At 47.5% G+C, this 71,056-nt stretch overlaps 3 protein-coding genes across 3 annotated transcripts in view; all 3 read left to right on the top strand.

The window, feature by feature from the left end:
* The first annotated feature begins 27,991 nt into the window (after positions 1–27,991).
* Positions 27,992–41,864, top strand: Atf3 (activating transcription factor 3). Its single transcript, XM_021166899.2, has 4 exons — positions 27,992–28,195; positions 34,087–34,330; positions 39,720–39,827; positions 40,501–41,864. The coding sequence occupies exons 2-4, from the start codon at positions 34,091–34,093 to the stop codon at positions 40,696–40,698; spliced, it is 546 nt and encodes a 181-aa protein (XP_021022558.1). The 5' UTR covers positions 27,992–28,195; positions 34,087–34,090; the 3' UTR covers positions 40,699–41,864.
* Positions 41,865–47,311: 5,447 nt separating this feature from the next.
* Positions 47,312–49,595, top strand: Garin4 (golgi associated RAB2 interactor family member 4). Its single transcript, XM_021166989.1, has one exon. It carries the CDS (start codon positions 47,668–47,670, stop codon positions 49,489–49,491), a length of 1,824 nt encoding a protein of 607 aa, XP_021022648.1. The 5' UTR covers positions 47,312–47,667; the 3' UTR covers positions 49,492–49,595.
* A 21,435-nt stretch (positions 49,596–71,030) lies between these two features.
* Positions 71,031–71,056, top strand: part of LOC110296624 (S-adenosylmethionine synthase-like) — a 2,344-nt gene continuing 2,318 nt past the window's right edge. Inside the window, exon 1 of the mRNA XM_085843858.1 lies at positions 71,031–71,056. This exon is cut by the window's right edge and continues 1,093 nt beyond it. The gene's annotated coding sequence lies outside the window, so the exon portion shown is untranslated.

The following is a 71,056-nucleotide window of genomic DNA, read 5'->3' as shown; positions in this document are numbered from 1 at the left end:
GAGGTCTGTGAGCTCAAAGCCAGTTTGGTCTGTATAGTGAGTTCCAGAATAACCAGGGCTCCATAGAGAGACTTCTGTCCAAAAAACAAAGCAGAGAGAGAGAGAGAGAGAGAGAGAGACAGAGAGAGAGAGAGAGAGAGAGAGAGAGAGAGAGAGAGAGAGAGAGAGAGGAAGAAGGAGGAGGAGAAGAAGAAGAAGAGGAGGAGGAGGAAGAAGAGGAGGAGGAGGAGAAGAGGAAAGACAGAGATTTTCTGTATAAGAGATCTACTAATTTTTAACATAAAAAGTAAAAAGTTTTTAAAACTCTGCAAAAACTATTTGATATTTTAATAATTTCTGTATTTTTTGGATCCACAGTTTTCTAGAACTCTCATATGTCAATTATAATGGCTTTTAGTTGGAGTATTCCTTTCAGTTTCCAGAAATAGAATAATATTTATTTATTTATTTATTTATTTTTAGAAATGCTCTATTTCATCGATCAGAAATTCAAGATCAAAATGCATATTCTTTCTGATTTTCCTGATGGTGCCCTGGTACCACATTTTAAAGGGGCGAGCTTGACTGCTTCTAGTATGTATTAATTTTCAAATAAATACTAGTGACAAAATTCTCTGTGTCTGTGGAGAATGTCATGGACTTCTGTTGGTGTTTTCGTGGTGCTGGGCACTGAACCCAGGACTCTGTGTGTGCCAGACCAGCCCAGCCTCAATGTCCTTCCCAGGACTTTCTTACCTCTGCGTAGGACACAGACTCAAAATATTCAGAGTTAAATACAGGGGATTTGTTTTGTTTTTATTCTTAGTTGAGCTTGGATGAGCCTTTTGACATTCTGTTACCTGTTTTGATTTCTTCCCTTATATTTATAATCTGGCGACCCCTTTTTCCTCCAGGGTTTGCTAGCAGAATTGCCTCTGTAACACACATTAGACAGGCTTTCATATTCTCCAGCATTTTGAAATAATTATATATGAGAAATGTGACTTAATTTTCTAAGAGATTTCCCTGTGAGGTTTAGACCTGCATGCTTCTCTAGAGAAATCTTCTCTTTCCTTTTCCAGTTGCCTCAGTTGTAACCGGGGTATTCAGTCTTATATTTCTAATATGACAAGGTGTATGCTTCTAGGCTATTCATTTCCTTTAGGTTTTCAAGTTTGTAACATAGTCTTGCAAAGTGTTGTCTTACATTTAAAATATAGCCTTTTCTGGTGATAAAGTTGTTCTTCTTTTGTAATTTTATTAGCTACAGTTTTTTTTTCTTATTTAGTTTTGTTTGTCTGTCTATTTTAAATTGGATTAATTCTATAATTAATTCTTGGGTTAATTCTATAAATTTTTCTGGTTCAGTTTTCTCTTTTCTGTGTTCCTGATTCCTTAGGGGTTTTGATGTTTCTGTGAATGTTGGGGTTGAATACTTTCATTTTTGTTTTTCTTGAAGATTATTAAAGCATGAGCTATATCTTCGCCTTTCAGTATAGAGCTGATAACATTTCATGGCTCTGACACGGTAGACCCTCAAATTACCTTCTAGCTGCTGTTCTTAGACTTTTAAAAATCAGCTAATATTTCATTTTAATGAAATATTTTACAACCATCTGTGCTGCTTGGGATTGAAGGAGCTGATGTAATTTCTGCTTCTTAAAATAACTCCCCCTCCTCTTGTTTTTGTTTGCATTTTGTTTTGTTTGGTGCTTACATCCCTGCCATACCTGGCTCCAATTGTGTTTATTGTATCCCTTTTGGGCATCCTTTTTTTTTTATTTTATTTTTTATCTTAGTGCAACCAAACCCATCCTCTTACTTTATTGTTTGTATATCTGTACATCATTTAAGAGATATTTCCCTACTTGATACTAATAAGTGTATTATCTTACATCTCCTGTACAAGTTCCCAAGTTTTGCTTTTCATGTTTATACTTTGATCTCCATAATTGATGTGAATAGAAAGCCCTTTCTTCTACGCACGTAGATGAAGTGTTCTCAGACCTGCCACTCCCCCAGTCACCTCCTGATGCCACCTGAATTCTGTTTCCTTTCCCTGGTAGATGTGGTATTTTCGAGCTTTTATTCTGATCCATTTCATCTACTTGTGCTCTCCGGTGTCAGTACCATTGGCCCTTTTAATAAGTCTAAGTGTTTAATAGGACAAATCCTGCTACTTTCTTCAACTCCATCAATGTGACCTTCTCTTCAGGGCCCTGACACATGGATTTGAAATTTAGCTTGTTAAGAATCACATATTCACGCATTTGGGGTTTTTCAAAACAAAGCTTGCATCAAGTGGTCTAGAGGAAGCTGATCGCTTCCTGTTGTCTCTGATTTTCTAATTGGCGAGTCAGGGTTGTGACGTGTTTCATTGTTGCTATTATTTGATTGATGGACTTACTGTTGCAATTTATTTCACTGTTATGACTTCTCTAATTGACAACCTCACTGTTGCCACTCATTTAATTCTTGTTACTTTTCAAACTGGCAAGTCCAGTCATGGTTGCTACTTCTTTGCATTTCCTACTGTCCCATCGGTCCCTCCAGCAGCTTCACATAGACTTTTAACAGATCTGCTCCTGACCAGCACACAGCATAGCTATGTAAAACAAATCATAAATAACTTTAAGCATGTAATCTATAAGAGAAACTGTTTTTCTTTTAAAATTTCTTGTTATAACTGTCGAGAATGCCATTGGCTTTGGTGTGGTTTCGGTTCCCTTCCTGGACACTTTGAGTTTTCTTGAGTCCTTTATTTTGAAACTAGTTTTCTCTCTTTCTCACCTCTACTTATGCTGCACCTGGAAAGACCTGAAGGGTGAACATCGGTTGGTCTTTTTAGGTCGTTCCTGACTTTAACAGAAATGTCTCTAAAGTATCCCCCAGATCTTATATTTACTTGTAGAACTTTAAGGGTCTTGTGTCAAGTAAAGAAAATCACCTTTAGACCTAGTCTGCTAAGAGTCTTGTTTTTCTAATCACAGCTGAATACTGCATGCTGTCGAGCATCTTCCTGTGGTTTCTGAGGTGTTGCTTAAAAGATGAAGGATAAGCAGTTTTTCTTTTCCATCTGTTAATGAAGCAGATTTTTAACTTTTGAATCACACTTTGATTCTTGAGGTTAAATTCTACACAATCGTATTTTCTTTAAGATTTTTATTTGCCTGAAAACTGAGATTAAACTGTTACGATCTTTACTAATCCTGCTTGACTGGCTGTTGTGTCTCAAAAATTAATTTGGGACAAGTCCTCTTGCTTTTACTCCAGCCTCTGAAACAGCCCTTGCTTTGAAGGAGGGTTATGTTGAAGGTCTGGAAAGCCACCTGGGCTCACTGCCCTTGCAGGTGGGAGAACATTTGATTTTCACTGGAAGCTTTATTCTAATTTCATCTGAATAAATTATTGGATTTTTATTTTCTGAAAAGTTATCCACTTCTTCTAAATTTCTCTATTTATTAGGCTAGAGGAAACATTAGGTTTCTCTTCTGTGTTTTAAGTCTCCCATGGTTTCTCCCTTTTCGTTTCTATTTGTATTTGTGAGTTTTTCTTGGTCAGCTATGCCTGGAGTTTGTTTCTATAAGGAGTGGTTTCTTAGAAACAAAGATGCTCTGGGCTTTGGTTGTCTTCTGCAATGCTGTTTTTCCACCCCCTTCTTCATTGTGTTTATTTTCTTCTCAGTCAGGTTTCTTTGCTCCTCGGTCCCCACATCTTGGCTTGAGCACCTCACTTGGGCGTTTTATACTTGCTTAGTTTTTCATTTGACTTCCCTTGAGCAAACAGACTTGGCTAAGTAGAATTTCACTTTCTTCTTTGCCAGAACAAGGGCGGCAGTACAGCTAAGGCCTGCTCTGCACCTTATTGTTGTTTCAGGGGACAGCCTCACCCTTTTTAAATTAAAGAGAAAAGGGGTTTTTAAAAGAGCCCATACTTAATGCTGTTTATAAAAACATAACACCCTTCTCTAGCTCAAAGCGGCAATCTATGACTGGTATGCTCTTGCTGTGTGGGGGGTCTGAAGAATTGTAAACAAAAAAATTACATTACCTCAGCACTTTGAACACTCTACCTTCATCAGATTCTGGAATCTTCTGCTATTTAAGTGAAGGCTGCCATATGACTGATTTTCATTCCTTTGTAGGTAGTCCTTCTTTATTAACCTTATTATCCATTATCTATTTGTTATCTATTAACTTTATCTATCCTTTCTTTATCCTTAGAATTCTGCACTCTTGCTACAATGTGTCTTAGTATGGACCTATTCCTAAGTTCTTTGTACTCCAGTGTAGATTTGATGTGTTTGTTTTGGAAATTCTGTCTGTCTGTTTCTCTGTCTCTTTATATCTTTTTCTCTGACTCTGTCTCTTTCCATCTCTCTGTGTTTCTATCTCTCTCTGTCACTCTGGGATCTCTGTTTCTCACTGTCTCTCTGCCTCTCTCCTTCTCTTTCTCTCTGTGTGTCTCTGTCTCTTTGTGTGTCCCTCTGTGTGTGTCTCTGTCTCTCCTCTCTCTGTCTCTATCTGTCTCTCCTTTGTCTCTGGCTCTCTGTGTCTGTCTTCTCTGTTTCTCTATCTTTGTCTCTGTCTCTCTCTATCTCTCTCTGTCCTTCTCTCTCTCTGTCTCTCTGTCTCCCTCCTCCTCTTCCTCCTCCTCCTCCTCCCCCCCCATCTCTCTGTGTCCCCCTCCATGCACAAAATCAGCACCATATACTGTTCCTTCAGGATCGCTGCAATCTCATGGCCCACGGCGTTTCCTCGGGATGGCTTGTGTGAGCAGGATGGGTGGAGTGAGGGCAGCCTGCTCTGTCCTTTAGTGTTCTCTCTTCCTGCCTGTACTGCGATGCTCTACTGACTGCCCCTTCCCACTCCACCTCAACTTCACCCAGGCTAGGAGTTTCCTCATTAGATCTATAATCAAGCTACTCCTCCAGCTAATACACTTTGAACTTCAACATTCTCAATGTTTCTATTATTCATTTAGGAGGCAGGCCATCGGCCCATTTTTGAACCTTTCTTTCTTTTCTTTCACTCCCCCACCCCCAGGGTCTCCTGTAGCTCAGGCTAGCCTCGGCTTCACTTTGCAACTGAGAATGATCCTCCTGCCTCTAGCTGACAATCTGAGGTATTGCAGGCAGGCAACCCTACTCCTGATTTACTCAGGGCCTAGAGCATTCGAGGAAGCGAGTTACCCACTATGCAACCTGGCCAGACCTAACCGCTATTATTTGCATCTCTTTTCCCATCTCTTATCTGTGTCTTGACGTCTTAAATGCACTTATAAATTCTTTGTTATGCTGTGGCCTTTCCTTCTGAGTGCTGGATTTCTTTGTGTATTTTGGAATTAGCGTTCCCAGGCTCATTTCCGAGGGAAGCCATGCTTGTTTTCCTTCTCGCCTTCCCCTGGGCTGCCCCTCCCTGTCTTGTCACCTTGCAATTCCAAGACCTCCATCTCCCAGCCCAGAACCACAATGCCTCATGGCATTTTACGGTCATCGCTTCACAGTGTGGTTCCCAACAGGGGTGACTTATTCTCAGCCACCATGGTGCATCTGTGCATCTGTGGCTTCCAATTCCTACCCCACCAGGTGCTCCCCACCACCCTCTGCCCCAGCCCTGCGTCTTGTGAGAACTACAACCTCGGGTAATCCAGGCAGCTTTTCCAGACTTTCTTCCCAAGTTGGGAATTTCAAACCAATCTTCCACCCCATCCCAGACCCATCCTCTCCTCAAGGAGAGGGACTGGGTGAGTTCTGATCTCCTGTGTTTAAGACAGTGTGAGCTCATGGTGGGCTGAGCAAGTGAAGGCTGCTGAGGTCAACAACTGGACGCTGTGCTTTAGGGATCCTCTTTGCCTTGGGGACTCATTCTTGTCCTAGCTTTATACCCACTCTCCCTGGAAGATGTCTGCCACCTTGCACACAGCTGGGCTTCTATCTACAGAGGGGAAACAAGACCGGGATCTCTGGGCTTCTTGTGGGCTCTACCTCTTGCCCAGTGAGCTCACCTAGCCTGACATTCATTCCTGTGCTCCAGAGTAAATGCCCTGAGAGAGGATAGCCAGCTCATCATTCCAGCCTGGCAGGTCAGGAAGAACAGAGCAGACCCACAGCAAATATGCAACAGTGTGGACGAGGAGGAAATACCACTGTTCCGAGGACTGAGGCTTTAGAGTTGATTATTATCACAGCATAAGCTAGGCAGCTTATGCTAGTCTGCTTTCTGCCACTATAACAAATGTCTAAGGTTGTCTGCTTGTAAAGAGAAAAGTCCTAATTTGGCTCAGAGTTAAATTTAGAGGTGCCAGCTTACGTGACACTGTCCTCGCTTTGGGTCTGGGACAAGGTGCAGTGTGGTACAAGGGACAAAACAGAGCCCTGCTGCTTGCCTTGTGCTTGCCTTAGCTTCTTTTCTCATTGCTGCCACAAGATGCAGGACAAAAGCAGCGTAGGAATGTGATGCTACTGCCTGTCATGGAGGGGCATGCATGCTGGGGCAGTGTGAGGTGGCCAGGCACAAGGTGCTAGTGTCGGGAAGCAGGAGGAGATGGATGTTGCCCTGCCTCATGTCTAGTCATTCCCTGTTTATTCCGTCTAAGACACCAGAGTCTAAGCTGCCCAGGCCAGCCTTGAACTCTCAGTATAGCTCAGATAATCCTCAAAATAGCAATGCTCCTGCCTCAGCCTCCTGAGCTCAGAATTATAAGTGTGCACCTCTTCGACTGACTCTGAGGCTTAATTTCTCATGACAAATATCCAACAAAGACCAACAAAACCACCAGGTAGTGCTTTGGTATTTGAGGTTGCTGGGTGTATGTTGCCTATAGAAGAGATGGTCACAAGTTCCCAAGGAGGTGCAGTTTGGCTGATCCCTACAACACTTATAAGAACTCAGCTAAGAAAAGGTTATTTGTTTACTTTTTTGAGGTAGTCTCTCACTCTGAAGCCCAGACTATCATGGAACTCATATAGCCCAGGCTGACCTGAATTTACAGCAATCCTCCTGCCTCAGCCTTTCAAGTGCTGGAATTAAAGGCATGAGCCACCACCCCTCAGCATAGATTTAGAGAGTTCTTTTTCAATAAATCCAATTGAGCAATCTATAAAGAACATGTTAGGTTCTATTTTTTTCTTTTCATATGTGTGTGTTTGCGTGTGTGTGTGTGTGTGTGTGTGTGTGTGTGTGTGTGTGTGGCATGCATGCAGAGAGTCAAGGCTGATATAAGGAATCACCCTCCATTCCTCTTTCATTTTATTCAGGGAGGCAGGATCTCAGAATCAAGCCCACATGACTTCCCTTCAGGGTAGGCAGACCAATCTCCAGACGGCTTGCTCTGGGGATCCCGTCTTCACCCTCTGAGGCTGGAGTTACAGGCAGGCTGCCAGCCACACACACACACACACACACACACACACACACACACACACCAGGCATTCCTAGGAGTCTGAACTCCATCATTATGCTAATGTGGTAACCACTTAGGCACTGCCATCTCCCCAGTTCCACAGTGGTTTGTAAGTACACTACAACTTCCAGAGTGAATGAGAGGCTCTTGTGAATAGTATCATCTTAAGCCAGTGAGATAACTCTCTTCCCCATCTCTGTCACTTCTGGACTAAGCAAAGAAAAGTATCCAACATCTAGGGAAAATGCATAAAACTGTTGGTTTTATGTGATTAAAACAAAGTATTCTCACTTTAAGTATATACCAAATCCTGCAAGAGACATACTTATCCTCAAAATCATTTGATGTTTTTCTGAAATTCACCCTTACCAGGACATTTCATACACTGCCAGGCAGTTCTGACAATCTTGCTATACAGAACAAACAATAAATAAAAATTTTTAAAAATCTTGGTTTGTAGCCCTGGCCGGCCTGGACTTCATGGCAATCCTCCTTAAGCTAAGATGTCGAGGGTGCAACCCTGCCTGTTCCGTGGCAGCTTACACGGTGCCTCATCTTTTAGAAGAAATTTGGCTAGTCTGTGTCCAAGACTCTGTAAGTTTCTCATGACTAATTTTTAAATTTTTAAAAATTTTTTTTTATCTAGTGCACATGTGTGTCTCCATGAGTGCAGGTGCCCAGGGAGGCCTGGAGAGGAGTCAGGCTCCTTAGAGCTGGAGTTGCAGGAGGCTGTAAACTTCTTCCATGTGCTGGGAACTGGGACCTCTGGAAGAGCAGAAAGTGGTTTGCCTTCTGAGCATCTCCCCAGGCCTCCCATGGCCTCAGGGCAGCTTAGTGGGAGGACATTTGCCTATAGTACACAAGGCCCTGGTCTCATTCCCAGCAGAGGGAGAAAGGAGGAGGAGGGGGGAGGAGAGACAGACGGGGAGGAGAGAGGAGATCCACAGTACACCTACACTCCAGGAGGAGGTTTCTGATTCTCCTACAGAACCTGATTTAGACATAGCCATTAACTCTGACTCTAGAGAAAAAAAAACTCAGGGTCTTGAGAGTCATCTTCTGTCACATGACAAGACATCCATGAGATGCACAAAACTGAAGTTCTAAAAGACTTAGGGTTGGGAGGACTCTGGAAACACGCCCGCACCATTAAAACAAAAGCTTAACGCAGTCAAACCTCCCATTAGCTCTCTCTGAACACCGGTTGAGCAGTAATTTTTAACACCAGACTATGACTGCAGGCAGGTACTAGGTATTGCTATGAAAACCGAGCCTAAGAAGCGAATGAATGAATGAATATGGGACGTGGCTCAGTGGGTGGAGTGCTTATGGGACAAACATGAGAACCTGAGTTTGGATCCCAAAGAACCACAGAACAACCTGGTTGTGGTGGCCTTTGCCTGTAATTCCAGTGCTGGGACAGTAGGGGGCAGACAGCAGGGACGGGCCATACATGCGCACAGCATACATACACACAAGCAAAGTTTTAAAAGTGCAATAAAGATATGAATGACTATATCAGAGTGAGTTTGTCATTCTGGATGACTCACCTGCCCAGAACCACCTTAGAGTACATGTTAAGCCAGACATAAACTGAGGCACAGGGAAATAAGCTAACAGGAGCGTCAAGCATGCACCAAGTTCCTCATGAGTTTACGGCAAGACAAAAACCAGGCGATTTGGGTGGTGAGTCTTCTAAAGTGGTTGTTTGTTCCTGACAGTGGTGAGAGGTTTGTTGAGGAAGACCCGATTCCCAATTTTGCTGCTGTCTTCTCGGCTCCCTTAGAAAAACACAATAATGTCATTTTGTGATGACCCTGGGCTGGACCACAGGGCAGGAGCCTTCTGGGTAGAGCAAAACATATTAGGGCTTTTTCTGTCTGTGACAAATGAGTGCTCTCACTGATACTGGCACACACTTTGCCTTTTTTTTTTCTCTCTCTTAAGGTAGAATAAGAGAATTAGGAGAAAGAATATTATGTCTCAGACAGAGGGGAGATCCTGGGTATGGGGGCACATGGTTGTGGTCCCCCACACCAGAAGAGGAGGCAGGTTGATGACTCAAGGCCATCCACAGCTACACAGTGACTTTATCCTAGGCTGTTTGAGACCTGTCTCTGCAAGAAAAAAAAAATACAAAAAGAACTGAGATTTTGAAGGTAGAAAGCAATGGAAGTTAAAACCTGAGGAGATACAGTATACGGAGATACTGTAAGTCAAAGCACACGTAGTTGGTGTTCAGTAATGTTTGTGGATAAACGCAAAATAAATAAGGGATATTTGTATCCATAAGCGTTGTCTGAGTTAAGCGCACTTTGGACAGCTTGACATGAACTCAAACATTAGAGTGTTTTGCTTCCAAACAACAGGCACACAGTTGCAGACAGACTTTTGCAGAAGTTGAGGTTGCTTCCATGATGCAATCCACGAGGCCTCTTGTGACCAAGCCACGTGCTTAGAAGCTCGCAGATGATGTTCAGACACACTGCTGACATACAAGTAGGTTACCACAGCAGAGGCCAGGCAACAGTAAATAAGATCCAGCCTTTCCCTTCTAAAGTCCCCCGCACCTTCAACTAAAGACTGAGTGTCATGGTTAGAGTTTTACTGCTGTTTTACAGACACCGTGACCAAGGCAACTCTGATAAGGACAACATTTAATTGGGGCTGGTTTACAGGCTCAGAGTTTCAGTCCATGATCATCAAGGCAGGAACATGGCAGCATCCAGGCAGGTATGATACAGGAACTGCTGAGAGTTCTACATCTTCATCTGAAGGCTGCTAGCAGAATACCAACTCCAGAAGGGCCACACCTTCTAATAGTGCCACTCCCTGGGCCGAGCATATACAAACCATTACACCGAGCCCTGGTTACTTCTCCATTGCCGTGAATAAACACCTGAGGGAAGCACCTAGGGTGTGTGTGTGGTGGTGGTGGGGTATTGTGGCTCACAGTTTGAAGGATCTAATCCCTTATGGAAGGCCCCTGCAACAGAAGCGTGAGGTGGCCGTTCTCACACTGCGTCCTCTGTTAGGAAGCAGAGGGAGGAGTGCTGGCGCTCAGCTCTCTTCCTTTTATGTTTAGTCTAGAACCTAGCATATGGGATGGCGCCGCCCACAGGTGCCGCCCACAGGTGCCACCCACAGGTGCCGCCCACAGGTGCCGCCCACATTTAAGGTGAACCTGCCCACTTCCGTTTACTTAACTTGAGACTTCTCTTAGATGAGCCAGGTTTGCTAGGATAGTGATTCTAAGTCCAGTCGAGATTAATCTTGTACCAGGCTTGGCAATGCACACATGTCATCCCAGACCTAAGGAGGCAGTGACAGGAGGGTCGTCTTGAGTTCAAAACCAGCCATTCCAGGCAAGTCAGGGCTGCATAGTGGGACCCTGTCTCAAAAACAACAACAAAAGTAACACTAAGCAGGTTTGGTTTTAAATTATAGTCTGAGCTGGGTATGGTGACACACACTTATAGTTCCGGTACCGAAGAGGCTGAGGCAGGGGGCTCACTGTGAGTTCGAGGACATGCTCAGCTACATAGTAAGCTTGAGACCGCAGAATGAGAGTCTGACTCAAAGCAAAGTAAACAAAATAGAAAATAGCTCATGAATGCAGAAAGTATGGATGGGCAGATGGCAGCAAACCAGAAATGCCAGCAAAGCTGTACAAAGTGGAAGATGCACATTCAAAGCTATGTTATTAATTCAGCAAAGTGCACAGGTTATTTCAGGGGGCAGGAGAGATGGCTCAGCAGTTAGGAACACTTGCTATTCTTTGAGAGAACTGAGTTCAGACCCCAGCACCCATGCCAAGAGCCTCTCAGCCACCTGTAACCTCAGCCCCAGTGAGCCCTCGGCTCTAGCACATCACCCCTGTGGACACTGGCAAGCACAGGCACAGACTTACATGGAGGGAAGAGCCTATGCATGATTTTAATAACAGCAACAACAACAACAATGATCTTTAATTTGGCAAAACAGAGTCAAGGAAGGTGCCTTTGCTGACCCAATGAGACTCAGATGTGGGATGAAAAAGGGGTGTTGACACCAGTGTTCAGTCTGACTCAATAAAGGTGCCTGCCTCAATGGCTTCCTTTGTAAGCTGTAGTCAGGTGAGCCCTTCCACGTGGAGAAGCTTGCTTCTAGGAAGACCACAAAGTCTTGACAATGGGAAAAGCCCAGAAGACAGTGGTCTGAACAGGATTGGAGATGTAGCTCCGTTGGTCGGGTGCTTGTCTGGCGTGACAAAACCCTGCCTCCCATATTCACAGTCACCTACAACTGGGTGTAGTGGAGGCAGGAAAAGGGTAAGCAATTCAAGATCGACTCCAGAAACTTCGGAGGTTCAAGGATAGCCTGGGCTACCTGAGACCCTGTCTTTAAAAAAAAAAAAAATAGAAGAGAAGGAAGGAAGAAAGGGAGGGAGGGAAGGATGAAGGAAGGAAGGATAGGAGGGAGGAAGGGAGGAAGGAAGAAGCAAGCCAGCCTCCTGGCAGCCTGACTGTAAACCTCAGAATAGGAGTCTCTGAAACTTCCTGTTCTGAGCACCATAGCCACGAAACCTTCATCCTTCACGGGTCAGAGCTCTTGGAGCTCTTCCTCACTCGTCCATCCTTGAGTCAGCATCTGAAAAACTTCAAGATAAGCTTTACGAAGAACAGCAATTACACCCAATCTGACCCTTTCTGCAGCTACTTTAGCCCAGGGTCCGTTACTAGAAAATTCCTGAAGAAGAGGTTGGCAGGAGAAGTGAGCAAGTAGGGGTGCCTGCCTCAAGCCTGAGAGCCTGAGTTAGATCCAAGGGACCCACATAGTAGAAGAGAACCAGCTCCCTCAGGTTGTTCTCTGACCTCCATAAACACACACACACACACACACACACACACACACACACACACGCATGCACTCACATACACATGCATACACACACGTACACACTTGTGTACATGCATACACACGTGTGCACACACATATACATGCATATACACACATACACACGTGCATGCATACACATACACACACATATACACATACATACACACACATATATACACATAGACACACATACAGACACACACACACACAGAATGAGAGAGAGAGAGAGAGATACACCATGGTATGCAGAACCTCAAAGGGAAAAATAACCCCACAAAAATCCTGTTTCCTGAAGCCCAAAACAAAACATCACTACAGTCTGAGAGGACGGCTTGGAAGCTCCAAACTGGCCCCGTTTCTCCTTCCTGGCTGACCTTGATGTCATCCTTAGGGAGTGGGACATGAGCTATCATAAGCTGGTTCTGTTCGTCCTGCACGTGAGTCCAGGGCAAGCCAGTGAATGTCGACACAATTCCCTTCATATTGGGCTACAACTGGAAACCATGGTGCATCCAAAATGGGCCACTCCTGGACCTGGACCACACCAGACCACTGAGAAGGAGAGCTTCCTTCCCACTTCATGCTTCTCCTTGCTCACACGTTTCCACTGAGCTGTCAACAGTGCCTTCCCGTGGTCGGGGCAGCAGGGGAACTGCACAGGGAGGGGCGGGAGAGTAAGGATGCTTTTTTAAATTTGCATTTTCCAAGTTATATATTTTTACATTTTCATCCATATAAGCAGTGTGGTTGAGCACGTCCCTGCACTGCGTCCCCTCCCTTTTTCTCCCTACGTCCTCTCTGTCAGTCCCCTTTCTTCCCCTGGGCAGTTTCACTTCCACTTTTCTACCCTACACACACGTGCAATTCTATAGAACTATCCTAAGTCCAGAAACCACAAATGAGAGAAAGCAGGCACCAGTTGTCTTTCTGAGACTATTTGCCTAATCATTCTCCTAATGATTGCCATTTCCTGCAAATGAGATAACTTTCATTTCTTAACAAAGAAAAAGTTTGCAGAGACAGGGCCTTATGTAGCCCAGGTTAACCTTGAATTTCTGAATTTCTGATCCTCCTGCCTCTACCTCCCAAGTTTTGGGATTACAGGCCTGGTCCAACATACCCAACTTACAAATATGTTTAAAACTTCAATTCAATTTAAATTTGGAGGGAGCACAGCTGCTCCATTTTTTCCCCCACAATGGCAACGTTTACGATACAAGCTTTGCTCAGAAAATGTGATTGCCAAGGCACTCCTTTGAGCGGCTTCATAAGCTTAATGGGCATCTCCCTGAACGCCTTATGAGGTTAGCGCTGGATATGGGCAACAGTCGATAATGTCTCTTCACTGCTCTTACTGTTGGCTTTAAGTCATGTGTCCTGGGCTAGAGAGATGGCTCAGCAGTTAAGAGCACTAACTGCTCTTCCAGAGGTCCTGGTTCAATTCCCAGCAACCACATGGTGGCTCACAACCATCTGTAATAGGGATTCGATGCTTTCTTCTGGTGTGTCTGAAGACAGCCACAGTGTACACATAGATGAAATAAATAAACCTAAAAAAAAAGTCATGTGTCCCAGGCACTTAGGCAATGCAGAGGACACTTCCGAGGATCAAGGAGCCCTCTTCTCGGTGGGTCCAGTTGCAGGTGCTGAGATCTTGTGTCACCTGAGTAAACAGATCTTTCTTAATCTACGTGTTCTTACCTGTAGCTTAACAATTGTGTTTCATGGTGAATTCAAAGTTTGGCGTATAACATATACTCTTGAGTTCCATAACCAGGCGCCTCAGTTGTGCAGAGAAGCATGCATTTCCTTCTGCCATCCCAACTCCTACTCAAACTTAAAATAAGAAGAAAGGGCAGCGTCTGTCCTGAGAGCTTGTTTGGAATTTCTGACAGAGGGTTGGGAGTAGTGAGGAAGGAAAGGCATACCTGGTTGGCCAGCCAGATCAGCAAACAAACCCTGCCAACCAATGGGGTGACAGAGGTTAAAGTCAGCTTACACTCATATCCAAGTGTCCATCTTTACAAGGAATGTGACCTTTGATAGATTCCCAGTTTGTCACAAGACTTAAACCCATGGCAAGACATTCAAGGCCATTGGCAGTCTGACCTCAAGTGGCTTTCCCAGACTCATCCATCTTGTGTCTGCGTTCTTACACAGGTCTCCCCTCCCTCCTTGAAGAGAGCCCCTTTCCTATCATGTTCTGCACCCTTGTAGGAGCTACTTCCTGTGCTTGGAAGGCTCCCTACCCCATTCCCACCCATCTGTTTTATTTTTTATTTCAGACCTTGTGGTCTCATGTACCCCGAGCTGGTCACAGACTCACTATGTACTAAGAATGGTCTTGAACTTCTAAACTTGTGCTTCGTATCATCCTTTCTCTGCCTTCCCAGGGCTGGAATAACAAACGTGGACCACCCCACTCTGAGGTGCTGGGATCAAAAGCAGGGCTTTATACACACCATGAAAGCTCTCTATGGACTAAGCTACACTCCCAGACCCTTCAAGACCCATCTTTAAGGAAGCATTCTGCCCTGCAGACTCCCTAGGCAGAGAGAATAACCCTTAACAACATTCAACATTGCTGCTAAGATGCTATCACGGCTTAGAACCTACAAGGAGCCTTGGCTTGTGCCTGTCAGAGCATTGATCCAAAGGGCATCACACTAGGTGAGGTTCACACAGAGCTCCACTGGTGACAGAGGTGAGGGTGGGGCTTGGAGGTGAGATCTTAATGGCTAGCAAGGGCCTATGGGTCAGTCATGGCGTTCATCATTCTTCTGCTCCAGTCACAGGCTTCATCTTGCTGGACCAAAGGTCTTCGGTCCATTCATTTATCTTTGATAGTAAGGCCCTTTATAGTTATTCTAAAATGGACTTGTTATAAGGCATCAGGCATCTCAAACACAGGGGTTGGAGAGATGGCTTGGCGGCTACAAGCATGTACTGTTCTTGCTAAGTACCACACTCAATTCCCAGCACCCATGTTGGGTGGCTCAATCTACCTGTACCTCTTGCTCCAGGGGTACCTGCACGTACATGCACTTGACCACACACCAATGAATATACATAATTAAAGGTTATCTTAAAAGAAATCTCAGCCAGGCAGTGAGTTCTACAGAGTGAGTTCCAGGACAGCCAGGGCTGCTACACAGAGAAACCTTGTCTTGGAAAAGATAGGGAGGAAGGAAAGAAGGAAAGGAGGAAGGGAAGGAAGGAGGGAAGGAGGGAGGAAAGAAGGACTTTCTAGCATAGGAAGGTATAAAAATTGCCTGCAGTCCTTGCACTTGGGAGACAGAGGCACAAATATCAAGAATACAGAACCAAGTCCCACTGCACAACATGTTTGGAGCTGGAGACTCTGTCTCAAAACCAACCAAAGACAAAATGATTAAATATTGGGAAGGGCGTATGTGCACTCCTCTGTGTGTGTGTGTGTGTGTGTGTGTGTATGTGTGTACCTGTAGAGTCCAGGGACAAACCTGCATGGCATTCCTCCACCTAACCTTTAGATACAGGGTTTCCCAGTGAGACCTGGGCCTCCCAGAGAAGGATGGACTGGTTGACTGACAGGAGCCCCTCCCTCTTGTCACTGCCCTTCCCACCTCCCACCACTGGGTTTATAAACACAAGGCACCCTGCCTGACTTCTCACATTTTGTCTCTTTAGAAGGAAGGGTGGGAAGAGTTGGAGCAGCAAGACAGAATGAGACAAAAAGGCCACAGATGAGTGTGGCAGGAGTGAGCGGGGTCTACAGACAGAAGCAGAGTCGCAGCATCCAGGACTCTGGGTCAGCTGCAGAAGCCATAAAACACAAGCCATAAACAAAAGGCACATATGTATGATGTTTAATGCTCTGATTATTATAAGCTAGCATGGGAAAAGCCAGTCCAAATGACTTAAAGACTAAAAGAAGAGAGACTTACCAGACCTCGCCACCGAGAGGTACAGTGGCCAGCCCTGCCTGATGGTGACCTTCTCTGCACCCTTTACCAATGCCAGGCTCTTAGTTCCTTGGGGTCAAGGGTTCAAATCCCGTGGGAAACCTGGGCCCAGTCTTAGCCTTATGCTCCCAGCAGCTTGTTAGCTCTGACTGGGTTCAAAGACACTTATGGGTGACCCTGAAATGGTTTGCTCTGACTGCACCCACTACTCATAAACCAAAATAGTACTGAGTGCTGCCTTCTCAGTACTGAGTGCTGCCTTCTCAGTACTGAGTGCTGCCTTCTCAGAGGCAAAACGGGAAGCATTTTCTCATTGGCTCCAGTGGAGTAAAGTGGAATAGCCAAGGAATTGTAGGCCCTGCCAAAGCCACGATTGAAATACCACTCTGAAACGGGGACTCCACACTTACATTTTGTTGTGGGTCCCTGAAGTGGCATAGCTAATCCTGAATGTGACTTACACCGTGTTCACAAGGGAGTAGCTTTGATTTGGGGGAGGTGGGGGGGGTAAGGGTGGGTACAGGCTGTCCTCCACCTCATTCACTATGTAGACAAGGATGATCCTAGACGCCTCAGTATCCATGTGCTGAGATTACAGGTGTTCACCACCATGACCAGCTTAGAACAGGATGGGCTGAACAATAAACAAAAATAGCAGCTTTACAGCTGGAGAAGTTGGGGTTTCTGGAAGGAGGAAATCCCGGACAGAAGGAAGAGGAACTTAGAAACATGGAAGCGCCCCAAGTGGTTGGCACTTTGAAGTGCAGCGGACTGTGGTCCCCACCCACCAGGAAGGACAGGGTACAACCAATAAATACTTCTAGAAAGAATGAACAAACAAAGTTCAAGTGAATTATTGTTAGGAAAGAGTATATTTTAAACTCGATTTTCCCCCATCAACCATAACAAGTTAAACGCCCCACGTCTCCACCGCTCTTCCAGGCTGACTGTGTGAAGCGAGAATCCCCTGATCCTTATCGCCAGCTGTGAGCCAAGAGTTCCACCTCCCTTACCTCACCACACAGACGGCTATGAATCAGAGAGATGTTTCTAAGAACGTGTTTTCTAATTGTTTACTGTACAGTAATAGCCTTCTTTAATTACGGGGATGACGTTTCTAAAACCTAAATAGAGCGCACCTCAATTGTGTGGGAGTTCATTGCTTTGGTGATAAAAGGAAACAGGGTGACTCAGGTGGAACACTGGTTTCCTTTTCAGTTTGTGTTTCCTCCGGCGCTGCATGTCGGAACGTGTAAGGAGCCAATGCAGAAGTCACTGTGGGGACTGTGAAAGTTACAGCTAAGTCCCTGTAATGTCACAGAGAGAAAGGGGGGGGGAGGGGAGGGGAGGGGAGGGGAGGGGAGGGGAGGGGAGGGGAGGGGAGGGGAGGGGAGGGGAGGGGAGGGGAGGGGAGGGGAGGGAGAAGGAGAGGAGAGACTCTCTCCTCTCCAGACTGTGGCAAAGGGTGGCATCTTTAACAGTCAATAAACACTGGAGGGCTAAGTAGATGTGGTCTTCCCCATAGCAACTCTATGCAGCTGGGGCATTTTTTAGATCAGCAAAGTATGAGTGTCCCAGATTAGGGAAAGAGAGACCAGATCCAGCCAGGCAGGTCTATCAGAAAGTGGGACAGTACAAGTGTCCTGTGTGACTTTACTATGACTAGCCATGTGTCTCAAGCCGGGAGGGAACCCTGGATCAACAGGGAAGGACCAGGGCAAGGGTTTCCTTCGTAAGGTACCATCCCCAGTCAGTAGGGAATTCCGAAAGTTATAATCACAGGTGCTTCAGCTTACTTAGGCTTCTGTATTCCAGGTATCTCTTCTCTAAGCGACTTGTCACTTTTGTAGCTATGCTGGCTTCTCATTGTTTAATTATTGTGCTTATCGTGTATATATCTTGCTACTTATTTTTTTTAAATTCTCACTGTATAGACCAAACAGGCCTGGAATTCACTCAGTCTGGCCTTGGATTCACAGTAATCCTCCTGCCTCAGTACTCTTAAGTACTGAGATTGCAAGCCTGTACCACGGTACCTGATTTGCATCTTGTGGTCTCGCTATGTAGCCCTGGATGGCCTGAAACTTGCTAATGACAGCCTTCGTTCAAAGCTGTGCCATAAAGAAACTGCTGCTATGACGAGTCCATTGTTAGGGGGGTTTTGATGGTGCTAAGAGAGAAAGCAGACATCGGTACCAGGAAGAGTCTGGAGCAGAAAGAGAAAAAAAGTAGGCTGAACATGGAGAGCAGACTGGACATAGCAGGCTGAGGGAATGAGGGTAGAGGACCGGGCATGGCGGGCTGAAGGAAGCAGGGTACCATGATAGAGTAATGGGGAAGCAAGATAGAGAGTAGAGCATAACGAGAGACTAAGAGAATAAGAGGAGGGAGCGCAGCTGAGGGAAGACAGGGCCAGCAGAATGGCTGCCTCTCGCTTACTAAACTCCCATCATCCCTAGGGGTTTCCTTTTCTCTGTATGTGTGTCTCAATGCCACATATCTCTCTTGAGTCAGCCCTATTAACAGAGGCATCTCTACTTCCATTTCAGTGCTCCAGGCCAAGAAATGATGGAGCTAGTACACCTGCTGCCTTTGGGGCTGTACCCTGGTTAACACTGGGGGAACCTGAGCCTTGGAAGGCTTCCAAGGATGCTCTGTCTCTGTGGAAGCAGGACCTGAGGCTCTGCTGGTGTCGGTGTAGATAAATGCACCTACGATCTATGTCCTCAGGCTGTAGGGTTAGCAGGACGATCACTTTACTAAGGATTAGACATTCCAAGTCCTCCCTTTGAAATGGTTATTCCTCATATGTTCCTGACATCGGGCAGGAGTTCCACAAATGCATTCACTGAGCCCAGATTCTGTCTGGATGGAATCTCAGTCCTTTCTCCCAGCATGGGCAAGTCTGCAATGGTGTTCCTTGGAAGCCATTCTTTTATGCTCATCCTAACATAAACTTCTGTCTTTGTCGATTCACAGACACCTTATGCCTGCTATAGATCATGTGTTAGTTCAGAAATCTCTAAGTAGAGGAGGAAAAAAAAATCACCCGCCAAGGAGAATGAGGGTCTTGTAAGAATTAGGGCATCTTCTTAATCTTGTTTTTATTACTCACTAACACTTTCATTGAATCCCAATTGTTCTGTTGACAAGATACTGTCTTGCTTTTTAAGCCTTACATTGTTCCTACCTGCATTCTCTAAGTTACATCTCCTTTATAAACAACTGCTTATCTTTCTTTTGTTGTCTGGAGACAAGGACTGAACTGGAATTTTCTCTGTAGCTCAGGATGCTCTCAAATTGACCATCTCCTGCAGGGGCTTTCAGAATGCTGGTGTGTAAACAGGTCTTGTGGGATGTTTTATTTTGTTTTGTTTTGTTTCGTCTGTTTTGAGACAGTTTAGCCTCAAACTATCAGCAATCCTCCTGCCTTAGCCTCCCGGATGCTGGAATTATAGGCATGCACTACCCTACCCAGTAGTAAAAAGTTTTTTAAATAGTGGCAGAACATTATAAAAGCAAAACTTTTAATTATTTTCCCTAAAAACTGAGGTTTTTGAAGCCAGGATGGCTTCAGACTCCCTTTGTAGCCAAAGCTAGTAATGAAGGCATCATCCTGCCTCAGTTTCCCAAGTGCTTATCTGCACCACCACATCTAGCAAAGAAAGTCTCTTTATAATCTTCCTGATAACATGTATCAACTATGGGCCTTGTAGACCTACTTAAATTGCCACCTTTCCAAGTTGTCAGTTATGCAGGCTGAGGACTGTCGGTTCCTTGCTGGTTAACGTCATTGTCCATTTCACAACCATGGCAATGGTCCTGCCACACCTCAGGAAAACCCTGTGTCCAGCTTCAAATTAGTGGAGTAGACTTACTTGGTGCTTGGTAATTGAGAGTAAATTTCAAAAACCCCTATTACAGTGACCCACTCTTCCTGACCCCCTTCTTGCTTTCTGTCACTCTGGTGTCCTTTGGTCTGTTCCCAAGGTCTAGAGTCTCACCTTAGCCTGCACAATCTCCAGTCAGCTTTCTTTGCACACTTTGTATCTACCACCCGAGGTGGGGCATCTGAAGCTCACAGCTAAATCCCTGAATCCTCTTCTGTTCACATCGCCAGGCGCTGGTAAAGTGAATCCTCCCTCAAGTGCAGCTTTAATGATGGAACCCTGAACTGTAGAACAACAAGATCTAAATGGGGGTGGGGGGTGGGGGTGAGGGAGGGTCCACCTTAAATTTCAGAACATACCAGAACACTGAAGTGGGGCCCACTTTCCTCTTCCTCCTGGCCTTGAATCTTCACCTGCCTGATGTGCAGCAGCTAGCTGGCATGTTTGTTTGAGCATATTTGCTACTGAAAGACCCTATGATATCCCCTGCCTCCCAACATTCACCTTTGTCCCTGGGGACATCGTTCAGACTGATTATCAAAAGCTTTGTTGCTCTTTAACGGCTGGTCACTGTCTCTATCTCCTTGGAACTTTCTTCAGCTCAGTCCCTGAGTCCTGTTGCCCACACTTGCCCTGTGCCTTCACAAACTGTTTTCCTTCACTGTCTGTGCAGATCTGTTGTGTGGAACCAGACAAGATGCTGGGACTAGGCAGAGACAAGCCAGGCTTTTTGTATACCTCTCTCTAGGACACCCTCTTTCTCCTCCTTTTCCTAAGAACTCGGTCCTAAGCCACTCATTTACTAATGCTTGCCAACTTCCCTGGATACAGCCTCTCTGCCCCTAGGTCAGCCTGGATGACAGGGCTGTCACTACTTGTGGCCAAGCCGGTCTCCCCATGAGCTACCAGTGTTGCAGAGCTGGGATGTTTCACTGTGCCACAACACAGTGGGAGCTTGATAAAATATTTACTGCCAGACGCTGCTGGTTTTTTATGCTAATTTGCCACCTGAAGATTTTAATCTCCTCAAGGTCAGAGAGTGTTCCCACCCTGCCCTTGTGAGCGCAGTGTCTGAGCACACTGCTGAGAGCAGTGACTGGCAATAGGAGATGATTTGATGGATTGATTAATGAGTCTCAGCTCACCGGAGTGACTCAGTCCACCCTCAGCCACTCCAGTTTCAAGTACGAGTTCATCATCAGATGACTTCAGTTTGTCATATTTCGGGAAACAGAACAAAAGTCTAAAAAGCCCTGCTCAGCTTACTCAGTCAATAGCAGGGCTTATGTCTGTGGTTAAAGCAAATTAGGGAATAATGGCAAATTTGGCAGGGAGTTCAGTGTCACAGAAGGCACAGGGGGCTGCTGGCATTTTCCAAGTGTGAATCTTCTGGAATTTTGGGAGTAGGTTTTCCTGGTAAGGTCAACGACCATCTGGCACTCAGGACGCTGGGTAGGAAGGACCTGTTTAACACAGACCAACCACACAGTTCAAGGAAATAAGCCCAGGCGAAGCTCTCTAGGACCCAGAGGGCAAGGATGCCCAGCAGAAGTCTTACAGTCCGCCAGACAGACCTGTGTTGGACTCAACCATTGACAAGCACTTTTCTTTAACCTTTCTGGGCTTGCTCTCCTAGTCTATAAAACTGAGAAAATAGTACCAGCCGGACAGAATTAGTATAAAGACACTTGTATTTTTTGAGAGTTACAATGTGCCTTGCATGTAACGTGTTCTGAGTAAATAGTAGTTGTGACCAGGCCACATACTGATATTTTTTAAAACAAATATTTCTTTTCAAATCAGTCAGTTATTCTGAGATGAAACTTTCCACTAGGGTCTGTAGTCATTTCTGACAACTTTGGGGGTTTATGAGACAAATGCACAAAGAGAGGAAAGAGAAGCCGGTGTGTTGATGCCTGCCTCTAATCCAACATTTTGGAGGCAGAGGCAGATGGATCTCTATGGTTTTGGGGCCAGCTGGGTTTTCTTTGAGACAAGGACAGGTACTGGCCTGGAATTCTCTATGTAACCCAGGCTGCCCCCCAAGCTTATAGTAGTTCTGCTCCAGCCTTCTGAGTGTCACGATTACAGCTATTATTCACCAAAGCAGTCTACTAATATTATCTAAAGAGAATAAAAAACCAACCCAACAAACAAACAAAAAGCAAATCTCCCCAGGGTCCTCAAATCTGACTTCCAGGGGTACATCCTGCCCAAGGCTAGAATGTGTTTGATATCTTCTCGCTGTCCCCAGCACATCCTGCCTTGCTCTGAGTCTCTGGGGTAGACTTCTGTGCCTGTGTTTGGGACAGAAGGAAGCAGATTACTTCCAGAGAGTCCTTTTAGACTTGGTGTTGTATAGTTCTGAAAACCAGTGCCACCTGACTCTGGCACTGTCTCCAGGTACAGACTGAGGAGGGGACAGCTACTCTGGTTGTCTTCCATGTCACTATGCTGGTATAGAGGTGCCAGGGTTACAGCATGGCTTAGCCACAGTGAAAGTTCTGCAGGGAGCCACAGGCAGAAGCATTGCCAGGTGGTCCTGCCAGTTATCACTCTCTCATGTGCTGACTCAGTTTCCTCTTCCACAATGGGCAGACAGTATCACGGGGTCTCAAAGGTACAGTGGAAGGGTCAAAGGACGTGCTCCATGGGAAAAGCGCCTGCACGGTTTTCTCTTTGGATGTTAGCAAAGGAGCATGGACACTCAGGTCGTTTCTGGCTCCTAGGAGCCTTCTCTCTCCCAGCGTGTGTAGTATTTGAAGATTGAACCAAGACCCTCTCCTAACTCCATTTAAGTAACCCAAGGGAAGCTGGCAGTTGGTGTCTTTTTCCATCAAAAAGACTAAAGTATGTCTAGCATGTTAGCAAAATGTTGGTAGCACCCCAAATACTAACGTAGAGTAACAACTGAGTTAAGTTATACAACACCCATGAGCTCCCAGTGACTATGGCAATGAGTCAGGGCAGTGGGTCCCACAGGGAGGCAGGAGCAGATAGCATCAGGAGGGTCCTATGTGGACTTCTAAACACTGGAGGTGGTAGTCTGCTTACAGTGGTAATCCTTAGTACATTTTATCATTAAAATCTATGTATATTTATTCTATGAAACAATGGTATGTGTCCTCTATCTTACAATAAAATGGGCATAATTTAAAGAAGAAAAAATGAAGGTAATAAACCATCCAGCGTGATAAGCAAAAGAACAGGACAGAAGGTTGCAAGTACATAAAGCCATAACTGTATTTTAAAATCATGTGTATAATGAAGGAAAAAAAAAAACACAGAAAGATAACTCAAAATACTGACAGTGTTGGGATTACAGGTACTTTTTTTTCTTTTGCCTTTTCCCTAATTCTCATTATGGCAAAATACTATTGTAAGAGGCACTTGCCTTTGTTTTAGAGACAGAATCTTGCTGTGTAGCCCAGGCTGGCTCTAACTACTGTGCCTCAAAGGTGGCCTCAAACGTTCATGTTCTCATCTTAGTTCCACGAGCACGCTCAGCCGTGTCCAGCTGGATACCTGTCGGCATGATTTTAAGCTATTTTCAATTCACTTCCACATCTATCATATTATCTGATATTTATAGCAATGCTCTGTGGGGAAATAATGTTAAATAATCTCGTTTTGTGGGTTGCCAAGCTAAGGCAGTGCCTTTATGACTTACACAGCCACCCGGTTGCTGGAGGTCAAACTGGTGGGCAGGTCTCAGACCTACTATGTCCTGCTAACACCAGGGCTTCCTTGACCTCATCTCGGATTTCTGGGGCCCATGGATCTCCTCTCTGAAGTGGAGACAGCTGCTACCTAGATTTGGCCCTGTGGTCTAAAGTCAATGTCTGCATACAGGATGTCCTCAAAAGATCCAATCCCTGCCTTGGGTAAGTGCCTCTGTGACTTGGTACCTACATGAGCTAAAGTTTGGAAGTGTGTGTGTGTGGGGGGGGGGGGGAGAAGGTGGGGAGAGATAGAGGATAGGCTGTGCTCTAGAATCTGATCTGACAGAGCTTCTCAGCTGTAGTTTCCAGAAAAATGAGTTAGTCATTGGGCCACGCAACAGTTTTCACCACAGTTGCCTCTTTTGGCTCTCAGAAATCTACAGAGCAGGAGGTAGCTTGGGGAAGAGAGTCTGTCTCCATTTCAGGAACCCCTCAGCCCAGCCCAGGGACCCCTACAACAATACAATGGAAACCCTGGGACGATGACCTACCCTTCTCAAGATGACAAAGGCAGAACCAGAGCAGCACTGGAATCCTTAGCTCAGCCCAGCCCAGGGTGGGTTGCCGCTGCCATTTGCCACTGTTATCCAGCACCCGGAAACCCAGTGTCGGATTAGTGGTTTCAACTGTCACTCTGGGCCTTTCAGATTCTGGATGATGAGGGGACAGAGGGTATCCTAGAAAGCCTTCCTGACCCACAGTTACAGACACTATTACAGAAGACTCCAACTGAGAGCCTCCTTCTTAGTCACTAGGTGTTACTGTTTGTACACCCTTTTCAGGGTGGGAGAACCAGAGGGCGGAGCTAGGGGGCATGGCCACCGAGTACAGTATTCATGAGCCAATCAAGCGTCTTCCTTACTTAGAAACTTAAATTGGTAATTAGTAATTCTCTGATTGGCTGAGAGCATGGGTTCAGGAGAAATCCACTGACTCCCTTTCCAAGGTCAAGAAGTGGGGTCAAGACCCCTGCACAGACAGGCCAGCCCGTCAGCTCAAGCTCCCCTGGACACCTTAACTTGTTTCTGGAGTCTCAGAGCAAATAGTGCCTCAGAGCCTGGAGAACAGAGTTAAAGAGGCAGAGGAATGTGGAAGGGATCGCCCTCTGAATTGCAAAAATCTTTAAATATCTCTGAACTTTCTTTTTTTCCTTTTTTGCTTTTGGCTCCCTGTAATGTTTTTGTGTTTAGTTTTGGTTGCCACGAGGGGACTGTTTTTAGCTGCCTGGTTCCTTCTCCTCCCCTTTTAATTTTCCCTCTTCCTTTGGTACATGCCTCAGCCTGAAGTCTTCAATTCTTATCTCACTTAGCAAAACAGACCGGGGCTGATCTGCATACGGGCTCCCGGGGTGGTTCTCTGGAGAAAAACTCCACAACATTCAAATTTCTGCTTAACCCTCTTTGACTGGGGATTAACCCCTGAAATCCCGTTAGCCAGGGGCTTCCTGCTCGGGCTGGACAGGCATTCGCTTGCCTTTGTGTCGGGCAGCGATTTGGGTGCTGGGAGCTTTTCTTGCCCCTCTGAGGGCGTATGGGCGAATGCGCACGCACACTGGGGACAATAAGTCTGGGTAACGTGAGAAGCGAGGGGACTCAGATGTTGACAACTTCCTTTGGTCCAGACCTTAGGGCTCTTCCTTCCCGTTTTTCTCAGGCGCTTTACGATTCTCTGACTGAGTCCCGCAGAAAGTGACTTTTGTTTGCCTGGGATAGGCGTTTCATCCAAGTGGGGGGTGGGGGTGGGTGGGGGGGCAACTTCTCCCTGGAGAGTCTTATCGCTTTTAGGGTTTCAGTAAGAGAGGGAGGCAGAGGATGTCAGACTCAGAGCTCTGTAAACAACTGAGAGTTTCTATCCAGGTGCGACTTGGAGATTGAAAGCTAATGATTAGACTAGCAGGAGGACGGGTGTGGGGGAGGGCACCACGGTCATGACCAGGTGCCCCCGAAGCTCTGCGGACTTCTGACCACGCTATCCTTCCACGGTTCTGATGGAGCTGGTCTTGCTGCTTGGGGTCTCGAGGTTGTCGGCCGTGCCTTCCACTTGAAGACAGGACCCACCTCCATAGAACGCCAATTTAATCCGTAAAACAATAAAAATTTCTGTCGGGGTTCCCAGCGGCCTGGGGCGGGGTTCGTGTGTTCCCCATCTCCCTGTTACACCGCACAATGGTGTTTATTTATTCCAGGGCAGCCTGTAAAAAGATGGGGCAGGTAGGAGGAGATCCCAAACGACTTTCATTTCTAGGCACCTGACATACTTCGGGGTTGTGCCGACACGCCTGGGGTTTACCTGCCGGCAGGTCGGCTGGAGGCCGGGCTGTGGAGGTGTGGAGCAGGGTGTGGGCGTGGGAGACGGAGGGTGGGGCCCCGAGAGCCGTTACCAAGGCAAAACCCAAAGCAAAACATTAGCCTGGTGCTTCCCGCGCGACGCTGCTGTAATCCCGTCAGATCCTGGCAGGATCTGAGAGGATCCCGGGGATGGAACCACCCTAGGCTTCCCAGGCCAGCAAGGACGGAAAGACTCCGGGGTCCTCGATGGAGGGCAGGGGCCTGTGAAGGGCGAGACTCTGCCTTGGACTGGAGGAACCCGGGTGCAGAGAACTTGATTTTGCCCGAAGTGTTTGTCTCTGGGGCCATCAGTTGCTTACGGTCCTACTACGGTCGGCGACCTTTCCTCAGGACCGTAACAGTCCGGGTGGTAGGTGCTATGGAGGCAGCGGCACCGGTCAATTCTGCTTCTCACCCCAAACTACCTCCCTGTGACCTTCTGATCGCCTTCCTCTCAAAGGCGGGTGTTAGCAGGTGCCTCTGTCTTTACACCTCGGCGTCCTGCCCCACGTGTGCCCGCCAACGTCTGCCAGGCAGGTGCGCGATTCCTGGGCCGCAGTCTGTGCACGTCTAACCCTTGATGAGCTATGGAGCCCCGCCCGGGGTCTTGCGCTCAGCCCAGACCCTCGGAATTACTGGGTCAGAACCGGGAAACTAAGTTCAAGGTTCAAGCCCAGGTCTGCTGAGGCCTTGGCCTGAATCGAGTCCTTCGCCCAGCCTTTCCCGCCACCAGATTTGAGTACAAGAGGGCTCGGTGTTCCGGCTTTAAGCGGTGCGCGTTCAGTCCGGGCCACCGGATCCTAGAGCCCTCTGTTCCTGCAGACAGACACTCGAAACCTGGAGCCGGTTTTTCTTTTCTGATATCCAGGCGGACCCCCACCCCCGCCCATCTCTACCGGAGCGTAGAGATTAAAGCGTCCTCTTTCCCAGACTAGCCGTGCCGCCTTTTTCCAGCCCTTTCTTATCCCTGCGCTAGGTGGCTCTGATCTCTCCAAATCTTTCCTCTTTCTACGCTCTTACTTTCGTGGAGAATTCCCTGTTCATTAAAAAACGTTTTGTGGTTGTTATTAAAAATAAAAACAACAACCGAACTGACCGCGACCGGTCACTAGCACCTCGGGTTCCTAGCGAGTTCGGGGACCCCTGCGAGTGTGGGGCCGCGGGCATGGGAGCACGAGGCTGCCGAATGTCTACATTAACCCACAGCTGCTAGCTGGGTCCTCGGCAGAGGAGGTCACAGTGGCGGGTAACGGTGTGGATTCATCGGAGTGTAACTTTGGGCACCTCCTTCACGCGGGAGATTGTCACCGCTATCCCTTCCCCGCCCCCTCCTTAGGCTAGGCCGCTGGTCAGAGAAGGCACATTTTCCTGAAGTTTCAGAAAAATGACCACACATTTTAGAGAAAGGTCGTGCCCGCTTCCCAGCCTCACCTAGTCTGGGCCACTGCCAGGATCCGCCTCCCAGCACCCCTCCTCCCCCCTTTCCCCAACCTAGCGGAGGGAGAGATGCCAGGGCGGTGGAGTCATGCCGCTGGCTTGGGCACCATTGGCTCATGCCTGGAACACGCAGCGGCGAATACGCACATCTGGCGGTGCGCCCGGGCGGCTCCCAGCCTGATATGGAGATAGAGGGCGGGCGGGTGTGTGTGTCCCGGGCGTGCGAGGCACGCAGGACGCGCCGCGACCGCCCGTTCTCAACTTGCATCACCAAGTCCGCGGTCTCCACCCACCTTTTGCCCCGCCCCCGTCCCTCCTTCACCCCTCCTCTGGCCAGTTCTCCCTGGAAGCTATTAATAGCATTACGTCAGCCTGGGATTTGGTAACCTGGAGTTAAGCGGGCTCCCTGCCAACGCGAGGGCTTTAAAAGGGGTGATGCAACGCGCTCCCAGCCACAGTCTCACTCAGCGAGACGCCGCGCACGGTGCTTCCCCAGTGGAGCCAATCGGCTAACTCGCGCTCCGGCAAAGTCCTTGGCGCTCGCCCGCCGGCGGGACAGACCACCCGCCTCTGGCCGCTCTCTGGACCCTGGCCGCCCCGAGCGAAGACTGGAGGTGAGTTAGAGCAACACCGAGGAGCGCTGCCCTCCTCACCCTAAGTTCCCCTCTGGTGACCAGTCCCGGGACCCTTGCGCCACCGGGGACTGAAGCCCTAGTGTCCGTGTCACAGTCGCTCAGCTGAGCCTCTCTTTGCCGCTGCCGTTCCTAGCTGGGAAAAAGTTTCTGGTAAAGTGAAAGAACGAACTTTCTCTTTTGACTTGAGGCGTGAAAGATGCCCAGGAACGGAGGAGTTGCGCTCTCAAGTTTGCAACTAGGAGAGGTCGTCTGGGTGGAAGGTGGGTGCTGGTGCGCGGAGGTGACTCACACTCTAGGGGTCGGGGTCCCCTCTTCCATCCATCACTTCTTGTCCGGACGCTGGACTCGGAGCGGGTCCCTCCTAAGTCCGCGTAGAGGCGCAGTGGCCGCGGCTTGTTGAAGCGCTGCTCCCGGTATCGAGCTAAATGAATGAAGACCGGACACTCGAACGGAGGTCCGGCACAGCCGCTGGAGGTCGCCTGGCGCTCCCCGGAGCAGAGCTCTGGGCAGCATGACCGCGTAGGGCGCTGCGAGCGAAAGTGAGTTGGGATAAGTTTGGAGGCGGCGAGCGTTGGTGTGGCGCTGTCCCGGGGCTGAAGGCCGAGAGGTCTCCGCACCAGCTAACTTCGGACGGCTGGGTTTGAGACGTCACTTCCAGCCTCACTCGCTGTTGTGACTTGCTGTGCTCTGGCTAACTTTTAACCGGCCCTTGGGTTTCTTTATGTATTGGAAGGGAAGCGAAGGAATCGGATCAAGCGGGTGGAGGGACCAGGGTGTGGAACCACTTGTACTTGGGGGGAGGGACGTGCGCGGGGGGGAGGGTTGTTTTGTATTCTTGTGACAGAGTCTCACTCTGTAATCCAGACTGCCCATAAAAACTCCGGCCAATCCTCCTGCCTCAGCCTCCCAAGTGCTGAAATTACAGACCAACACACCCAGCACCTTTCTGTGCGCTGTGTGCTTCAGATAGCCAGCTTTTGACAGATTTGTTTCTAGAATGAAATAATTAAAGTAAAAGGAGCCAGGGAGGGATGTTGAGTGTGGAGGCTCCCCCACCCAGCGTTCCTAGCCGGTCTCTGAGACAGAACAGGAAAGGGGGCTTCTCTTACTGTCTCTGTCTCCTAGCTCTCTCCCATTGGATTGATTCCCTGCTCTGACCCCACGCTCATTTTCAACTTCCATTTCTGTATTTTCCTCTTAGCCATTTTATTTTCCTTGATTTAATCATGTAGCTCACGGGCTTTCTTATAAATTAAAGGAGTTGCCAAGCCCGATTATTTAAAAGGTTTATTCTCCCCTCCTGTTGTTCCACTCTTTTGAGACAAGGGCTCCCTATGTAACTGGGGCTTGCTTTAAACTTATGGCAGTCTTCTAGCCTCGGTCCCCATATGCTGAGATTACAGGCGTGTGCCACCAAGAAGGGAGCACATGTTTTGCATGTTGCATTTGTTATGGGATAATGTTACCACATACAGGCTCTTGCTTGGAGTGGGTGGGGCTGAGGTGGGGGTTGCTGTTGCTTCTATCAGGAGATTTCAGAGGCTGCTGACCAGGTTCCCAGAGTGAAGAAGGCATTGCCCAGCACCTGTGGCTATCTAAATCCCTTCTTGGCACACCAGTTTCTTCTGGTCTTCATTCTGTCAGAGCCTCCTCTATGAGGGGTGCCAGGTATGGGTCTCTTCAGCCCTCAATTTCCTCCCTGGCAGGCAGCTCTCTCTGTGGTTGCTTATTTGGTTGATCTATTGAACTAACTGATGGGTCCTCCTGGTAGTGCAGAATGAGCAGAGGATGGGTGTGAGCAGCTTGGCTGGACTGGACCACACCCATCTCTCTGAGTTTAGTTAGGTAAGTGTTTTCCTTCTGGGACCTCAGTTTATTCAATAACAAAATGGGGGTTTGATCTAGACAATTCTAATGCTGGGTGTCCCATTGAGTTCCTTTAGCCAAAGTCTGTGATTCCTTAAGGAACTGGCTATAGGGGTTCCTTGTCAAGGAAGGAGGGACATAGCCAGGATCCCCCCCCCCCCCGAAACTTCAAGAGAGAAATGGTTTCCTTTGTGAGAACTCACAATCTTGGCCAATCCAACCCTAAAGGAGGAGTGCTGATGTCAGCCAATTGGGTGTAATTCACCTGATGTCTTAGGAACTCGGGGGTCAACCACCGGTTGTAACAGAACTAGCTTGAAATTTTTGAGGGTTCCAGTCAATTCCTGATGACTAGAACTAAACTGAACTGAACTAGATCAGGTTCCCTGAGGGGCAGGGAGGATGTGGAGTCAGAATGGATGTATGGATCCTAATTTCCTTATGTTTTAAAGTTTGTGCATGTAATGTGTTGTTCCCCACAGTCCTGGGAGGGAACTGTTAACGTCAGTTCAGATAGGAACTGAAGGTCAGAAAGCCTCTGGCTCGGGAGTGGGTACCCAACTAGTGAGAACCAGAGGCAAACCTGGAAATGCTGTCTCTGACCCTCAAGCCCAGCCTCCCGCCTCCAGCCTTCAAACAGGAGAAAGGACAGGATGTAGAGTCAGGAAGGAGTACTGGTTCCCTAGTACTACAGGACAGTTTGCAGACAGCTTGGTGGAAGGAAGTGGAAATCAAAAGTGAAAATTCAAAGCCATCATAAGCTACTAGGAGATAAAAATCTAGGAGCTGAATTTCCAGTTAAGTGAGGGGAGTTTCATTTTCTTGAAAATGACGAGATTGCCGATGGCGTGACATAATTTCTGGTTGGAAGTCATGAAGCAGAATCTGGAAGCAAATCTGGAAGACAGCTTTATGATCAGTGTAGAAAGTTAGCTCACCCCAAATCTCCCCTCTTTGGGGCCTCAACTCCCGAAATCAAGCTGAAATTTTAAGCTTTCTTTCCCTGGAGGACACAGCCTGACTCTGTCTGACTCTCTGGAGACCTCTGTGCAAGACAAACCAGAAAAGACAAGAGCCCAAATCTTACAGAGTGTGCCCCCATGAGGGCTTCTTAACAGCTTTATAACACGCTTGTGTCCCCAAGTAAGCCCCACCCCCAGCTTTTCACAGAAACATTCCATACCACTGACATTCCTCAGTTTCTTCCTGACTTTACACTAAGAACGCTGTTGGGGGAAGTCCTAAACAACAGACTTTAACCTCAAAGGGCTCAATAATAAACTTAACTGGGCTGCTAAAGGGTCATGCTCAACTGCTGTAGCTCAAGCTAGTTAAGTATAGATGAACTAGTTAAGTATAGATGAACTATTCAGTCCTACAAATGATGGCCAGGCCAGTGGCAGCCCTGAATTCCACCCCTGGGCTGTTGGGGTTTTTGTTTGTTTGTCTGTTTTTCCAATAAAATGCAAAGGAGAATATACAGGAGGATGCCGAGCCTCTGGCTTCAGAAGTCATAGAAACATCCCCCAGGTACAAGGTTACAGCTTCCAATTAAGAGACCTTCAGTTCTTACTCCTGTCTGGGAAAGAATTGTATACATCTCTTTGAGTTCTTTTGACTCAACAGTCACTGGTCCGGAATTTCTGCCTCCACCAGTGGGGCTTAATATCCAGGGAAAAGGATCTTGAGGAAGGGCTCAAGAAGGTGACTAGACCCCAGGGAGTCTCCATAGGAGAGCATCCCTCTGTGGGAGATCCTGGGAGACCCAGAGTAGCTCCTTGTGGCAGAATGCTTTCCAGGGCATTTCTTGTATTATTTCCCAAGTTGTTCACACCACTCTTGGGGAATTAGGGTACTCATTACCAGCCTTCCTTTGCAGAAGAGAAAGCCACTAGGGTACTATCACCACACATAACGGAGCAGTCTTCAAATCTCAGTTAACAAACAAACAAATAAAAAAATTCTGGTATGGGGATTTTATGGAAGGCTGTGAGTTCTGAAACCACGCAAAACAAATCCCAGTGCCCCATACTATCCCATGTTAATGTGATCTGACTAAATCTCAGTAAGTTCATGCCTAAAATGGGACTAGTTTTCACAAAGCTGGCTGTAAAACTCACAGGCTCAAGGGAGACAAGGTAGATAGATGTCTCCTTAAATGTTAGAGATTTGCCAAAAGGCTCACTGCCCTCTGGGACCTGGCTGATGACCAGTGTAGCCGAGGACGGTCACTATACCGCTCCTGCTTTGGGAAAAGGCCCGTGGGGGTGACGGGGGCAGCAAGTCTGCAGCAGAAAGAGGCACCACAACACTCTTCCAGGATTGCTTCTGCCCGTGGTTCCCCCTGTCACCCCTGTGGGTTTGCTGACCTATAGACTGATGAGGTCATCTGCTTCGGCCACCTCAGCTGCACTTTATTTATTCAGTTGTTTAACTGTCCAGCCAGGCCAGTGGCCGAGCCAGAGCTTCAGCAATGGTTTGCTTGCTTTCTCAGTCAACTTCCACATGTAGACTGAGTCCCATAGGGCCAAATTGCCTGCTCCTTCATCCTAGATCCTCCTTTGGCCCTGTTCCAAGCTTTGCTCCTTGCATGTCAAAGCTAAACAACACCCCCATTTGCTCCTGGCTTTGCCTGCTGAGTGAGGTCCTTTGCTTTGCCAGCCATCTCGTTAAGAAGGGGCTCCGTATTCCTGCATGACCTGAGTTACCACCACCACCACCACCACCAGCGCCATTCCCCGCCAGTGACTGGGGCAAAGAAACATACCCCACGTGTGTTTACCTTCTTCATTCGGACCCAGTTTCCTCCAGGAGAAAGTCCTGCCACAGAGTTGTTGAATTCAGGGCCCCAGCTTCCACTGGCTAACAGATGTGGCTCAATTCAAGTGTCTTCCCGATTCTTTTTGAAAGGAGACTGAAAATGGGATCACAGCAGGCGCTGTACTTTTTTTTTTTTCCTTCCTTCCTTTTAGGACTGAGGCCACATTTGTATATTCTGTGTACTGGCCACAGAAGAGCCTGAAAAGAGAACCCCCCTTGAGCTTTATTTTAGATGTGTCTCTGAGCTGTGTGTTTTAAGGATCTGTTTTACTCACAGTGAGGATGGCATAACATTTTTTTGGTGGTGCATTGAATTTAATTAGCATTGCTTGCACGGGTGTGGGGATAGTTATTGGCACATGGGCAACTTTTTTTTTTTTAAAGATTTATTTATTTATTATACGTAAGTACACTGTAGCTGTCTTCAGACACTCCAGAAGAGGGCGCCAGATCTTGTTACGGATGGTTGTGAGCCACCATGTGGTTGCTGGGATTTGAACTCTGGACCTTCGGAAGAGCAGTCGGGTGCTCTTACCCACTGAGCCATCTCACCAGCCCCCGGCACATGGGCAACTTAACTACTGAATAAGTGATCCCTTTAACTATCAGGGTTCACTGCTAATAGCTCCTGGGTTAGGGTTGGGACTGTGTCTCCCCTCTACAGGTCCTGTGCAGGTGACCAGAGCTGCTGGGTTCATGAGAGAAACTGCCGTGTCACATCCAGAAAGCAGCAGTTCCCAGAAGTCTCCTACCCTCCTGAGCTTACCTCCTTTTAGCCCCGATGTTCCCTGAGCTATGAATGTGTGTGTGTAGGGGTGCTGTTTAGGGTGGGACACAGAATAGCCACTTATTCTCAGCACCTTGCACAGTTATGAATCTCTGCATTAACTGCTGCCTGTTGCAAAAAGAAACTGACCAAGATTGAGGGTATTGCTAATCTGTGGGCCAGAACATAAATATTTAAGAGGCAGTTTTACAACACATATGTTTAGCAAAACAACAGTAATATGTTCTCCTTTACTTCCTATAATCTCTCCCGGCATGGGCATGAGCATAAAGTAATAAGAAACCTGAAGCCTCAGGGCTGATGGGACTTGGTTCTGAGGTAGGCTGTACTTCGGCACGGTTGGACCCCATGCCCCAGGATGCCTGAAGCAGTTTGTGCTTATTCTTTTTTCTTTCAGCAAAATGATGCTTCAACATCCAGGCCAGGTCTCTGCCTCAGAAGTCAGTGCGACCGCCATTGTCCCCTGCCTCTCACCTCCTGGGTCACTGGTATTTGAGGATTTTGCTAACCTGACACCCTTTGTCAAGGAAGAGCTGAGATTCGCCATCCAGAATAAGCACCTCTGCCATCGGATGTCCTCTGCGCTGGAGTCAGTTACCATCAACAACAGACCCCTGGAGATGTCAGTCACCAAGTCTGAGGTGCGTTCTGCAACCCCACGTGATCCTTTCTTCAGCTCATGCTTATCACACATGCTCCACACAAGCACAATCAGATGGCTTAGAGTTGGGGATAAGAATCAGCCAAAGCTCTGGCCTCTGGCTCTAAAGTCTATTGTCTAAAGATAACGGAGTAAAGACTATAATACATGAATGAGCAGGTATAGTGTGCACCTGAGATTGGGCAGATAGAGTGTGTGCATGTGTGTGTGCATGCAGGTACATGCATGTGTATGTGTCTGTGCATATGTGTGTATGGATGTGCGTACATGTGCGTGCGTGCATGTGTGTGTGTATGTGATATCAAGAAGCTGAAACAGGAAGATCAAGAGAGTGGTGAGTTTGAGGGAAATCTGAGATACATTTCCATACTGTCTTTTAGAAAGAGAGAGAGAGAGCACGCTCAGCAGTTAATAGCACTTGCTGCTCCTGCAGAGGACACAGGTTCAATTCCCAGTACCCACATGGTGGCTCACAGCTATCTGTACCTTCAATTTCAGGGAATCCAACATCCTCTGCAGGCAACTGCATAAACATGTCACAAATACATAAATGCAGGTAAATACTCATACATGCAAAATAAAAATTATGTCTCTTTTAAAACAACAACAAAAGGGAGACAGAAGCAAGCAACTGCACAAACTCAGGCACACACAGGCAAAGGCTCGTGTGCACAGAAGCAGGCAACTGCACAAACGCAGGCACACACAGGCAAAGGCTCGTGTGCACAGAAGCAGGCAACTGCACAAACGCAGGCACACACAGGCAAAGGCTCGTGTGCACAGAAGCAGGCAACTGCACAAACGCAGGCACACACAGGTAAAGGCTCGTGTGCACAGAAGCAGGCAACTGCACAAACGCAGGCACACACAGGCAAAGGCTCGTGTGCACAGAAGCAGGCAACTGCACAAACTCAGGCACACACAGGCAAAGGCTCGTGTGCACAGAAGCAGGCAACTGCACAAACGCAGGCACACACAGGCAAAGGCTCGTGTGCACAGAAGCAGGCAACTGCACAAATGCAGGCACACACAGGCAAAGGCTCGTGTGCACAGAAGCAGGCAACTGCACAAATGCAGAGGCTTATGCACATACAAATAAACTTTATTATTATATTTTAAGAAAAGAAATGGGTTCAGAGATTAGCTAGAGGTGAAATTTTCATTTTAGATTAGGAGACTGTGGAAAGCTTGCCTGGTCATGGCCTACTAGCTAAGACTTGAGGAGAGGGAGTTGTGTGGGGAGGGTTCTCTCATTAGGGGGAGACTGTGGGCTGGGAGTGAACTGGGCATGTCACACAGAAGCTGCTGTGTCAAGAGTAGAAGGGAAACCACTGGGAGGCTTTTGGACAGAGAAGGAGCTGGTCTGATACATTTATGTGGTTCCCTGGTCTGATACATTTATGTGGTTCCCTGGTCTGATACATTTATGTGGTTCCCTGGTCTGATACATTTATGTGATGCCCTGGACACCGTATTGGGTAGGCCACTGGATGAGTAAGCCAGAGAAGTATGCTCAGAAATGAAACTATGAGACCCTGCACTTACACGGAGGAAGGTCTGGGATATAGTGCTGAAAAGTGGCTGGCTTCTGGACCTAGGCCAGCTGTCTTAGGTATGGCTATGGTTTTTGGAAAGATGAGAGTATCCATTTGCTGCAGGGACTGTAGAAGGCCAGGTGGGACAAGAACAGAATTTGTGTCCTTGGAAGATGTCAAATAGACAGGCACAGATGTGAGCTGGGAGTCCTGGGCCAGAGATCCAGGGTTGGGAAGTATCTGACTGTGGATGGTGCTTGAAGCTGTGAGTTTGGTGAGGCCACAGTCTGTGCAGAGGCTTTCTAAAGAAGCAAAGAATATGGTGGCGATTTTCATCACTCGATGGATCCAGGGACCAAGGGTTAGCCCTACCCTTCCTGATAACAATGCTCACAGATGTGGTACACCATGTGTTTGCTCTGTGCTCACACATGTTCACACACATGTGAACCTCACATGTGCTGAGAAACCTTTGCATAAGACGCCTGGAGTGACAGACATGGTTACTGAGCTGTGGTTGCTGGTAGCTATGTTGTCTCAAGAGCATCAGAGGTGAATGCTTGTAACTTTGCTAGGCTTTCTTAATTAGGGTTATTTTAAGTTTACTTAATGGGTATGATAGCAACTGTGGAGTAAGGAGTGAAACTGGCTCAAAAGATGTGAGTTTAAAAGGAGCTTGAGAGGCCGGGCGTGGTGGCGCACGCCTTTAATCCCAGCACTCGGGAGGCAGAGGCAGGCGGATTTCTTAGTTCGAGGTCAGCCTAGTCTACAGAGTGAGTTCCAGGACAGCCAGGGCTACACAGAGAAACCCTGTCTCAAAACCAAAAAAAAAAAAAAAAACAACAACAACAAAAAAAAAAAAAAAAAAAAAAGGAGCTTGAGGTCTGGGGTTGTAGGTCGGTGGCGGAGTATAAGACATTGCATTACATTGGGGATAAAAAGAGATTGGTCAATAGGACTGACATTTGTGGAAGTCTGAGGGGAACCTGAATCATAGCATTTAGTAGATGGGAATGAACTATTTATGATGCTGTTGCTATGGACGCCGTTAGGGGCATTAACTGTGCTTCAGGCTAGCTCAGAGGAGGTCAGAGAGGGTACCACAAAACAGTCATGGCTATCAAGTCCAATACTGGAGAGTTAGAGCCTGGAACATTCTGGGAGATATTTTTTTTCTTCTAATGAAATAGTTTGAAATAAGACACAGTAGTAGGGAAAGACGGGGAAGGGAGGCTAGACAGGTGGGTGGACTGGCAAGGGCAGTTGGGGGTCTCTAGAGGGAGAAGAGTGGGTGGGTGGTGCTCCCAGGCTATTCCTGACTCTAGGGGAAAGGATGTATTTATGAAATATTCTTTGTCCAGTTTTGAATTACAGGGATCAGTGTTTTATTTGGTTGGTTTTGGTTTTCAAGACAGGGTTTCTCTATGTAGCTTTGGCTGTCCCGGAAGTTACCCTGTAGACCAAACTGGCCTTAAACTTATAGATCTGCCTGTCTCTGCCTCCCAAGTGCTGGGATAAAAGGCATGCGCCACCACCATCTGGCTCACAAAGGCCAATTTAAATATCAAAACCTTATTTCAAAATCCAAATAACTTTAAAAGTAGACACAATCTCAATTTCCCACATTACCAGTGTAATTCTTTTTTTACTTGTTCTTTGATTTTCATGATTTTCTCTTTGCATTAATTTTTTTTTATTTTATGTATGTGAGTGTTTTGTCTGCGTGGATGTATGTGCATTGTGTGCATGCCTGCTGCCCACAGAGGTCAGAAGAAGGTTTTGGATTCCCTGGAACTAGAGTTACACTTGAGAACCACCATGTAGGTGCTGGAAACCAAACCCAAGTTCTCCACAAGAGCAGCAAATTCTCTTAACCACTGAGCTGTGTCCGTGTCTGTGTCTGTGTGTGTCTGTGTGTGTGTGTGTGTCTGTCTGTCTGTCTGTGTCTGTGTCTGTGTCTGTGTCTATATGTATGTATGCATGTATGTGTGTGTCTGTCTATCTGTGTGTATCTGTGTGTGTGTGTATGATTTTTGTATTTCCTGGGATGGTGGCCTTGAGGCATGAAGGATAGAAATTTGGGGTTAGATTCCTTGGGCTTTGCCTCTGTAGGTTGAAAATACTTCCATCTCAGTCCACCATGTCTTCTGATTCAAAAGAATGGGGAAAGGTCAGGAGTGGGCCAGTCATGGCATCCCAAAGCTGGCAGGGTCTGCACTGAGCATCCCACAGGGAGAGTTCATCCCAGATGTGCTTTACAGAGTCCATGGCTGATGTGCTCACTGCTCGTCAGTCCATAGACCGTCAGGGTCAGGATGAACATCCACGGAGGACCATAGCCACCAAAGCTGGACGTGGCTCAGTCCTCTGAGCACCCCAGTTCTGACTCAGGAGGAGGCGCAGGGAATCAGTATGATTTGTTGGCTGAATCAGCAGGTGGTTCAGGACTCTACCCATCAATAGCATCCGGCTACGGGCTCATTCATACCATTTGCTACCACCAATGGTCTCAAGTCCCTCCTCCAGGAGCTCACTGACCTCATGGAAAGGACGTACCAGGATGCTCTTGGTAAAGACAGAAATAAATGTTGGTTGTTTTTCTTGAACTGCGGTCACATGGTTGACAGAAGCCACGGGAAGAAGCTTGATTTGGCTCACACAGTTGAGGGGATACAGTCCGTTGTGCAGGGAAGACAGGTAGCCAGGGAAGCTCCGTGCCCAGTGGTGAAAACTTGTGCCCAATTGTGAGAGCTTGTGCATGGTGGCAAGAGCTTGTACACAGTGGTGAGAGCTTGTGCATTGTTGTGAGGGCTTGTGCACTGTGGTAAGAGCTTGTGCTCAGTGGTGAGGGCTTGTGCTCGTTGGTGAGAGCCTGTGCACATCTTTCTAGCTCAAGAAGCAAAGCTCAGATAAAAGTAGGTTCAGAGTTCAACAGTTCCCTTCCCTTGTTCAACAATCCACCCCTGCCAGCCATGTCTCCTACCCCAAAGGTTCTACAACCTCCCCAAACAGCACTGCTCTCAGGAGAATGTGGCTACGGGACAGTCTGGTCATTCCTGACTCCAGAGGGAAGGACAACTTACAAAGTCTTGTGTGTGTGTGTGTGTGTGTGTGTGTGTGTGTTGTGTGTGTATTGATTATAATTAGCATCAGTGGTTATCAATTTAAAATTCAAATTCTTATTCCAAAATCCAAATGCATTTTTAAGGTGGGTTTTAGGGTTTTAAAAAAAAAGATTTATTTATATGAGATACTGCAGCTGTCTTTAGACACACCAGACAGAAGAGTGCATCAGATTTCATTACAGATGGTTGTGAGCCACAATGTAGTTGCTGGGAATTGAACTCAGGACCTCTGAAAGGGCAGTCGGTGCTCTTAGCCACTGAGCCATCTCTCCAGCCCCAGGTTCTAGGTTTTTAAAGCAGCTTTTAGCTTACTAATTTCCAGTATAATTCTATTGTACTGAACAGGCTTTAGATTTTGTTATTCATTGTCAAGTGTTTGCATGCACATGTGTGTGAAAGGGATTCATACAGAAACCTAAGTCATGAGGCTGGAGATGACTTGGTGGTTAAGAACACTTGCTGCTCTTCCCGAGGACTGGAGTTCCCAACACGTGCAGTAGGTGGCTCACAGCAGCCTATAACTCCAGCTCCTGAAGATCCAACACTCTCCTCTGGTTTCTGAGATCACTGCGAATGCACGTGGCAGACATACACACAGACAAATATAGATATGCAAATGTACACATAAGGGATTAAAAACAAGCAAACCCCCACAGCCTTGATATTTGGGTTCATGGTGGCTTAAATGTGTGCCTTTTGGATTTTATAGGTGGCCCCTGAAGAAGATGAGAGGAAAAGGAGGCGGCGGGAAAGAAATAAAATTGCTGCTGCCAAGTGTAGAAACAAAAAAAAGGAGAAGACAGAGTGCCTGCAGAAAGTGAGTCCTGCCTGGTCCAGCCTCTCCTAGGGGATGGAAAGCCTTGTGGGTGGGGCAGAAATGCCAGCTGTAGGCAGAGGATGGAGCAAAGCTATTAGCATGGCAGAAGAGGCTCTAGAGATGTATGTATCTACACACACACACGTGTACATATTTATATACATACATACAAACATACAAACATACATACATACATATGTGTATTCATATATCCAGGGCCAGCAAGCTGGCAAGGTGCATGAAACCTGGCACCCTAGTTTGATACCCAGAACCCACTGTGGAAGGAAAGAACTGATTTCTAAAAGTGACCTCTGACCTCCTCATGCATGCTGTGACACAGACTAGTCCACAAATCCCCAGCAGTTTCGAGACTTTCGAGTCACACCAACATAGTTAAAGAGACTTTACTCACCGGTTTTACCAAATACAACAAAACTATAAAACCCTGCTATTGCCTTTGGCTCTCGGCTTTCTTTTCCATGTGTCCCAACTTCCGAGGCCTCTACAGGGTTCATACCACCTTCCACCTAGCTTGATCATCCCGTCTTTGTGGTACGATGGTTCCTCTAGCAGGTCTCTCTCAGTTTGAGGAGCCCGAAGGTTCCCAGGTGGTCCCCCACCTCCCTGCTCCTTGGTTCCCTCCGTTGATTGTCCTCTCTTGATTGTCCCTCAGGAGTCAGAGAAACTGGAGAGTGTGAATGCTGAGCTGAAGGCCCAGATCGAGGAGCTGAAAAACGAGAAACAGCATTTGATATACATGCTCAACCTGCACCGGCCCACCTGTATCGTCCGGGCTCAGAATGGACGGACACCGGAAGATGAGAGGAACCTCTTTATCCAACAGATAAAAGAAGGAACATTGCAGAGCTAAGCAGAGGTGGCATGGAGGCAATTGGGGAGTCCTTACTGAATCCTCCTTTTCCACCCCAAACCCTGAAGCCATTGGAAAACTGGCTTCCTGCGCACTTCTAGAATCCCAGCAGCCAAGAGCCGTTGGGGCAGGAGGGCCTGTGGTGACCTACTGCATTGTCCCACTCTGCCCCCGAGTGAACCGTGGAGCAGGCAGGAGCATCCTTTGTCTCACCAATTCCAGGATTTAGGCCTTACCATCTCGGCCAGTCTCAGATGACCTAGCTGGTCCCAGGCTGGGGTCCTATGCAAAGCAGGATCCCACTAATGGGATTCAGGCAGAAGTGTCTACCTTGATAGGTGGGGTGGGACCACATCCTCCACTGCGGCTGACAACGTCCTTCCAAAGGAATATGGAACGAGAACATTCATTATTGAGGCTGTCCAATGGCCAGGGTATGCTTTCTAGAAAAATATGCTGTTCTGTCCCAGAATGACTGTGCATAGGGTATCCGTTTCAGAGCCTGGTGTTGTGCTATTTAGATGTTTGTCTTGCACAACATTGGCATGATTTTTCCGGGAGTTTCATCAGATCTGATTTCTGAGAGTCTGGGGAATCTGCCATGGTGGACAGTGCCCCTCAAAAGCATTTGTGTGGCCACATGAACTTGCTGGCGCCAGGGGAGTGAAACTGGCTGATGACCAGCTGTGCAACTTTGTGGACGACACCTTTCCCTGTACCCACTGCAGAGGAAGAACCCTGGGCACAGCAGCTTTGTCCTTGGCTACAAACTGTTACAACGTCACAAAATGAAGGCACAAAGTTCAACTTTCAAAGGGTGTAGGACTCCATACTCAGTGACAGGGCAGGAAGAGCCAAAGATAACCACAGCCACAGCCTGTGGAGACCAGGGTTGGAAGCCAGGTGCAGGGCCAGGCATCTGCTTTGTGGGATGTTAATGGCGCTTTTGTCTTGTAGCTATTTTGAGATGTGGTCCAGAGCATTTCAGCTGGGAGATCTACCTCTGGCCACCAGGACTCTGGCTACTGTTAAAATCCTGATGTTTCTGTGGAATCCTCAGTGTTTAACCCCACTCAATAGTATCATTACAGTTTTCTGTAAGAGAAAATATTACTTATTTATCCCAGTATTCCTAGCCTGTCAACATAATAAATATCGGAACAAGACCTGGTAAACGTTAGTGTGGCACTGGTTTCTGCTAAGTGTTGAGATAGTGACACGACATCTCTCTCTCTCTGTCACAGGGTGCTCGGTCAGCACTGAGGGTTTGGGGCTGGGTGGCATCCTTGGTTCGTGGGGAGACCACTAAGTAGTGCAGTTGGCTTTTTTAAAATGTATATTTTATGTGTATGGGTGCTTTATCTGCATGTATGTCTGTGTGCCACATGCATGCAGTGCCTGAGAGGGGGCCAGAAGAGGGGGCATTGGGTCCCCTGGAACTGGAGTTTCAGGGGGTTGCAAGCCACCACATAGTTGCTGGGAATGGAACCCGGATCTTCTCTGAGAGCACCAAGTGCTGTTGTAAACTGCAGACCCATCTCACCAACCCTATTTTTATTTTTAATTATATGTAGGTGTGTGTGTGTGTGTGTGTGTGTGTGTGTGTGTGTGTGTGTGTAGACACGAGTGCAGTTGCCTACAGAGACCAGAAGAGCTCTTAAGCACTGAGCCAGCTCTGCAGCCCATGTGGTGACTTCTAACCCTGTGCCTCAGGCTGTTGACTGATATTCAGTTGCTCACTGGCAAACCCTGAAACAACACTACAGGTGTGTCCTTCACACCAACTGTTTGGCACTAAGGTAGTTTTTTGTTTGCTTTGAGTCAGAGTCTCAGTATGTAGCCTGAGGTGACCTGAAACATAATATACAGACCAGACTGGCCTTCAACTTCCAAGTGCTGATCGGCCTCCAGAATGCTGGTTTAAAGGTGTGCACCACCATGCCTGGCTTACAATTGAATTTTGATGTAAAATCCAAATTTGTTAAATGTTTCAGCCATCAGTTTCTCTGAGCATACAAATATGCCTCAACATACACAGTCTTTTTATAAATTGCATTTAGTTTGGAAGTGGGTGGTGCATGTCTATGCCATAGAAAACAACTTGGAGTCAAACACTTTCCACCACATGGGTCCTAGGAATTGAACTCAGGCCGCCAGGCCTAGCGGCACGTGCCTTTGCTGGCTGCACCATCGCTTTGGCTCAGCTTGAGTCTCTTGAACTTGCCTTCTGCCACAGTGGTGGTCCCTGAACAGGTTTCAGCTTGACTTGGATATGTTAACACCTGTTAGCATCCCTGTGCCTCATAGCACAAACATATTTCAAATATCAAGGAAAAGGGAGGTGGGAACAAAGAAGTCGAGAGAAGAGTTTTGGACAAGATGGGGGATGGCTAAAGTTGTTCCAAGAATGGTAATCCTAATTTTCTGGAATTTCCTGGCCCAGTGATTTCTTCCTGCCCCTCTCCCTTCCTCAAGCCCTTTCCCTCACTTTGTAGTACGAGGGATACACCAAGCCCTCCCTACCCTGGCAAACCACAGCACTTGAGTGGAGGTCTGGGGATGATAATATTTGACAGTCAGTTCTTTACTTCTAACCATGTGAGTCCTGGAGAATCAACTTAGGTCAACAAGTTTGGTGACAAACACTGTGACCAGCTGAGCCAGCTTGCCAGCCATATGTGCCTGTTTGTTTGAACTGTTATGTGATGCCTCTAAACTGTCTTATGTCACTGGCATGATTGTACCTCTGGCTGTTCCTATTCAGTAAAGAGCCATCTACATCTTTAGCTAATCTGTATCTTAATAAAGGGGAGGAAATAAAGACAGCAACAACAACAAAAACCAAAACATTGCCCTAATCCCTTGGTTGTGGGTAGAGGTGCTACTACAAAGTCAAGGCAGTTTGAACACAGCCACAGAAGGTAATGGGTTAGAGAGGAGACAGAGGGATGCTTCCCGTGATCTTTAAAAAGAACTGCATTTGGCATGTGCCACACAGACCTTTGACTCCCATGCTTCAAGTTGAAGAAGGCAGGCCAGGAGTCTGAAAGAATAAACATAGATAGGGCCATGGGAATTAGCACCTGGTTGGCCACATCTTCAGTTTTTCTGCTGCCTCTTGCAGGGCACACTGACATATCATTGGCAAGGCCTCCAGGAGCCACCATTCCTTCTTTGCTTCTCGTGTTTTCCTGGGATCTGTCCCAGCATCAGCTTCAGAGTAAAGATTTGAAAGGTCATGGCTCGGGTCGGGAGTTCCACTGTCATCATTTCATAGTCTGTCAAGAAGTCAAATGCTTGTTTCCAATGTAGCCAGCTTACGACCAGCACCACCACCATCACCACCAGCAGCAGCACCATCACCACCCCCACCAGCAGCAGCACCATCACCACCCCCACCAGCAGCAGCACCATCACCACCACCACCACCACCACCACCACCACCACCATTACCACCGCCACCACCACCACCCTAGAACTTTGAAGGAGTCTTTGATTGCTTACTACTCTAGCCTGTCTGAGTGACTTTTTTGGGTTCAGGTGCTGCTGCTGTCTTTGGATCTGGGTCTGCCTGAAGGGAGACCAAGTTTACACACCAAACATTCTTCCAGGTTCTTGTGGCTCTTAACTCCAGAAGCTTCCGGCCTCATTAAAAATTGTTCTTGGGGTCAGACTAGGTGGTGTGTGCCTGGTGGATCTCTGGTCAAGGCCAGCTAGTCTATATTGTGATTTCCAAGCCAGCCAGGGCTGCACAGTGTGATCCTGTCTCAAAATATAAAACTAAAATAAGTGTTCTTGTGAAGAAATTGACACTGAGCTGCCAAGCTTGTTGAGGCTGATTGGATGCTTATAGGAGCTACCATTCATCTCCTGGGACAGCATGCTCAACATTGTATGTATGATAGCATGTATGTAGTATTCGGTCACCATAACAATGCCCGAGAGAAACAAAAAGAAACGGGGATGCTGAGAGTTAAGGCTTTTGCTGCTAAGTCTAACCAGAGTTCAGTCCCACACAATGAAAGGAGAGACTCAACTCCCATAAGTTATCCTCTGACCATATGTGTACTGTGGCATGCACATGCACCCAACACACACACACACACACACACACACAAAATATTTTAAGAGAGAGGGCTTACTTGCCACATGAAGGCCTGAGCTCATAACTTGTGTAAATGCCAGGTGGACATGGAGGCCTGCCTGTAATTCTAGATTTAAGACAAAGATTTAAGCTGTCTAGCCAGACTAGTCATATCGCCAGACCTGGTGTGTCTGAAAAATCGATGTTGGGCCTTCATGTCCATGTACAAACACCACTCAAGTGTGAATGAAAAAAAAAAATTGAAAAAGACAAAAGTTTATTTTGGTTCATGTTTAGTCAAGGTTTCTATTTCTGCACAAACATCATGACCAAGAAGCCAGTTGGGGAGGAAAGGGTTTATTCAGCTTCACCTCCACATTGCTGTTCATCACCAAGGGAAGTCAGGACTGGAATCCAAGCAGGTCAGGAAGCAGGAGCTGATGCAGAGGCCCTGGAGGGGTGCTGCTTACTGGCTTGCTTCCTCTGGTTTGTTCAGCTTGCTCTCTTATAGAACCCAGGACTACCAGCCCAGGGGTGTCACCACCCACAATGGGCCATCCCACCCTTGATCACTAATTGAGAAAATGCCTTAAGCTGGATCTCATGGAGGCATTTCCTCAAGGGAGGCTCCTTTCTCCTTTCTCTAAAAATTCTAGCTTGTGTCAAGTTGACACTCAAAACCAGCCAGTACAGTTCTGTTTAGAAGTGTCAGTCTGTGAGGGATTTGCCTTGTTCCTCTGGCCTGTTTGGATACAACAAAATCCTGGTTGGGAATGTGTGGTGGTTCAAAATCACCCCACAACCAGGAGGCAGAGTGGAAGAGAAAGGTGGGGGCAGGGATCCCATGATGTCACTTAAAGATGCACTCTCAGTGACAGGCTCTCCCATGGGGCCTACCTCCCACTAGCTCAAGGACTCCAAGTGCCCCTAAGACAGTGCTGTGGGGGGACATTCGCTCCCTAGGGGCATTGCTCATCCCACACACAAGGAAGTGGGAGCTCCAAAGCTTGCTCAAGGTCACACAGTCAATGCAAAGTTGAAGGCTATACTTTTAAAAGCCACAAAGTTTGTGAACCAGATTTCTAAAGGTGTTTGCGTTATGTGTGTGAGTGGAAACACACAGCATACTATTTAACATTTAAATGCTTTGAGCACATGCATGGTGCTTCAGGTGGAGAATCCAGATTTTGCTCATCTGCCTATCAATTAATAAACAGGTTTGTGTGCTTCCACAGCCTGATAGTGACAGTCTCATTCATAAAGAACACGTGTCTGGAATATGACTTTAAAACCAACTGGGCAAGCCTGGAGTAGGGGTCCAAGTGACAATAATGCGGAAACCCTGAGTCTGGCTATGTGGCTGTGGTAATAGGCAGTCATGAGAATGTAAATGAGATGTAAATGGGTTTCTACAGCTCTCCCCAACAGCAGGGCTATTCGGACTTGGAATTTGAGGACCTTGATTCCTTACCCCTGGCACTATGCTGTGCATTTCACTAAACACAGTGTGGAAACTGGGAAGCAAAACCTGGGGTCCTTAAGAGAGTAAATGGTTCTTCACAAAAGCAAAAATGACAGGAAAAAACTATGTGGCCCCTGACTCACAAACCCCCTCACCTCAGCTCACCTACTATCTAAAGTGATTGTCCTGCTTTCTTTATCACACTCTACACACACACACACACACACACATACACAGGCACACATAAGCACACACACATGTGGCACACACATGCATACACAAGCACACACACATGCAGACACACATATACACACAAGCACACACACATACAAGCACACACACATACAAGCACATGAATGTACACACATGCACACATACGCACACATACGCATGCACACACACACACACACACACACACACACGCATGCACATTATATACAATTTCCCATGATGTAGTAAAAACAAATCAGTCTAGTTTGAAAACATTTGACTGACCCAAGTTTCTCTCAAGAGGCAAAATCATGTGGTGATTTAAAATAAGGATTTTAGAATGAGCAAGACTTGGATTCGAACATTATAGTTTGTGGGTGTAAGTGATTAACCTTTAGTGTCTTTGTCCTGTGAACTAGTACACATCCATGGATCCTTCCACCGGTATGTGAAATATCACACATAGTACAGTGAGAGTAAGCAATAATCTTAGTAGAGGCCAGAGCTGTCCTGAAAGGTTATCAGCATCAACATTTAGTGAGGTTTCCTGGAAGAATCAAGAACAGCATCCAGGCTATCCAATAAAATGAAACCATAAACTCAGATGTTTCCAATCTCCCCATTTCCTTGAATTCCCACAGGCTTTGAATCTTTTCAGTTTGAGCTAAGAGAAGGAAGTACTCATATACAATGTTCCCATCTGATGCCATTTCATGTTGGTACCCTCCTGGTCCTGTCCTCCTGGAGGGCAGCTAGGGGATGGGACAAAGAGGGATGTGCCAGCGACAGGTCACAAAGGGAGAGGGGGATAACTATGGCTGTGCAGGGGCTTCAGGCTCTAGTGGTCACCTCTCTCACTAGGGCTGCAGTTTGTAGACTCTCAGGGAGCTTTCAAAAAAAATTACAGGTGGAGGTCAAAGGCGTTGTAGACCCTGAAGAGAACCTCCCTGGAGTCTACCCTGCATCTTTGGAGAGGTTGGACTTGGGGTCCAGGCACTCAACAGCACCCCTTGCCAATCATCTGTGCTCCCTTCCCACCCCCAGCCCAGGCCTCTTGGAGGCTCTGAGGCAAACTGGGGGCTTGTGGGGTGGGGTTGAGAAGACCTGCTGTAGTGCCACCTTTGTGACCCAGGAGCACTGTGGCTCCCCTCATCTGTGGAGACCAAGAAAGACGCAGGAACCCACCTTGCCAGCATACCTTTCTTGACACAAAATGGCCACGAAGGAAGAGTCTCTGTTACCATATTATACAGCCCAGAGTGGTGCTGAAGTCGGCATGTTCAACGGCTTGTTCGACACCGCCACGGGGAAATTACAGCAGCAGTTGCACAAAGGAGAGTATGATATATTCAAGTACGCACCGATATTCGAGAGCGACTTCATCCAGATCACCAGATATGGAGAAGTGATCGACGTGCACAATCGTGTCCGAATGGTGACTGTGGGCATTGCGTGCACCAGTCCCATCCTTCCACTCCCTGATGTCATGCTGCTGGCCCGACCAGCACCATTCGATGAGCTTCTGGGACATGGCCAGGCCACCAGCAGCATCAAAGGCAAAAAACGCAAGGCTGGAAAGACCTTGGAGCTCACTAGGCTCCTTCCTTTGAAGTTTGTAAAGATTTCTGTTCACAAACGTGATCAACAACAGCTACGTCTCAAGTTTGCTACTGGCCGTTCTTGCTACCTGCAGTTGTGCCCCCCTCCCGAAAGCAAGGATGATCTCTTTTCCTACTGGGAAAAATTGATTGACCTCCTGAGACCACCTGTGGACAGTAACACCAGTACCTATGCCATCCCAGCAGGGGACATGATGAGCACACCTTTTCTGGATGAAGAACTGAAGATACCAAAAAAAAAAGGCAGAAGAAAATCCGGCCACCGAAGAAAAAGAGATCTATACAAGATCAGCATCAAAAGCCTCCCCGAGGCCACCGCCACTGCCACTGCCACCGCCACTGACACCGACACCGCCAACGCCACCGCCACCGCAACCGCCACCGATATGAGTGCGATCAGCTCTTCTGCTTTTGCTGGTGGGGAGGGAATCTATGATTCTCACATATCCACTATTGTGTCCAGGATACCCACGCCCAAAGTAAGCTCAAAAGTCCTTGCCAGAGAGTCGGCATCAGAGGCAATAGTGTGTGACTTAGTAGACTCTTTGAGCTTGGCAGCAAACATGCCTGAAGTCTTGGGACAGATAAACAAAGCTACAGTAGGGGAGGCTGCCGTGGGAGCAAGAGGAAGCAAAAGCCATTTGACCATAGCAAGAGCTGGCAAAATGTCGCCAAAGAGCATGAAGATTGCCTTGGCAGGGATGGCAAGCAAGTCCTTGGAGTATATTCCCAGTTCACCTGCCAGCCTCTCCCGCAAAGAGATGACTATAGCAAATTCCAGGATTGAGACTACAGGAAAGTCTGTTGGAGAAACAGCAAATGACCCAGTCCCAGTTGTCCTCGCCTTGACCTTGCCAAGCGAAAGCCACTCAAGTGAAGAGACTGGGTGTCGGAAAGCCTATGAGACCAACACCAAAGCCCATAAGGAAAGGAGGTCGAGAAGGGACCAGAGAGCAAAGGAAAGAGTTGGCAGCAGGAGTGAGCAGCACCAGAGGACAGGAGAAGGTCACAAGACAGCAGGGGACAAGGAGTTTCAAAAATCAACCAGTCACAGAGGTGTTGGCGATGACAAAAAGGACAAAGGCAGCAAGCGCAACAGGTGGCACAAAGGGGTCAGCCACGTCCCCATCACAAAGGAGTCCCGGAGCTCTCACAAACTGTCCCGGACCATCTCCACTGCCAGCTCTGCCTCTGCAAGCAAGAGGATGGGCAGAATCAGCTTGTTCCTGAGAAACATCAGAGCCAGCTTGGGTGGAAAAAGCCTGGCACCACGTGGCCAAGATGTGGGCATCATGACTAAGACATTAGAGACGACCGACGTGAAGGCCATCATGGAGGCAGAGAATGGCCAGGGCTTGGAAATCATTGATTCTGTGACATCCCAGGTCATGGAGACAGTGACCTTTGAAGCTCATTAAAGTATAACTCAGAGCCAAAAACTGCAAAGGGACCCAGGGCCCAGGGCAAATCCCTGGAATCCACTCCAGTTTTCTCAGTGCAGTTTAAATAAAGGACTACCTGAAAAGGGCTGTCTGCATTTCCATACCTGCAAGTTCAGGAGTGACCTCATAGTGAATTCTGTGATGTCATTGTGAGACTCCTGGCTGCACCTGGATGAGGACTCCCTCTCTGTAATGTGGGTGCTCACAGCTATGGCTGCTGCTCTGCTTGTGATACAGTCAAGGGTCTAGTCGGAAATGGGAGAGAGGATCAGCACTGGCTATTAAGGTAGTCTGGACTTAGCAATTTTGCACACACCGGTGCATCTGAGACTCATGTGTCTGTGCTTGGGTGTTTGGGTCAGGTGTATATGTTTTTAGAGACAGCTATGAGTATATTCCTAGCAAAATGATTCAGTATGCCAACACTGGAAACAGTTCAAGTAACAAAATGAGAGTTCATACTATGTAATAGGTGGGTTATTCAGGCAGCGCAGCATTTTCCTCATAATGTTGAAAAGGAGCAAATCGGAGAGTAGGTTATCATTGCATTGATAGGAGAGTTCGGAAACAAGACAAGAAGGTAAAGGAAAAGCAAAGACGTGCTGTGTGTGTGTGTGTGTGAGAGAGAGAGAGAGACAGAGACAGAGACAGAGACAGAGAGAGACAAGAGACAGAGACAGAGACGGGGGGATGGAAGGACCCTGTGTGCATGTGTGAGAGAGGGAATATGGTGTGTGTGTGTGTGTGTGTGTGTGTGTGTGTGTTTACACATCCATGGTCAGCATGTGGAGGTCAGAGGACAACATTTTGGGGACTGGTTCTCTCCTTCTATTATGTGGGTCCTGGGGAATCAAACCCAGGCCATCAAACTTGGTGGCCAGCATCTTTCATGGCTGTATTTAAGGAGTGAGTACATTGGTGATCTTTTTTGTTGTTGTTGTTGTTGTTTTGTTTGTTTGTTTGTTTGTTTGTTTTACAACTTTAGTATCACAAATGTTGGCATTGTAGTAAAATTTCCCCAAACATATCTTACATCTTTTTCCTTCTGTAGCAACTTTTTCTTACGATTCAAGAAACCATAATTGGTTATTAGAAAAAAAGGCTGAGGGAGGTAACTTATTCATTGTCCAGTGGGGCCTTTGCAGGACAGGCCATCCCAGCCCACTTCCTTAGACAGAGTCCTATTTGAGGAACAAGAAAAGAGAATGAGTCCAGATTGGGCTGGCCACCAGACGCTGACTGGGAAACTCAGGAGGGATGCGCACTATCTATTGATCAAGAGGAGAAGGGGATTGTGGGGTCACAAGATTAGATATAGCCTGACAGTGTGTGTTGGCTTTTGAACACAGTAGGGTCTCAGCTGTTGGTGATCCTGTCTAAGAAGGATCCAGACCACCTTTTCGGCTGCCCCCTGGCTTGGGTTTCTATTCCTCAGCTCCTGCCGTGCCCTGCAGCTGTAAACAGACCTCCTGCCTGGAATTTCAGAGCTCCCTTCCCACTAATTAAACTCTTGAAAGGCTGAGCAGAATTTTTTTCTCCATACCAAATCTTCAAAACTTTCTATAGCTAAAAAAAAAAAAAAAAATCGCAAAGCTCATGTCTGGGAGTCTGGGTTTCCAGGTTCAAATCCTTAAAGCTGCTTTTGAGGCTAGCACAGACTTCAGCTCTGAGTGGGAAGAGGATGGTGGGCATTGAGGGTTGAGGGCTTGCTGCTGAGAAAGGAAGCTAGCTCAAGGCCTGCCCACTCCAACCATTTCCTGTAGCCAAAGGAGGCTCTTGACCCCAGCAGGAAAGACTGCTGGAGTGAGTCAAGTTTTCCCAAGAAAGGAGGGAGCATGCAGATTAGATAGGGCAGCATTTCTGAGGCAAATTACCTTGGAATTATTAACCTAGAGCTCCAAGGAGACTGGGGAGGCATTCCCCTCCTGCAGGAGGTTCACTCATAGCCAGTCTGCCCTTTGACTGAAAAAGTGTAGAAATTACTAAAATCACACCGCATTTCTTTAATTTGAGGATTTCTACACAGGTCAGTGAGAGTCTGACAGACAAAAACAAAAATAATCAAAACAAAAACCGCACTCCAAACATTTGCACAATGCTCAGCTCCCTACTGTTCTCCCTGTCTTGGGTCCTCATAGCTCACCTAACACATCAGCATTTTGGAGGACTCTTTCTAGGTGCAGAGGGACATTGCCTGTGACACCAGCAGAGGAGACCTGGAAGGCTCTCGGCTTGCCTGACACGTGTGTATTTGGGGGATCGCATGTTCGTAGATTTCCTGAAGCAGGTGTGGGTCCAGGTCTCTAGGGCACAGGGAAGAGAGCGAGCACGGGGGCCGGCAAAATAGGCAAGCTTGAAACATCAAGGTACTCTGGTCACTGAGGTTGAAGGGCTGAGTGAGAGCTGGGTGGAGAACAAGGCAACTGGGCACTGATGGCCTGGGGAGCCATGAGGACACGCAGGCCTTTGAGACTCACTGACACGCAGGGCCTGATGGGAGTCAGATCTCCGTGGCTCCAGAGTGTAGAGCTGAGGAGTGGAGGTGAGTGGGTGGGGCGCTATCTGGAGGCTCAGAGGTGGGTGGGTGGGGAGCCATCTGGAGGCGCAGGATCCTGTAGAGAGCTGGGCTAGAAAATAGGAGCCCGGGACCCAGGCAGCTATGGAAAGAGAAAGATGGAATCAGGAGACATAGCCGAGATGAAAAGGACAGTTGTTCTCCTGTCCCGAAGGCTGAAGGTCATGGTTTGGAACTATACTACACTCATCTAGAGTTAGCAGAGTGAACACTGAGGATATCTCCTCCCTTGGTCTGTGGAAAGGGCTGCAAGACAGGAATCTCAACGGAGGAAGACGTGTGTTGGTGGATAAAACAGCTTGGAGGTAAAATCAAACAAAAAACCCACATAGGGCATTCAGAGGAGTGTTGGGGGAAGCAGAGGGGACGAGTGCTGGTGGGCTTTGAAATCTACATTCCACTGAGAGACTGAATAGGGCCAGGCTAGAAGTTCTAGCAGTCTCCAGGGGTGTGTTGCTCAATAGAGCCCCTTGTGGCCATATGTTGTTACTGTCCCTTGGTGCTTGATCTAGGGGAGCCAGTGTGGTTGTCTGTGGACAGTCACCTTTCCCTTTGCCACACCACAGTTTGCCTAATGCTGAATCACTAATAATCAGCCTGTCTGTCAAGGACACCACCCCTTCAGCAGGTAGCAGCAGAGGTGACACTGGGGAAGCTGGCAAAGAGGGTATGCCTTGTCCAAGCAGCTGAAGGCTCTGGGCCCTGATGGGAATGGAGAGTCCAACTCAGCAATAGGTGGGGTGGGGTTAGCATTACACTCCCTCTGCAGCCTGGAAGCCATCTGAGAAATGATTATTGAATACCAGTTGTGGACAAGGTGGGAACCACGGAGGTGGCCTAGCACACACGGTAACAGAAACCAAGCTCAGATTAGAGTATTTGTCTGGTAGGTTCCAGGCCATTTCCAGCCCCACAAAACAAAACAAGGTGTAGTGGTGGGCAGTTTAGAGGGAGGCTTCAGTGTGAAGGGGAAGCCTGAGAGAGGCCAGGAGCAATCAGCAGAGGCAATGGTCCAGCAAACAGAAGGATTTGAGAGATTCTGGTGGATGGCAGCCCATGGTTGCGTGTCAGGGCTTTGGGTGTGGTGATCAGGTGTGAGCGGTGCAGAGAGAAGAGATTCATCTGAAGCAAGGAAATGCTACACCCTAGGGGAGAATCCAGAATACCACACACCTGGCACCCCTGAATCTGCATGACCACAAATATGACATGTGACCCAGGAGTGAGGGATGTGCACAAGCTGGGCTCTTCAGGATCAGAAAAACACGGGAGTCACAGGCTCCTTCCTCTGCCAGTCTGGAGCGTTTGACGTGCCCTATGGATACATATCTCCCTCCACACAGGCTTTCTCCACATGTATGCCAACATGTTGATATTCCTCATCCTGAGGGCAGTCAAAGCACAAGGCCTGTCAGTGCTGGCTGCCGGGAACCTCAGTCTATGCCCAGTGTGCCATGCCAGGCTACACCATGCTCTTCCAAAGCCCCTCTGTGGACACGCTCACACAGATGTATGATGCCTACCGCTTCACCCCGTTCTCTTTCCCACTGCCACCACAATGATTCAGGAAGATATGAGGAGACATAGCATTCTCCTGAGCTCTGGGGTTACAGGCCTGTGTCGCCATGACTGGTTTATGCCGTACTGGGGATCCACCTCAGGCCTTTGTGTGTGATTGTTAACTGAGCCACATATACAGTCTCATAATACTTTAAAAAAGGACATTTATGTGTGTGTGCCTGTCTGACTTTATGTGCACTACATAAATGCAGATGACTGGAACCACAGGGCATCAGGTCCTCTGGGGTTAGAGTTACAAGTGATTGTGAGCCACCTAATATGGGTACTAAGAACTGAATTGGGGTTACACCAGGCCTGGTACAGCTTACACACAATCCCATGATGTATATAGAAGACTGGGTAGCTTTGTTGTAATTCCTTAGTGGGCAAAATTAAAAGTTGGCTTTTAATTTTGGACCGGGGTGAAGATGTGGCTCACAGGTTAGGAGCATTGGCTGTTCTTCTAAAGAACCTGGCTTTGACTCCCGGCAACCCTGATGTATGGCCTGCCTAGAGTCGGCAGGCAAGCAATTCCATACCTGAAGAGTCCAGGATAGCTTCAGTCCCATCCAGAGCCTTGAGGGAAACAACTAATGGGGATTATCAACAGGAAGGCTTGTGTGTGGTCTCTAATGGTTAATTTGGCTTCCGTGAGAATGTGTTTCCAGGTCATGGGAAGCTGTTTCTGACTGTGTGTGACTAGTCTGAAACATCTTGTCCTGGAGAAAGGCTTACTAAGACTTCGGAAGTCGTGCCAGTGAGGTAGATGGATCAGAAGAGAAGGGCATTTATCAACGATCTCTATAACCTACATCGTGGAAGGTGGGAAGGGACTTCCACAGTTTGTCCCTCTCACACCCACACATGTGCTGGGGCATGTCCCTCCCCCAAGTACGTAAAGGAAGGAAGGAAGGAAGGAAGGAAGGAAGGAAGGAAGGAAGGAAGGAAGGAAGGAAGGAAGGAAGGAAGACTCAGGAAGTCAACAAAACTCCCAGGCTCAGGAGTAAAGCTTTGGCGTCCCTGTAGAATCTCCATATTTGTAAGACCCCTAACAAGGGTCTATATGCAGAAACGTGAGCTGAAGTGGAGGGTCTCAGCCCACACCAGCCACCTGCAAGCTGTGCAGAGAGCTCCAGGGACACAGCCAGCCATGGTGAGTCCTCAGAGTCGCCACCCAGGCTGGGGTGGGCTGTTCAGTGAGGCAACTGCCCTTGAGTTACGTGGTCACTGGGCTGGGCTTGGGTGAACTGATTTCCTTGGTCTGTGCCCTGTCTGGGGCGAGTAGACGATTGTGTATATCTCCCCAGAAAAAGTCGTACAACATTAACCAAGCTTCAGTCTTCTGGCACAACTCCCACCACATTTTGTTGTCTGTACAATCAGTAACATCAGGCCTGGCTTCTCAACAGATCTGACCTCCACTGGCTTACAGGGAGACAGAAGGACTGCACTGCTCTTTGTAGAGAAGTGGGCAGGTCACTTGGATCACGGGGGTGGGGGTGGAAGTCTAAGCACTCTGGATGACTACATTCTTACCACTCTGGAAAATACCATTTGCCTCCACCCTGAGGTACCTACCAGGGTCATCTTGAAGTTCCTTTCTCTCTTACTCTTCTTTCTTTTCATTTTCTAACTCTTCTCCCACTTCCTGATACACCTTTCCTTCTCTGCCCCACCCACCCACTTCTGAATCTTCAGATGCTAGTTCTTAGGAAGTTGAGAGATTATTGGGACACCAAGATCACATCGATCCTGGAAGGGTCTTGACTAAGCCCAGATGTGCTTTACATAGGAGGGAGCTGGGGCTAAGAGAGGGACTTTCCCAAGGCCCTGCGCACAGCAAGAGCATAGTGATAGTGGATCTCCAAGAAGGTCCGCAGCTGCCCTCCATTTTGGAACCAGTACCTGTAAGTAACCAAACCGGCTTTGTTTCTGTTTGCATCTGCCACCTCACCATTATAGGATGCTTAGCTTCTTGGAACCTGTCCCAGCCCCAGATTCTAGACACAGATGGAAGATTGTGTGTAGAGCAAGTGAGGAACAATTCAAACAGCCACCTCATTCCTGATCCTTAAATCCAAAGACTAGGATCTCTAACATCAACCAGCATTCCATAAAACAGCCTTGGAATCTGCAGGTATCTAGGGATGCTGAGTTTGGCCGAATCCAAAATGATATGGTAGTCAGTGAGGCTGATTGTGTGGCTGAGCCCAAGAGACAGTGTCTGTTAGGATAAGGTCCTGTGTCTCTGATCGGTGGGAATTCCAGGTTTGAGCCACCGAATATCTCAAAGCACTGAGCAGTTGGTGCTTTGAGACAGGGTTTCTTTGTGTCCTGGCTATCCTGGAACTCACTGCAGAGCAGGCTAGACTTGAACTCAGATATTCACCTGCTTCTGCCTCCAAAGTGCTGGGACTAAAGGTGTCTGCCATGACATCTGGTTGAAGCAGTTGGATCTTACAAGAAAGAACAAGTATCGACTGGAGGCAGAGGTGAGAGACCTGTGTGGGCATTAACCGAGTAGTTGAACAGTGGAGAAGGACCTGCTAAGAACCCTCTCAGGGGTTTCCTAACCTCCTCGGGTACTGCTCTGCAATTCAGTAACCAGCAGGCCGACAGGAGGATGCTGTCCAGAAAGAAGGGCTGCAGCCATTGGTTAACTGGCGTCTTCCTTGCTTTTCTGTTGCTGTGATTAAAAAGAGGCGTGAATGAATGTGACTTTTGGCGTATTCTTTGTCTTGCAGTCCCAGAGGGTGTGTGCATACCTCACTACTCGTCAGGCCGACTTATCACTGCAACAGTAAGGTAACTAACAGAGCTGGGTACCAGGGAGTGGATGATCGCTGCGCTGTGAAGGACCTGGCTATGCTGCTATCCAGAAGGATGTGGAAGATTTGGGACTTTTGGATGAGGAAGGGGCTTGAATGCTGTGCACAGAACTTATTAGCCAATCTGGTGGTTCGGAGAGGGATGTGGACTGTAGCAGCCTGTCTCGTGAGGTTTCCGAGGGAAGCCCGAGGCCATTCATGTGAAATTTTAGGTAAAGACTCAGCCTTTTTACTGCTCCTAACCCAAGAAGTTGCCTGAAAAACTAAAATTAAGAAGCAGTGGATTAACTTACTTGGTAGAGGAAGTTTCAGGACAGTGTAACGTGAGTCTGTGGCGTGGCCATTATGGATAACTCTTATGCAGGTCTACAGTGAAAAAAGAGCAAATGGGTCAGCAAAAAAAAAAAAAAAAAAAAAAAAAAAAAAAAAAGTAAAGTAAAGGAGAGTGGGAGAGAAAAACAGGAGTAGGAAGTTTGATGCAGAGAGTGTCAAGCTTGTGGTGCTGAAAGAGAAGACTGCAGTTGTGAAGGAGGTAATCCCCGAGAAAGAACCGTCCTGGTCCGAACTGGAACAAGAATGGTCAAGACCTGATCCAACTAAGCCTCTAATACGTGGGAAGGAGACGAAGGGTTTCCTGCTCCTAGAAAGTGTGAGCAGAGTGGCCACAAACGTGATTCCAGGGGACGAGCAATCATCCCAGGCCGGCAGCCGAGCATGGCAGTGCTGTTCACTTGGTTGGAGTTTCAGAGCCACAAAACTCACAGGAGTGAGGGGGTTGTGAACTCTGTGGTTTCAGAGACCCGCTGAGGTCAGGAAGTGTGGCCGGGAAGTCTCTGCCTGAAGCCCCAAGAGTACATGGAGATCTGAGAAGCCTCTGCACACAATGGGGCTGGTGAGCATTGGATTGGGTTTGGAGAGCTGGAGATGCCGAGGGTCTAAGACATCTGCGGGGAGGAGCTGCAGGCAGGGAGCGGAACGCCCGCCCCGTGAGAGGAGGTTAGGTGTGTCAGCTGGGACGCTGGGACAGCAGAGCCAGCTAAACTTTTTGGCATGGTTATGGAGATTTAGGATTTGGGGTTTTCCCTGCTGGGTTTCAGTCTTGCTTTGATCCAGCGCTTCCTCACTTGTTCCTCAGCTCCTCCCTTTTGGAAAATGAATGTACATCCTGGGCTGGCCATTGTAGGCTGGAACTGTCCTCCATCATCTTAGGGATTTGAACCCTTGTTTCCCAGCTGGTGGTGCTATTTGGGATTTAGGAGGTGTGGTTGGATAGTTTGCTTCTGGTCTTAGTAGAGCTTCCCTGTAGAATGGAGTGTCGTGCCTCCCCCTGAACATCCTGTTGGTTTGCTTTCTTTCCCCTTACATTCTGCCTTAAGAAGTTTCTAGGACTGGAGAGATGGCTCAACAGTTCAGAGCATTGACTATTCTTCCAGAGGTCCCGAGTTCAATTCCCAGCAACCACATGGTGGCTCACAACTATCTGTAATGGGATCTGATACTCTCTTCTGGTGTGTCTGAAGACAACTACAGTGTACTCACATGCATAAATAAGTTTGTTTTTTTTTTTTTAAAGAAGTTTTTAAGTTGGAAAGTTCTAACCCTGGGAGAAAACTGCCACATGGCCTTGAACTTGCTTCGTATCCAACTTCTGATCCTTCTGCCCACATCTCTGCACTTTATGAGGCTCTAGGAATCGAACCAGAGCTTTGTGCATACTAGGCAAGCACTGTACCAAGATACAACTCCACCCTCCTGAGTGTCAACTTGCTATCACCTGGTAGCTTTGCTGTCATTTAAAGGACACCTCAGTCATTCCTCAGGTAGAGTCTAGGCCCAAGAAAAACCAAACCAATCAATCAAAGAAACAACCAAATGCTTGCCCCACAAAAGAAAATAGGAATGGCTCTCGGGAAATTAGCAGACCAGACCCTCTAGCTTTAACTTGAACTCCCTAAAAACCCATCTCCCTTCCTCATTCTCAAACAGCCATTCAGTGCCTGCCCACCATGCCTCTGTGCCCAACTCTTTCCTCTGCATCTCTCCAGTGTTCCTTATTCCCCTTCCAACCCCATGAGCTGCTGCCTTATCTCCCACCAGACGCCCTTTCTTCCTCCTTCCACATCGATCCCCCACCCCATCCTCAGCTTTCCCTTTCTTCCAGACTTCCTCCAGTTCTTTTCTCTTTCCTTGGTCATTTCCAGCCTCTACTCAGAGTTAAAGATTGCCGTTCATCTCAACTCCTTGCTACACTCAACCGCTCTTCCCATCATGTGACTTTATGCCCATCACATGCCTCTGACCCCCCCCCCCCTCAGAGACTCTAACAAGTCAGCATTGACAAAGCTTTAGATCCAGAAAACAAAAGGACCTTCTCTAGCTGCCTTCCCAGTGGGTCCAGGAAGGGGATCTGTAGGCATGCTGATAATGAAATCTCTTGCTGACAACTGAAGACCAGGGTCACCCTCATCTGCTACTTCTTCATGGCACACAAGCTGGAGTCTGTTTAAGTTAATTCCCTTTCTTGGACTTTGAAGGCCAAGAACTGGGGCATGCTGATTTATGCAAACTAGATGTAAATTAACCCTGAATTTACTGGAAATCCGTGGCTCCTCTGCCAGGAAGACTTAGGGAAAATTTGGAATCTACTTCCCAAGAGAAATATAAAAATAGAGTAGCTTTAGGCTAGGGCTGAGGGGTGTGGCTGGAAGTTATGGGAGGAAGGTGCAAGAGTGTAGCTTCCATCTTGGGCTCTAAGCCACCCAGCAACAGAGGAAGTAAAAGTATCAAAGATGTATCAAATCACCAAGCCTCCCGCCTTCTCTTTCAGTTCTGAATTATGTGTCAGTTCCAAATCCTGTCAAGAACCACTCACCCCAGAGAGCAGAACACCTGCCCCAGAGTTACTGCGTCTGCCGGAACCCAGAGTAACTGTGTCTGCGGGAACCCAGAGTTACTGCGTCTGCCGGAACCCAGAGTAACTGTGTCTGCCGGAACCCAGAGTTACTGCGTCTGCCGGAACCCAGAGTAACTGTGTCTGCCGGAACCCAGAGTTACTGCGTCTGCCGGAACCCAGAGTAACTGTGTCTGCCGGAACCCAGAGTTACTGCGTCTGCCGGAACCCAGAGTAACTGTGTCTGCCGGAACCCAGAGTTACTGCGTCTGCCGGAACCCAGAGTTACTGCGTCTGCCGGAACCCAGAGTAACTGTGTCTGCGGGAACCCAGAGTAACTATGTCTGCAGAAACCCAGAGTTACTGTGTCTACATCTGCGGGGACCCAGAGTAACTGTGTCTTCGGGAACAGGAGCTTTTCACTCAGTTCCTAGTTCCCATGACAATATTCGGCTACTCCTCCCACAGGCATCTCCTCCATATATGCAGAATCCTTTAGTGTGGCTGGTCAAGTCAACAGAATGGTCTAGAACCATGCCAGAGGGAATAAGACGTCTGGATATTTCTATAAGAAAGACCTTAGAGGATAGCTCCAGAGTGGATCAACTCAGCTATGAAAGTCAGGCCTCTCATTTCCTGAAGCATCTCCAGTCACACCAGGCAGGCTGAGGTAGGAGAATAGTGAGACTGAAAGAACCTAGTGGGGAAACCCCCACTCAATTCCCAATTCGGCGTGCACCCAAGAATCACAAACAAACAGGCCATCTTGATGTAAAAACATGAGGTAGTTTAATGGCGGAGCTCCAGGTCGAAACGTATCTCACGCAGGAGACAGTGGATTTGACCACGAGGCTTGGAAGCTAGGGGTTTTTATAGAAAAGGGGTGGGGCTGGGGGAGGAATTGGCGTGGTTTCACGTGATTGGTCCATTTAAACATCAGCAGCCTGTTAACATTTAACTTAGGTCAGAAAGGCAGGAGATAGGGAGGCACTGGGCCAGTCAGGCATGTCATTCTCTTTATCTTTATGGCTAAGCAGCCTCTGGAATGTCTTAACAACGGGCCTGCCTGGGCATGTCCTGGCCTGTTCTGCTATGTTCTCAGCCCCAGGTTTCAAGGCTCACAAACAACTCTTTGGGCTCTTTGACATAAATTACATGAATCACAGGTCTCAAGTTTTATTTCCTTTCAAGATCAAGGCCCACATAGCCTGATCTGTCTTGGGTGTATGTTGTGTGTGTGTGTGTGTGTGTGTGTGTGTGTGTGTGTGTGTATGGGTGCACATTGTGTAGTCCCAAGATTGATGTCTCACATAATCATTGTTCTTCTACTTTATCCAATAAGGTGGGCTCTCTCAATCAGACCCAGAGCTCACCTATACAGCTAGTCTTAATAGACAGCTTGCTGTGGGGAATCCCACTTCCACCTTCCAGGGCTGTCAAGCACAGCAGGGTTTTATGTGAGTTCTGGGCATCTGAACCCTTCTTGTGTATGGCAAGAGCTTTGTGAACTGATCAGTCTCTCAGCCTTCCTTTAGATTGGGTGTGCTTATGTTGTAGTGGACTCGAGGTCGTCACAGGGCAGCTTGTGCAACAACTCGCGGGACTCAGTTCTCTCTGTCCAACATTGCTGGTCCCAGAGAACAAACTCAGGTCATCAGGCTTGGTGTCAAGTGCCTTCTTGCATGGTTAACTGGTCTCATTTTAAGTCACCATCTGCTTGTATTTTCTGTGACTTCCAGAAGAACTGTGTCCTCAAGCAGTGGTCTCAGAAGGCAGTCATGTTGGCTGAGAGCTGAGGGGATAGCACTGCCCACATCAAACACTATTAAGACCATGCCCTACAGACTTACCTGCTGGATAGTCTAGTTAAGGCATTTTCTTAATTAAGGTTTCTGTGTTAGTTAGGGTTTCTGACTTAACTGGGGAGCTGTGCTTCAGACTGGGGCATAGTCACAACTCTCTATGATTTTCATCCTGGGAGGAATGGACACTCAGGACATGTTCTCCTTGCAGGAACGCTCAGGAGTTGAGTCAGAACACTTAGACCCTCTGTGCCTTAACGCTGTGAGACTGGTCATGAGAGCCAGCATCAGGGTGTGAGGATGAAGGGCAGTCCCACAGAGGAAGGAGGAGGAACACCTAGTGATGGTGAATCTCCGTTGTCCACTTGAGATCTAGAATCACCTGGGAGAAGAGCAGCTTTGAGGGAAGTCAGAGCAGAAACTCAAACAGGGCCGGAACCTGGAGGCCAGAGCTGATACAGAGACCACGATAAGCCAACTATGGTGCTGCTTACTGGCTTGCTTCTCATGCTTGCTCAGCCTGCATGAGAAATCCAAGACCACCCTCCAGGAGAGGCACCACCCACAATGGTCTAGATCCTCTTATGTCAATCACTAATTAAGAAAATGCATCGCAAACTTACCTATAGGCAAATTTTATAGGGTCATTTTCTCAATGGAGAGTCCCTCTTCCCAAACAACTCTGTCTTGTGTCAAGCTGACATAAAACTAGTCAAAACAGTTTCTTTTTTTCCCCCCGCATGACTCTAGTTTGTGTGGAGAGAACAAACGAACACCCTAATCAGCACAGATCCCCTGGACCTGGAGTTACAGACGATTGTGTGCTGCCTGACATGGGGCCACATTCAGGTTCTCCGGAAGAGCAGCAAGTGGTCCCCTTAGCTGCTGAGCTGCCTCCCTAGCCCCCATTGTCATTTTAAAAGTTAGAGTATCTTTTATTTATTCTTTGCCAGTTCATATGTGTACATAAGGCTCACACAGCTCTCCTCCGTTCCCCGTGGGATGCCCAGTTATGTCAGCCTTGCCCATTTTTGTTCTAATTAAGGACCCCCTGGGTCCTGTTGTGCTGACTGGTCTTGTTGACTTGATTGAGAGCAGGTGACCACAGTGGGAGTGAGGGTGCCATGCCCAGGTCATGCCCTGAAGATAGCACTGCACACCCTTCCTCCCCATCCTGTTACATCCTTGCCACCTCTCTTCCACAATATTCTCCAAGCATTAGGAGCAAAGGTTGGTACAAATGCCCCATTTAGGAGCTGAACGTGAAATAGATATTTATTCTCAGCATTTTTTGCCAGTTATGAGTCTCTGCATTGACTGCAGACCAACACAGGTAGAAACTTCTTTGGCCAAGATTGAGAGCAGCCCTGATCTATGGCTGTAAGCATAAATATTCAGAAGGCAGCTTAACAGCATGCCCATTTTAGCAAGACAACATTAGTTGGTTCCTCTCTAGCTCCAGCGACCTCCTGAACCTGGGATTACAGTCCTAGGCTTGAATTCCTTTCTGGGGAGCAGGCTTCAAGCCCAATACCAAAGTAGTTGGTTATCTCTGTGGGGGTCCCTGCAGGTGTCATGAAAGGCAGGGGGGGAAATGAATCACAACGAGGTGAGGATAAAAACCAGGTTCAACATGACTCATCCAGCTGGATCAAACTTCTAGGGTCTGTGGGGTGGTTCATTGCCAGCATGTTTAAACAAGGTACAATCTGGGGAAACTTTCCTGGTGTAATACAATCCCCGGTGCACAAGAAAGTGTAGTTACATAGAAATTCAAGTCAAAGTACGTGCCATCTCTTCCAGGAAGATGACATGTAAAGATAGGTTCTTGTATTAGCTTAGGAGTCCTAAAAAGGATCTGGCTTGGTCTTGGTCATACAGATTATGACAAATACGGAGGTCATTTGGGTTTTTTCGTATCTCTGGTGCTGGCCATATAGATAATGAAGGGTCGTTTAGACTACTAGACATCTCTAGTCCTGATTGTAGGAGCTTGATATGTCCTGGCCCAACAGATATGGCAGATCACCAGGCTATTAATCACCTCCAATTCCCAGTTTTCTGGATGGAAGGACAGGTTTTATGTCTTTTTTTTTTTTTTTTAAGAGGACAACAGCCGGGCGTGGTGGCGCACGCCTTTAATCCCAGCACTCGGGAGGCAGAGGCAGGCGGATTTCTGAGTTCGAGGCCAGCCTGGTCTACAAAGTGAGTGCCAGGACAGCCAGGGCTACACAGAGAAACCCTGTCTCGAAAAACCAAAAAAAAAAAAAAAAAAAAGAAGACAAACCTGTGCGCTTAACATTCCTGGTTTCCCTGGAGATCTATGACTGCAAGGACAGTTTGCACCCAACATGCTTCCATGCCTCTATAACCTTCATACTTTCATACTTCTACTGTTCCAGTGGTCACACCTTGCAAGGAAAGTCAGTATTGTAGCACATAGGGTTAACTGAGGGATACCATTGATATCTTTTCTCAGTTAGCAGCTGGCTTAGTACCCACCAAGCCTGGTACTGATGCTACACTTGACTGTAGATACAATGTAGCCAGCTGCCTCAGGCTCCTACTAAACTTCAATCTGTGAATCAAAAATAAACCCTTCCTCTCTTAAGTTGCCTTTGCCCTGATATTTTATCACAGCAATATGAAGAGAAACTGTGACATATACATTGAACATACACGTCGATGGTGACACACTTCTGAGTGCTATAGATTGATTATCTCCCCACTGCTGTAAAATATCTGATGGCAACTACTTAAGGGGAGATTTGTTTTCTCACAGCTTGGCAGGTCTCAAGCCATCACAGTAGATAGAGCAGGCACAACAGAGCTGAGTGGCTTGCATCATGGTGGCTCCCAAAGGCTCCTCGCCCAGTGATCTGTTTTCTCTAAAGCACTTCCTTCCGTCGTCTGCCACTTCCAATAGCCTCTTCAAGTCTGATCCAATCTCCTCTGGAAATGCCCTCACAGAGCCATCTGGAAGTGTACTTTACTAACCGAGTTGTCTCTCAGTCCAATAAAGATGGCCACCAAGATTAATCATCACGTTAGACTCCATCCATCTCCTAGGCATTGCTCGGAACCACTGGTCCCAGTCTATGGCCTGAAGTCCCAGTCCAGCCCTGTGGACACTACCCAGCAGATAGCAATAAGACAAGTTGTCCTTGTCTTCATACTAACACCGTACACAGGCTTCAGGCTTCAGAGGTTCTGATAGCTGTCTCTAAAGGGGTGAGAGGAAAGGCCAGCAGAGAGCTGCCTGCCTTCCTCTTCCGAGCTCTCTTTGAGGGCTTGTCCAGTGTGGGTGGCGTCACCCACATACTCAAGAGAGCAGTGGCAGTTCCCCAAGGGCTGTTGATGAGACAAGAAGGCATCTCCTACAGTCCTCCTTGGACTTCAGACTCCACCTCCTTGGATTCACACCCACAATCCTAAGGGCTTGAGATCCCTCTCCTCAGCACAGCCCTTGGGCGACACTCCTGTCCACATCTTCTCACTTTCTCATGTTTTTTAAAGTGCTACTCAGACTTTCTGGAAGCTGTAGGCTGCCAAACACACTGGAAGTGAGATGCTTACATTCCCATACTCTGCCGGATGCTAAGACTCCACGGGGAAGCAACCGGAAGCACAGAACCGTTGCCTTTTGCTTCTGCCACCTGGTAATCAATCCAATCTGGTGACTTCAGATAAATTTGACCTCTTCCTTCACTAGCACTGCTGACACTACCCAGGCTCTTTCCTTTAAAGAGAAGATTAGATTTACTTAAGGCGATGGGGGCACATGTGGAGGTCAGAGGACAACTTCAGGAGTTTCTCTTCCCCCACCAGGTCCCAGGGATTGAATGCAGATCAATTCAATATAATATATATAATATATGGGATTATAAGAACCCTGACCTACTTACTGGACCATTTCTTGGGCCCACTTTTGTTGTTGGTAGTATAGGGATTAAATGTAGCCCTTTGCCCGTGTTGGATAAGATCTTGTCACTGACCCGTGGCCCTGGTCCTTTACTTCTTGAGACAGGGGTTCACCGAGTTGTCCAGGTCTTTAACTTGTTTTGTTGCGGAGCTTTTGATCCTCCTGCCTCAGCCTCTGGATTAACTGGAATGGCAGGTTTCTGCCACGAAGCCCTGGCTCAGCCCAGGCTCAACTCAGGTCCTGCAGATGAGTCTAGCTGCACAGCTTATCTCTCTAGAGCAACCAGCCACTGCTTCCTGTTGGGGGGAATCTCCCATTATGTGAGACATTAGTGGGTAGCCCCACTGCAGATTAACAAAGCCAAGGCCCAGGTCTGAGCCCCAGACTGGGCAAGGACAGCGTTGTGTCAGACTTCGATTCCTGAAGTACTGAGCAATGTCCAGAGGCATAGGCATTCTTCCGGATGAGCAATCTAAGCCTGGCCACAAGGTGCTTATTGAACTTCCTGTCTCTTCCCTGCTGTTTCCTCCAGTCTCTCCCTGGTCCTTCCTTTCAGTACACCCCCTCCCTGGCTGTCAACACACACACTGACTTTCTTGTTCTGAGGCATAGAGCAAGACGGTTGGTGACCCAGTGGCTCCCTCTTCTTCTCTTGCTAAGAGAACCCTGTTTGTTTGGGTTTTTTTCATTCGTTCACCCTTTTTCCTTATGCACACTGACTGGTCAGAGCAGGAGTGGCAGAAAATGGGAGCCATGGGTAGAGCTTGGATCCTATCCCCTCAGATTGAGGGCAAAGAGGCAAACAGAAGGGGGCAGAGATACCTCAGTTAGGCTTGGGCAGGGCGTGGTCAGGGGTGACTGACAGGCAAGGTGTGTCCAAGCACCTGCCAGAGCTGCTGGTGTTCGGTGTGGATGTGCAAGTACACACTCGCTCTGCAGCTTGGCTCCATCCCAGCCTGGAGATAATGGTGAGTTTCTGATCCTCCGTCTCCTCCTCCTCAGTGCTGGGATTACAGATATGAGCCATCACAACCAACGTATCCATGGAGATCACAAACCCAGGGCTGCATGCATGCTGGGTAAGCAACTCTGCTGAGTTCTCAACCCCTCCTTATGCCTTTTTGGTTCTGTTCTGTTTGTTTTTTGAGACAAGGTCTTACTATGTGGCTCTAGTGGTCACTGAATTTCCATGTGGATGGTGATCCCTGAACCCGCATATCACCACATGTGGCCCCTCTTTATACTCTTTATAAAGTGTACTTTTGTGATCCTTTTGTGATCCTTTTGTGATCCTTTCAAGAGAGTGAAGATTGAGAGGAATCAGAGAGGAGACACTGGGCTTGTGCTCTCTCTCTCTCTCTCTCTCTCTCTCTCTCTCTCTCTCTCTCTCTCTCTCTCTCTCTCCCTCTGTGTGTGTGTGTGGTGTGCCTCCCTCTGTCTGTCTCTGTGTCTCTTTCTGTATCTCCCTTTCTCTCTGTGTCTCTGTCTGTCTCTGTTTCTGTCTCTCTGTCCCCTCCCTGCTATAAGCCTGCCCTGATGATTAAGCATGCACTTGAGAGTCAGAGGGCTATGAGGACAGTTAAGCCCCTCCCAGGAAAAGAATCAGGTTAGGGAACGGGGAAGAGGACAGCGGTGTGTTGTGTCCATGCTGTGTAGAATCTAACACCAGGTGAGAAGTAGGTTGTTTTAGTAGCAGCCAACAAGTAGTCCCATGATTGTAAAGCCAAATCTATCAGTACCTGTGTAGAGACTGAAGAGGGACGGACTTACATCAGAGACAATATATAATGTAATTGATATAAAATATAGGTCTGAGTATGGGCTGGTATGACCTTGGTGGAGCAAGAAGGGTTAGGTCATGGAACTTTCTGTTGTTCTTGGGTGGCTTCAGGTCCAGTGTGAGAAGAAAAGGAACTAGAACTAGAAATAGAAATAGAGTGGGAAGAGAGAGCAGGGGCCAAGGAACTGGGAGGGCACAGCCCCAGAACCCTTCATCTTCTCTCCATCCTTACCTTTGACCCCCACAGGGTGCCATGGCACACTGGCACATGCACACACAGAGAGATATGAAAAGAAACACCCAACTGGGTGCAGTGCCTTGCCTCTCCAGGTGAACTCTGACTGGCCCCCTCTCTGACGTCTCAGGCTGGCAGCTCTTCCTCAGGCTTCATCCACACCCCTGCAGGAGCTACTTAGGCTCAGCCAGGCTCAAGAGCCTCCCTCACCAGCCTCTCTCACCACCTGAGGAGGAGGCAGCAGACCTAAAGGCTCACAGAAGAACTTCTGGAGACTCTCTGGAGAGCTGGAGCCTGGCAATGTGAGGGCGGGGTGAGAGGGCAGGGGTGGGGTGGGAGACTTGTGCCTTCATCCTGTCTCTCTAAGTCTGTCTTCCTCACGCCTGGTGGAAATTCCTAAAGTCTAGCACTCCACACGTCACCTACGCCTACACAAGAGAAACCGAGGGTTCTTGGTTTTGACACAGGGAAGGATTTCAGGACCAGCCAGTATGAAGCACAGCTGGTATTAAGAGAGATTTTAATATAGATTTCAAGCCAGAGACTTACGAGCTAGAAAGTGCCTGCAAAGAGGGTATGGCACACCCAGGAACATAGATGTGACAGCTGAGGGTCCCACCTCACCCTCCTCACCACAGTTACCTACATCCTGTGGTGGGGTTGGAAGCTGTTATCTCCAAGGGGATTCTGGGAAGTCTAAATGAGGCCACAGGTGAATCCTGTGGGCATCAGGCAGGATTGCAGCAGATAAAGTAAAAGGCCAGCTCAGAGGGAAGCCAGACAATAGGGTGTCCCGTTAACAAATCAACGATCCATTTGAGATTCCCAAAAAAATGTCTGGGAGAAAGATGAGGCTTTACCTAAGTTCATTTACATTCAGGCCTCAAGACTGCTTCATAGACATCTTAACATACAACATCTATACTTGGAAGTATATTATTTGTCTGTCGGTAACCTTCAGGGCAAACACTGTTAGCTAACTAATCATGCCAGCATTCTGGTTTCTCAGTTAACCAGAGGCTGCAGCCAGGCTCTGGGTCCTGTAACTCTGCCTGTCTTTCTAGGCTGCTTCTAATGAACTCCTACAGAGACTGAGCCCCGTACCCCGGTGTAACATACCCTGGAGTAAACCACTTACATCTCTGAAAGCCCTGGGATCTGCATGCTGGGGGTCTGTCTGCACATCTCAGGATGGTCACCAGCACAGTCATGTGACAGAGACAGCTCAGTGTGGCACATGGACAAGATGGAAAGAACCAAGCAGTGAAGATCCATTGAACTGAACTGTTCTGATTGGTTTGATCAGTGGTTCTCAACTTGTGGGTAGAGAGCTCTTTTGGGGGGGGGTGTCCCATATCAGACACCCTGCCCTCAGATATTACATTACAGTTCATAACAGTAGCAAAATTACTGTTATGAAGTAATAACAAAAATAATTTTGTGGTTGGGAGTCAGCACACCATTTGAAACTGTGTTAAAGGGTCACAGTGCGAGGAAGGTTGAGTTAAGTGGAAATTTATGGTTTCTTTGGGAAGTCAGTTGTGTCGAATGGAGTTTTGTTGGAGCACATACATGAAGGAGTGTTTTCCTGAAGCAGACACAGGTGAAAGGATGTTTTGCTAAAGCAAGCACATGAAAGGAATTGTGATGAAGGATTCTGTGCTAATGACACACATGTATTGGTTCCCCTTACATTGCATTATTGAGCTCCATTTGTCATGACTCCATAGAAAGAAACACACCAAAATACTTTGGTGGTGTACTGGCCACTTCTTGCTGCTTCCCAAGACTTGGGCCGCTTGGCGGAGTGATGTCAGCTGACTCAAACTCCCATGGAGTTTTGCTAAGACAGACTCACTTGGTAAGACAATGGGCAGCTTGTAGCACTAGCTTTGCAATGCCTCTTGGTCTTGCATCACTGCTGATCTTTGCTTTGTTGAGGCATGGCAGAGAACTTCTCCTGGTGTCCTTGGTGGTCCTGGTCGCTCCCACTGATTCGTGCAGATTCGGCTGAGGTCTGACTGTTTCTGCTAGGTCATGCCACCACTGCTGATTCATGTTTGCTATGCCAACACTACTGGACTGGATGGCTGATGTATTCGTAAAGTATCTGCAAGTGGATCAAGCTGCTGCCGCTAACTGTTGATTTCCTGACAATGCAGATGGGATTTGCTCCAAAGAACAATTCCTAAACAGGCCCACTTTCTCCAGATCCTAGTAACCGTTCTTTCCGGTTACCTCTGGTGGGTGGTGGGCTAGAAAGGAGGTTAAAGCACTTAAGAACCATTGTTAAAATCAGGGTTGAGAAAATTTAAACTTGCAGTTGAGAACCACTGGGTTCGATCTAGATTTGGGTGACAGCGATGCTCTCCTCGTTTTTTGTCTTTTGACTTGTACTTGTGGAATGCCAATGAGCATTAGCTGAAGATTGACCATATGCTAGATTATTTCATTTCAAAGCCTGGTCCCTGGGCAGATTCTCTTAGACCCTCCAGAGCTCAGGGACAGGCCTAGCTGGAGTTAATCCTAGCGGGAGTGATATCCAGTCAAACCTCTGTGCTAAGGATCTCACCTAAGAAAGCTCATGAACTCAGACTGATGAGATGGCTCAGCTGGGAAAGGTGCTGCTAACCACCCCAGACAACCTGACTTCAATTCCCAGGGCCTTTGTGGTAGAAGGAGAGAACAGACTTTTCTCTGACCTCCTTATGTTTAATATGGCATGGATGTGCACATGTGCATACACATGCACAAATAAATAAACAGAAATACACCAATGTACAAAATCATAAATGTTAAAAAAACAAGTCACATGATGCCACACAGGCCTAAGGATTTTGGAATTAGTATCCCTGAATTACAGATGAAAACATAAAGTGTGGAGAAATTAGTGAACAGCTTAGAAGGAAGCCCAGGGTCTGTGCAGCCCCACCCTTGTCCCTCATAGCTGCAAAAAGGGTCAGCAAGGGTCACTGTGAGGACCAGGTTTTTTCCTGGGTTAATGGATATGAAAGCTAGCCTTTTGTTTGTTTTTGTTATTTATTCCCCTTCCCTTCTCCCTCTTGCTCCAGCCCTGCTCGCTTCTAGCCCATAGGTTTTTTATTTGTTTCTCATTATGGATGGTTGTGAGCCACCATATGGTTGCTGGGATTTGAACTCATGACCTCCGGAAGAGCAGTCAGTGCTCTTAACAGCTGAGCCATCTCACCAGCTCGTTGTTATGGTATTAGATATTTTATTTGGGGGCTAAAAGCCTGCAAGCAGTCACAAGGCAAAGAGTTTCAAGGAAACTCAGCCTCCTGGAACCTTGGCCTTCCCATAGCTAGAATGCCCCAGATTTGTCCCTGCAACATTGTGGAGGGTCTTGCATGCTTTCTTACAGTATTTTACTGGATATGAGTTAGAAGTCTCAGGGCAAGCTTAGCAAAAGTATACCTAGAATCTTCATTACAGTCAGGTATTGCAAACTACATTACATATTAGAAGAAAGTTGGTGAATTCTTCTGACAAATGGAGATTCCCTACAGATACTTAAAGGAACAGCCAAGTTACTCTCATATGCAAGTATTTACCAAGGCCTAGGAAATAGGGGGGTTGTGGTATTGCATTATTCATGAGAAGGTCTGCTAGAGCAGAACCTCCTGGTGCTAGCTTTCACAAGGCTCAAAGGAGTAGCATAATTTGTGACTAGGATGTGAAATCCTTACCTGACACTAGCTGACTTTAGGCAGGGCTGTTTTATCTTTACTGTAAACATTACCTGGTTCCTGTCAGTCCTTTGTAGGCATTCCTCTGTTTTGTGTCAGATACTTTAATATACCTTGCCTACTGTGACACCTTACTCCTTTGTTTCCTGTATTATATAAGACTGGTGTTTGCTTGCTCTGAGTCTCCAGCCCTCTGCCTCGCCCTCTGCCCTCCATCTCCTCAGAGTCGCTCTCTCTCACCG

The sequence above is a fragment of the Mus caroli genome, unplaced genomic scaffold, assembly GCF_978045245.1.
Source record: "Mus caroli unplaced genomic scaffold, Mus_caroli_1 scaffold_1, whole genome shotgun sequence".
Lineage (NCBI taxonomy): Eukaryota > Metazoa > Chordata > Mammalia > Rodentia > Muridae > Mus > Mus caroli.
Note: the sequence above shows the minus strand (reverse complement) of the source record. Positions and strands in the feature narration are given on the sequence as shown.

Coding starts and splice junctions, on each gene's coding strand:
- Atf3 (XM_021166899.2), top strand. CDS start 34,091: ATGATGCTTCAACATCCAGGCCAGGTCTCTGCCTCAGAAGTCAGTGCG. Junction 34,331..39,719: donor TGTCAGTCACCAAGTCTGAG/GTGCGTTCTGCA, acceptor TGGATTTTATAG/GTGGCCCCTGAAGAAGATGA. Junction 39,828..40,500: donor AGACAGAGTGCCTGCAGAAA/GTGAGTCCTGCC, acceptor ATTGTCCCTCAG/GAGTCAGAGAAACTGGAGAG.
- Garin4 (XM_021166989.1), top strand. CDS start 47,668: ATGGCCACGAAGGAAGAGTCTCTGTTACCATATTATACAGCCCAGAGT.